General features: G+C 39.6%; 5 protein-coding genes and 1 long non-coding RNA gene across 7 annotated transcripts; 3 read left to right on the top strand and 3 right to left on the bottom strand.

Annotated features, from left to right (window-relative positions):
- The first annotated feature begins 10194 nt into the window (after positions 1 to 10194).
- Positions 10195 to 11324, top strand: LOC148103883 (uncharacterized). The gene is given in 3 exon segments (XM_087838231.1): positions 10195 to 10654; positions 10724 to 11251; positions 11254 to 11324. Coding segments are annotated over 3 exon segments (1059 nt in total).
- A 7781-nt stretch (positions 11325 to 19105) lies between these two features.
- Positions 19106 to 22712, top strand: LOC102789868 (polymeric immunoglobulin receptor-like). The gene is made up of 6 exons (XM_087834443.1): positions 19106 to 19124; positions 19274 to 19388; positions 19518 to 19853; positions 20328 to 20645; positions 21581 to 21846; positions 22231 to 22712. The coding sequence occupies exons 2-6, from the start codon at positions 19349 to 19351 to the stop codon at positions 22312 to 22314; spliced, it is 1044 nt and encodes a 347-aa protein (XP_087690569.1). The 5' UTR covers positions 19106 to 19124; positions 19274 to 19348; the 3' UTR covers positions 22315 to 22712.
- A 3339-nt stretch (positions 22713 to 26051) lies between these two features.
- On the bottom strand, positions 26052 to 29606 carry LOC102789573 (H-2 class II histocompatibility antigen, E-S beta chain-like). 2 transcript variants are annotated; one of them, XM_087834540.1, is made up of 6 exons: positions 29552 to 29606; positions 29080 to 29352; positions 27016 to 27229; positions 26870 to 26935; positions 26651 to 26781; positions 26052 to 26074 (listed from the first exon to the last, which is right to left on the bottom strand). In XM_087834540.1, the coding sequence occupies exons 1-6, from the start codon at positions 29604 to 29606 to the stop codon at positions 26052 to 26054; spliced, it is 762 nt and encodes a 253-aa protein (XP_087690666.1). The 2 variants fall into 2 exon arrangements, with proteins under 2 accessions (XP_087690666.1, XP_087690670.1); XM_087834544.1 differs by having other exon boundaries at positions 26651 to 26773; positions 26868 to 26935.
- A 7511-nt stretch (positions 29607 to 37117) lies between these two features.
- On the bottom strand, positions 37118 to 39138 carry LOC102789285 (HLA class II histocompatibility antigen, DR alpha chain-like). The gene is made up of 4 exons (XM_006809268.3): positions 39078 to 39138; positions 38746 to 38994; positions 37740 to 38024; positions 37118 to 37484 (listed from the first exon to the last, which is right to left on the bottom strand). The coding sequence occupies exons 1-4, from the start codon at positions 39133 to 39135 to the stop codon at positions 37345 to 37347; spliced, it is 732 nt and encodes a 243-aa protein (XP_006809331.2). The 5' UTR covers positions 39136 to 39138; the 3' UTR covers positions 37118 to 37344.
- A 10712-nt stretch (positions 39139 to 49850) lies between these two features.
- LOC148103884 (polymeric immunoglobulin receptor-like) lies at positions 49851 to 55802 on the bottom strand. Its single transcript, XM_087834492.1, has 5 exons — positions 55763 to 55802; positions 55278 to 55613; positions 51840 to 52160; positions 50897 to 51081; positions 49851 to 50289 (listed from the first exon to the last, which is right to left on the bottom strand). The coding sequence occupies exons 1-5, from the start codon at positions 55800 to 55802 to the stop codon at positions 50215 to 50217; spliced, it is 957 nt and encodes a 318-aa protein (XP_087690618.1). The 3' UTR covers positions 49851 to 50214.
- Positions 55803 to 59345: 3543 nt separating this feature from the next.
- LOC118455938 (uncharacterized) lies at positions 59346 to 60163 on the top strand. The gene is made up of 3 exons (XR_004844293.1): positions 59346 to 59394; positions 59551 to 59646; positions 59856 to 60163. It is a non-coding gene; the product is annotated as an uncharacterized LOC118455938 (long non-coding RNA).
- Positions 60164 to 60838: the final 675 nt, after the last annotated feature.

A 60838-nucleotide genomic window follows, 5' to 3' on the forward strand; every position in this document is an offset into this window, starting at 1 on the left:
TACGAGCTGTCATCGAGCAAAAACGGGAGCTGGAAGCATGTAAATATAATAATAACCGCTGCAGCCAAGAAGAGTGCCTGACGAGCCCAGTTGTAAGTAAGCTATTAAGACTCGACTGTACACCGTGTTCGTGTTTTCCTCCAATAAGTTCCGTTGGAGCAGCCATTCAATGCCTCTCTCTGTCTCTCGCAAGCAAAGTTGACCCAGACAACAAAGTAAAGCTATTTTTCGGCTACGAGCCCGACACAGAACCCACCGTATTAGTCAGAGGTCCCTTTACTACGGTTCGGAGCCGCGGACCTTCAGTAACAGTAATAAATCACAGCAATAGTACAATCACGTAGTTGTAAACAGCATGATAATATATTAAGTAATCCAAAGTATTCAGAATACGTTACTCTCATTGAGTAACGTAACGGAATACATTACAGAATACATTTTGGGGCATGAATACATTTTAAAAGTAACCTTCCCAACACTGGTTATAATCATGGGTTCATCACATACTATTTTATAAATCATAAAACTGCTGAAGTAAATTCACTTATTTATCACTGAACATAATTTGATTATAAATAACCCGATTTTAAACCTCATTACTTAACCTGAATCCTGATTGTTGTAAAAACTGATTGTAAAGTGTCACATGTGCATTTCTTAAACACAGTCTGCACTACATGACATAGAAATCTCTTCCTGAACGGTGTAGAAGCCTGTGGTAAAGTCATCAGTGACTGAAGCTTCGGAAGATTCCTTAGCAGCAGCCATGTCAGCTGAGGCAGACGTTTCTGTTTTTATTATTTTTATTTTTCATACTTGAGCACCACAACTAAATATTACTGTAGGAGCCATTTATGTAATGTAAGCATAATCGAAATTCTGTAATTAGATGTAGCTTTTCATATCTGGCCCACCAATCTGCTAGTTAGGTACACACTGGGGCTAACCAGAAGTTAGCTTCCCAACCCGAGGTACTTCAAAATTGCAGATTCTCAGGATTCTAAATCTTCTTATGCAAACTACAAAGACATTTACCTGATGCTAAAAGGCTTATTCTTCTTATGTTGTGTGAACTTGCGTGACAAGGGCTTAAATGTAATAGATTTATAGGTAAAAGTACAACAACTTGTGTGTGCAACAAGCAACACAGACAGTCATGTGGCCCCCTCTAGTGGTTGTTGGAGACAATTACAACTGGCTGCAGAGCACGAGGAAAGTAAGGCATGCAAAGAAACAATCTGTAACGGTCTTTTGCATTTGATGTTTGTTGCATTTGATGTTTGTTGCATTTGATATTTGTTAAGCTGTATGTCTGGATTTTGTTCCTTTGCGCCCTCTGGTGGTGAACTATGTAGGGTACAGCTTTGCTGTTTGGGTCTCCACCCAGCCACTTGTTTTTTGCTAGCGCACACGGTGTCTGCATGCGGTAGCTCACAGTTAGCTCCACACATGGAGAAAATGTTGTTTAAAGAGTGGAAATAATTGACAAAGAAGATGGAAGATAAGGCAATAAGGCCATAAAGGATTATTTAGCACCTCCTGGATGTCAGCTCACGAGGTTTGTGTATTTTAAATGTTTTATTTTCTGTAATTAAGGATTTTTGATTGATTGACATTATGTACAAGAGCGCATTTTGATGTGATGTTTTTGTTTTATTGTTTTGTCCGTGAGCAGTTCTCACGGGTTGCCAAGACCAGAATAAACCCTGTTCTATACTACATCGTGCGTACGTCAATCCTTGAGGGTGCTACAGTGAGAACTCCTCTGCTCTGCACGGGTAGATGAAAGGACGCAGCCACCGCAGGAAAGTCAGGTGCCCCGAAAATAAGTGTTTCCTCAGTTGAAGGACTCAATATAATTAACCTCAAGAAAAAGAAAAAAATGGACTGTACAAATAATTAAGATAAGTTTCCTTTATAAATGAACAAAGGACTGGAATATTTCTTTTTTCTTTCTTTCTCATTGTTTACATTTTTGCTGTTTAAGTGACTGATATTCATACAGTGTTAAGTTAATGTTGTGATGAGTGACCTGTGCATTGTGCATATGGTGGGTTTAAGCAGTTGCTGTAAGAAACAGTATTACTGGCTTGAACAAGATTTGTAATGTGACTTAAGTATACATTAAGTGATGTTTAAGGAGTAACAGTAATTACTGTGCTTTAAAGTTGTAACAGTAAACTTAGATTAATATTCATTTGCTCCTCAACTACTGTAGAAGCCTACATGCAGTTTAATTTGAAATGTACGCTTTTATTTTGATAGTGCAGAAAAAACAGGAAGTTGGGCGAGAGGAGAGTGGAGCCACATGGTTTTTTGACCTCGCAATCTCTCTTCATCCATTTTGAATTGAGCTTTATAAGTTTTTATAATTTGGAATTCTGTTGCTGTGTACCTGTTTGGACTTTTGAAGTAAATATTGAGAAACTATCAAGGACTGTTGTTTTGTTTTTTGAACATGGAAAGAGGGGCTAAGCGGAGCGTCAAGCTAAGGCTCCATTGAAAGGAAATCTACATTAGTCAAAAAACCTGCTCTTCACGGATTAATGGAGTTTGAAAACGCCTGACTATAAAGAAAGAAGGAAATACCGAACCAAGGAAAAACTGAAGATGGAAAACTGTAAGTTTTAAATTGCCTTGCCCTTTTTCAATTTGCTGAGGTGCATGTGTATTGATTGAGTTTGGAATTTTGCTACCCATGGATGAACAAAACAGTGGAAAAAGGATTGTAAAAATGACTGAGAAGGCTATGGAAGACTGCAAGACTAGAAATGTCAACACACGTAGACATAAGCTCTCTCAATTAACAGGCATGAAAAAAGAAATTGAGCAATTAATGGAAGATGATGCAAATGTTGACCTCGTTAAAAATAAATTACGAGTTGACTTTAGCTCTTTGCAGCAAGACTTTGCTAGCCTAAATTCTGAACTGCAACAACTTATGAGTGAAGATGAATTTTTGGAAGATCAATATAGTTGGTTTGATCCAAAGAACAAGTCCCTGAATGATTTCTTTTGGAAATGTGAAGGGTGGATGAATGAAGTCATGAAACGCTCTGAACAGAACAGAGAGGACAACATAGGAAAGCAGGCTGATAATAGGTCCATATCGTCAAAGTCGGCAAGCAAACGCTCAAGTAGATCTGGATCACAACGTGGAAGCATTTCCTCTACATCTTCCTCTATTAGATTAAAGGTAGAAATGGAGCGTGCTGCATTAAAGGCAAAGGCTGCAGCTCTGGAGAAGAGTTTGGCAATAGAAAAGGAAGAAGCGGATTGGTATGCAGAAATGAAAGGAAAGGAGGCTCAATTGCAGGCAGAAGAAAAACAAAGAGAGGCTGCAATAAAGGCTAAAAGGGAAATGCATGCTATGCAGACTGCCCTTGCTGAGTCAGATGCAAAACTGGAAGTTTTGCAAAAATATGAAGATACACAGCCAGACATGAGCATTTTTGCAGATGATGATCAGAATGGCAAAACTGAGATTAAAACAACATTCCACCCAACATCGCAATACGTCTCATCTGCACCCTACGACAACGACGAGGTGCAGACACCAATGCAAGAAAGGACAGTGCCTGCGCCAAGCATTGAAAGGGCTGGTGAACCCGTGCTCGATAATTTGTGTCAAGCCATTTCTCAGCAAGTTAATGTCACTGAGTACCTGGTAAAGAATCACAAAGCATCTCTATTACCTGACATCTCCATTCCAACTTTCAACGGAGATCCACTTGAATACAACTCTTTTATCGGTTCCATTGAACATGGAATTGAAAAGCGTACTGATAATAATCGTGATCGTCTACAGTATTTGCTGCAGTACACGAGTGGACAACCCCATCAGTTGGTTAAAAGTTGCATCCATATGGAACCTTCAGTGGGTTATACAAAGGCGAAACAAATGCTCAAAGAGTTTTTTGGAGATGACTTTAAGATAGCTGAAGCCTACATAAAGGTGGCCCTGGATTGGCAGACAATTAAGCCAGAAGACGGCACTGCACTACAGTCCTTTGCATTGTTTCTCACCGGCTGCTACAATGCAATGACAGATGTTAACTACATGGAAGACTTGGATAATACGTCTAACCTAAGGGCATTAGCTAACAAGCTTCCTTACAAACTTAAAGAATCGTGGCGAAAGCATGCTTGTGACCTGCAAGACAAAACGAAGAAAAGAGTCAAGTTCAAGGATTTTGTCAACTTTATCAATCAGCAAGTTAGGTACGTGCTACACCCACTTTATGGAAATATAAGGGAAACTACAATAGGTGTGAAGGACTCATTCAGACAAAGAGCAAAGCCACAATACGCAGAGACATTCAAACCAAAGAAAGTGTTTACAACAGCAATCACTGACCCTCAAATGGAAAACAAGACAGAAAGTGCCAAACAAGTGGCATCAAAAACACGGACTGTCCCAGTGGATTCAAGCAGCAAACCTTGTGTTTATTGCAAGGGAGAGCAACACAACCTCCAAATCTGCAGAAAGCTCAAGGACAAGCCTCATAAGGAGAAGATTGAGTTTTTAAGGAGCATAGGACTGTGTTTTGCCTGTTTGAAACATGGTCACATGAGTAGCAGCTGCAAAGACAAGCTCCATTGTCAAGAATGCTCTCGACTGCATCCTACCCTGCTGCACATCACCAATAGGGACTCACAAGAAGAAACAGCAAGGGAGGCTACTCAACAGTTCGTATCAAGTGCTCTTGTACAAACAACAGCAACTTTCAGCATGACTGGGGCCGGTAAGGAAGATTGTATTCTTCCAATCGTTCCAGTACGTGTCAAGGCCCAGTCAGGAACCAAGACAGTAACAACATATGCATTCTTGGATCAAGGCAGCTCAGCCACCTTTGTGACAGAGTCACTGATAAAACAACTGAACCTGAACGGACGAATTACGAAAATCTCACTCCGAACGATGGGAAATGAATCTGTTGTGAACACCTGCATTGTGACTGGACTGGAAGTCAGTAGTCTGGATGGTAGCCAGTTTATTAAACTTTCAGAGGTGTATGCACAAAACCACATTCCTGTAAGTAAAAACAATATCCCATGCCAGGAGGATGTTGACAGGTGGTCTCACCTGACGGAAGTGAAACTTCCCACAATCCAAGCGGATGTTGGATTACTCATAGGAGTGAATGTTCCCAAAGCCATGGAACCGCTTAAGGTGGTAAACAGCGTGGACAATGGACCCTACGCAGTGAGAACAATATTAGGTTGGACAGTAAATGGACCACTTAGGAGTGGAGGCGACATGAGTGGGAGAAACAGGTTGGCACAAGTGACTGTGAATAGGATATCAGTAGCCAGGTTGGAAGAGCTCTGGCAGCTACAGTTTAAGCAGGACTTTCCTGATGCGGGACAAGACGAAAATCTTGAAATGTCCAAGGAAGATCGTCAGTTTCTGAACATGGTGTCTCAGTCTGCAAAACTGGAGGATGGCCATTATAGTATTTGTCTTCCAGTGAGAAGCAAGGCGCTGTGCTTGCCAAGCAACAGAGAAGTCGCAGTGCAACGTGCGCTGAACTTACAGAAAAGATTCACCAGAGATGTCAAGTTTTACGAGGAATATGTTGCATATATGGATGATATCCTAAAAAAGGGTTACGCAATCAAACTGAACAATGCTGAATGTAAGTCACTGGAGGGACGAACATGGTATTTGCCTCATCATGGAGTGAGACATCCAGTCAAGCGAAAGTTACGTGTTGTCTTCGACTGCGGGGCAAGCTTTCAAGGAACATCGCTGAACCAGCATCTTTTGCAGGGACCGGATTTGACAAGCTCACTGGTGGGAGTCCTCCTGAGGTTTCGACAGGAGACTGTGGCAGTAATGGCTGACGTGGAGGCCATGTTCCACCAAGTCAGAGTCAGCAAGGAAGATACAGATCTCCTCAGGTTTCTTTGGTGGTCTGATGGGAATTACAAGGAGAAGCTTGCAGAACACAAAATGTTGGTCCACATCTTTGGTGCCACCTCTTCGCCAAGTGTTGCATCTTTTGCACTTCAGAAATGTGCTACTGATTTCGAAAGGGAATTTGGTCAAGAAGCTGCAAGGACAGTCAAGAAAAACTTTTATGTGGACGACTGTCTTAAGTCAATTGCAGAGGAAGACGCAGCAATCAACCTGTGTTCTGACTTGAGGAACATGTTGGCAAAAGGCGGATTTCGACTAACAAAATGGTCAAGCAACAGCAGAAAGTTGCTCAACTCAATTCCTGATGAAGAAAGAGCACAAGGATTTAAAGTTCTGAATCTGGACGAGAGTAATTTGCCGATGGAAAGAGCATTGGGAATTCAGTGGTGTGCTGAATCAGATCAGTTCAAGTTCAAGATCAACCTTAAAAACAGACCGAACACTAGAAGAGGACTGCTTTCCCTTCTCAGCTCCATCTTTGATCCACTGGGATTTGTTGCTCCGGTGATTCTGTGTGCAAAACAAATCTTGCACGATTTATGTCGGAGGAAATACGGCTGGGATGAATCCCTACCAGAGGATGTCATTAAGAGCTGGAATAAGTGGGTTGCAGATTTGCAAAGGCTTGACAACTTTGGAGTTGACAGGAGCATCAAGTCAAAGCATTTTGGTGCACCAGTCTTTGCGCAGCTGCATCATTTTGCTGACGCAAGCGAAGACGCTTATGGAACAGCAAGCTACCTGTTGCTGCGCAATGCAAGTGGCGAGACTCAGTCCACCTTGGTAATGGCAAAGGCAAGGGTTGCACCTTTGAAGTGTCCAACCATCCCACGAATGGAATTGATTGCCGCAACAGTTGCAGTGAAGATGGATAAACTTCTAAAGAAGGAACTAGAAGTAGAACTGCATGAATCTGTTTTTTGGACAGATAGCACGGCTGTGCTAAAGTACTTGAATAGTGAAGGCACAAGATTCAAGACCTTTGTTTCTAATAGGATCTCAGTAATCTTGAGCCATTCTCACATTCAGCAGTGGAGATATGTCAATACCACTTTGAATCCAGCAGATCATGTCTCTAGAGGACAGACTGTTGCAGCATTCTTAAAATGTGGTGATTGGCTTTCGGGACCAAGTTTCCTATTCTGCTCAGAAGATCAGTGGCCCAAGAATCCAGATCCCAGAATGCTGGATTTTGATGACTTAGAGGTCAAAAGAGAAGCTCAGACACATGTCATTCAGATGCAAGGGCTCAAAGACTCAGTAGACCAGCTGATGAATCACTACTCATCCTGGACAAAGCTAAAGCGTGCTGTAGCCTGGTTCATGAAGCTGAAGAGTTTGCTTAAGGAATTAATAGCAAAGAGAAAGGAAGCAAGCACAATAAGTGAGGAAATCAGGATGAGCCAATTCAAGAAAGCTTTCAAGGGAAAAAATCTAACCTGTGATGATTTGTCTGAAGCAGAAATGGAAATTGTGAAGTACTGTCAGAAGCAAAGTTTTGAACAGGACTTGGTAATGCTGAAAGAACATCAAAGGGTGAAGAAAAATAGCTCTCTCTACAAGTTGACTCCAATACTGCAAGATGGAGTCATAAGAGTTGGAGGAAGGTTAAGTCGAGCAGCGATGCCAGATGATGCTAAGCAGCAAGTTATCTTGCCAAAGGAGTCACATATCACACAGCTTGTGTTAAGACATACCCATGATGTTACAGCTCACGCCGGACGGAATCACATGTTGGCTCATCTGCGTCAAAAATTTTGGATCCCTGGAGCAAATGGAGCCATTAGAAGGTTCTTGTCAAAATGTGTCACCTGTAAAAGGCTACATGGAAGTACTGGCAAACAAATAATGGCAGATTTACCAAAATGCAGGATCCTGCCTGATGACCCTCCGTTCACCAAAGTAGGCGTTGACTACTTTGGTCCATTCCTGGTAAAAAGGGGAAGAAGTCAAGTAAAGAGATATGGTGTCATTTTCACATGTCTTACCACACGAGCTGTACATCTGGAGGTTGCATCTTCACTTGACACTGATGCGTGTCTCAACGCCATCAGAAGATTCCTTGCCAGAAGAGGACAAGTTAAAGAGATGTACTCGGATAATGGAACCAACTTCCGATCAGCTAACAGTGAGTTAAAGAAAGCAATTAAAGAATGGAATTCCAGTATGATCATAAAATCATTGCAGCAAAGGGGGATCCAATGGCATTTTAATCCACCAGCAGGATCTCACCATGGAGGAAGCTGGGAGAGACTCATCCGCTCAGTGAGAAAAATTTTGAACGTCACAGTAAAAGAACAACTGTTGGATGAAGAAGGTCTCCACACCTTGCTGTGTGAAGCTGAGGCTATCATAAACAGCAGGCCTATTACAAAGGAATCTTCAGATCCCAATGACCTGGAGGCTTTAACACCCAACCATCTCCTGTTGCTGAAGGTTAAGCCAGAATTACCCCCAGGAATCTTCAACAAGGATGCCCAGTATGTAAATCGCAGGTGGAGACAAATCCAATATCTTGCAGACATTTTTTGGAAACGCTGGTGCAAGGAATACCTCATGCAACTCCAAGAGCGTCAACGATGGACTACACCTAAGAGAAATTTCCATGTTGGTGATGTTGTGCTGATCGTAGATGACACAGCACCCAGAAATTCATGGCCACTAGGAAGAATCGTAGAGATCTTTCCAGACCAGAAAGGTCTGGTGCGTCAGGTGAAAGTAAAGACCAAGACCAATGAGCTTTGTCGACCAGTTACAAAGCTGTGCCTTTTGCAAGAAGCCGAAGATAACTGATGCACTCTTCGAAAGTCAAGAACTAGTTTCCTCTGAGGGGAGGAAAATGAAAGAAGATTTCTTTAAGATAGTTGAAGTTCAGTTAAGTAATGTAGCCATAGATCTTTTCATTTAACCCTTTAAAGCCGGTCGGAGCGGGCACGCTCTGTTTTGCGTAACTATTTTTAAATCCCGGTAGCTCTGCAACCACGTAAGCTAGCGCAATAATTTTTTTTGCATATGAAACCGGAGGAGTTGTACTTACATCTTGTGCCATCAGCTTGTCCTCGGTCACAGTTTCCTTCCACATATAACTTTGCAAAAACTGCATAAAAAGCACTTGCAGCAACAAAAACATAATATTCCAGAAACACGCTTTGCCGATCCGATCAGCTGTTTGTAACACTTCCTACATTGAAACAGACGCCAGCCCGAACGATCGCGTGTCCGCCATTTCCTGCCCGAAACCGGAAGTGACGTCATTTTCGCGGAAAATGTAGTTTTTTACTTGTAGGCCTCGAAAGCCTATACTGGTGTTTTTATAAGTCATGTTTGACTTTATGACTTTCTGTGTCGTTTCTGGGATGCTTAGGACTCATATTGCACTGCTGGAAATAGTTTATTTTGATGCATATGCTGTTTTTTTGCAAATTTGCATCATAGGATTGTTTTTCGTTTTTCCTGCAGTGTATAAAAATTGTTGTATCTCAAAAATAAAACTATGAAGACACTCAAAATAAATTTCCTGTGGTGGGAAACTATTTTGTGCAACTTTTTTGTATTTACAGTTTTGAGGGATAAGCCTCTTAAATTTCTCCAAGTAGAAATATATGTAAAAAAAACAAAAACGATTTTCAAATCTTTTGTAGTTTATTGCACTTTTTTGCAATTAGTGTAGTTACTATGGACTTAATGCAGACATATTATTAAAATCTGGGCTGTAATGGTTGTATTGTTGTATAGCAATTTGAAATGCTCCCAAAAATGGCTCCACAGCATGTAAAAATATGATATAAGCTCTGGCGGACTTGGTTCTATGGTAGGTCTTAAAGGGTTAAGTTAAAGATTTTGGAGTAATTGTTTCAAAGACATTGATAACAATTAGGGGCCGGTAATGTAGAAGCCTACATGCAGTTTAATTTGAAATGTACGCTTTTATTTTGATAGTGCAGAAAAAACAGGAAGTTGGGCGAGAGGAGAGTGGAGCTACATGGTTTTTTGACCTCGCAATCTCTCTTCATCCATTTTGAATTGAGCTTTATAAGTTTTTATAATTTGGAATTCTGTTGCTGTGTACCTGTTTGGACTTTTGAAGTAAATATTGAGAAACTATCAAGGACTGTTGTTTTGTTTTTTGAACATGGAAAGAGGGGCTAAGCGGAGCGTCAAGCTAAGGCTCCATTGAAAGGAAATCTACAACTACCAAATCAAATTTAAGCTGCTGCACCTTTACATTAAGGCTAAGTAAGATACACAAAAAAACCCAAACCCCTCCAACAATGGCAGAGTTTGAGGCTAATCCAGAAGTCAGTGAAAAGGGTGATGTGGAACAACTTTCTGCAGATGAGCAACTACAAGCAGTTGAAGGCACAGCTGATGATGTTTCTACTACCTCACAAAGAGCACGACAGAGCCAACGAGTCCGTACGTTGACGGAAAAGGGCAAAGAACTGTACGGTGAGCACATAAAGAAGGCTGCACATCGTTTCAGTGTGCGCTATGAGAAGTGGAAGGTTGTCATTAAGGATGCCAAGGGAGCTATAGATGGTCAATGCTCAAAGGATCTGCTACAAGAACATGTTTCCAAGGTTTTGAGTGCTTCTAAGGATGTGAATGCTGCCTATGATGACTTGAGACGTATTGAATCTCCAGATAGTGACACAAGACGAAGGATGGATACGTGTGAAGCCATAACAAAGACAATTATCGAATCTGTAAGAAGGTGTCCAAGCCCAAGTAGTGCGGAGGTTCAAAGAGATGAAGAACTTTGGAAGGACACTGAGTCTTCATCTAAATCCGTAGCCTCAGATGTGAAAGGTCAAAGGGATGAAAAATGGAAGGAGACTGAGTCTATGCCTAAGTTAGAAGCCTCAGACAGGATGAGTGTTAAGTCACACCACACTAAGCTCTCTTCTCATTCGAGAGTTTCCTCTAGACACTCCAGCCGGCTCTCGGCTAAAAGACAAGATGCAGCTGCTGAAGTTGCAGCAAATGAGGCTGCTCTCCAAGTTCTGCTTGAACAAGAAATCCATATGAAGGAAATTGAAAGGCAAGAAGCAGAAATAGCACAAAGACAAAAGGCTCTAGAAGCTAAGCGCAGAGAAGTAGAGCGACTTGAGACTGTAAAAAAGCTGAATGCAGCAAAGGCTCGACAGCGGGTGTATGAACAAAGTGAATGTTCAGATGAAGAAATATACGACCTACTTCACCACAAATCTGATAAGAAAAATGAAGTCAAGTCTGAAAACAATGACCAGCATATGAAATGGTGTTCCTCGCCACAAAATGTGACACCGCACCGAGAGGTGAACACAGAAGATCTGGTCAAAGCATTTGCAGTGTCTCTTAATGCAAGTCGCCTTCCGGTACCAGAGCCAACCATATTCAGTGGCGACCCTATCAGATATAATGATTGGAAAATTTCCTTTCAGACTCTGATTGACAGGAAAAATATACCAACTGAAGAGAAGACTTATTATCTGAGGAAATATGTAAGTGGACCTGCAAGGAAGGCAATAGAAGGCTACTTCCCGCTTGGCACAGAGTCTGCATACTATGCAGCATGGACAGTTCTCGAAGAGAGGTATGGCAATCCCTTCCTCGTAGCAAAGGCCTTCAGAGACAAACTTGACGCATGGCCTAAGATAAGCTCTAAAGGCAGTATGGAACTTCAAGCATTTGCTGACTTCCTTTGCTGCTGTAAGACAGCCATGTCGCAAATGAAGGGGCTTGAAGTGCTCAATGACTGCAATGAAAACCAAAAAATGCTCGCAAAACTTCCAGATTGGCTTACTTCAAGGTGGAACAGAAAGGTTACAGAGGTGCAAGAAGAGACTCACACCTTTCCAAGCTTCAGCCAATTTGTAGATTTCATCTCACGGGAAGCCAAAATTGCCTGTAATCCCATAACATCTCTCTTTGCTCTGAAGCCAAGTGAAACTGAAGGGGCAAAAACAACAAGGAACAGAGGCAATGGAGTAAAGGTGCTAGCAACTAACTCAAATGAAAGGACTGTTAGTGCTAGTTGTGTGTACTGTGAAAGGTCGGGTCACAGCCTACTTAAGTGTAGAAGGTTCATAAATGAGAGCATTGTTGAGAGACTAAAGTTTGTTCAAGACAAGAAGTTATGTTTTGGCTGTCTGAACTCTGGTCATCGCTCCAAGGATTGTGAAAGGAGAGAAACCTGTGACACATGTAATAAAAGACATCCAACATGTCTTCATGACAATCGCATGAAGGAAGACAGAACAAGGAGAAATCCACACAAGAACAGTGACAGGACAAGACAAACGAACTCAGACATCTCACAAGACAACAGTGTCACACCATTAGCAAGTGAAGCAACTTCTAACAGAGTCACGCAGAATGTTGACGACACTCACACATCTTCCATTATTCCAGTATGGGTGTCAACCAAAGGTGAGCCAGAGCATGAAATTCTTGTGTACGCGCTCCTTGATACACAGAGCGATACGACCTTTATTCTTGAAGAAACAGCACAAGCTCTGCATATCAAAGGTGAATCGACTCAGCTAAAGCTCACTACCATGTCTTCAAGAAACACAGTTGTGTCCTGTCGCAAGCTCTCAGGTTTACAAGTCAGAGCGTTCTACTCAAATAAGATCATTTCCCTACCAGTAACATATGCCAGAGACTTTATTCCCGCAAACCGAGATCACATTCCATCGCCTGCAACAGCTAAGGCATGGCCTCATCTTGAATGCATTGCAAATGAGATCGCTCCACTACAAAGCTGTGATGTTGGTCTGCTAATTGGGTACAACTGCCCCCAAGCACTTGTTCCTCGTGAGGTTGTGTCTGGAAAGGAAAATCAGCCGTTTGCACAAAGAACTGATTTGGGATGGAGTATTGTGGGTTATGGCAATCCATGTCTCGATTATGGAGACGCCTTCGGAATAAGTCACCAAGTCATTGTGAAGGAAGTGGTGCCTGACATTCATCCCTCTTCAAACCTCACCAACAAGGTTCACTATGTCTACAGAACTCAAATAAAGGAAATGATCTCTCCCACAGAGGTTCTAAAGATGTTGGAGTCTGACTTTGTTGAGAAAGCACCAGAAGACACGAAGGTCTCTCAAGAAGATCTCAAATTTTTAACAAAGATGAAGGCTGGCATTAGGCACAAGGAGGATGGTCATTTTGAAATGCCACTCCCATTTAAGAGTGAAAGGCCGAACCTGCCGAACAACAAGGCATGTACTATTCATCGCCTCAAATGTTTAGAAAAAAGGCTCAAGAGTAACAAGCAGTACTACATGGACTATAAGAAATTCATGGATGAGATCCTAGCCCATGGAGATGCTGAAAAGGTCCCAGAGCAAGACATTGACAAGACACCAGTTTGGTACATCCCACACCATGGTGTGTATCATCCACAAAAACCCGGAAAGATTCGTGTCGTCTTTGATGCCTCTGCCAAGTTCCAAGGCGCTTCCTTAAATGACCAACTCCTCACTGGTCCAGAGCTAACAAACACCTTGCTCGGAGTCTTGTGTCGCTTCCGAAGAGGCCCAGTGGCTTTCATGTGTGACATCGAACGCATGTTCCACCAATTCCATGTGCATGCTTGTGACCAAGATTACCTACGGTTCTTGTGGTGGGAGAACGGTGACCTTGAAACTCCATTCACTGTCTACAGGATGAAGGTACACCTATTTGGAGCAGCATCTTCTCCAGGTTGCGCCAACTACGGCCTCAAGCATCTTGCAGCTGAAGGGGAAGGAAGTTTTAATGAAGAAACCGTCAAGTTCATCAAAACCAACTTCTATGTTGATGACGGACTAGCAAGTGTTGACACTGAAGATCAGGCAATACAGCTGGTTAATGAAGCACGCAAACTCTGCAGCATGGGCAAACTTCGGTTGCACAAGTTCATCTCAAACAGCACCAAAGTTCTAGCTTCGCTTCCGAAAGAAGAATGCGCTGCAGCTCCCAAACAGCTAGATATGGCACTCGGTGAAGTACATATGGAAAGAGCACTTGGCGTACAATGGTGTGTGGCATCAGATCAATTTCAGTTCAGAGTAGTTGTTAAGGAAAAACCACTCACCAGAAGAGGAGTATTGGCCACAGTCGCCTCTGTGTTCGATCCACTTGGGTTTGTGTCACCTTTCATTCTGCTGGGAAAGCAGATCTTGCAACAAATGTGTCGAGATAAACTCAGCTGGGATGATAACTTACCTGACAGACTTCGACCTCAGTGGGAGTATTGGTTGCGTGACCTGGGAAACCTTGCAGATGTAAAGGTTCATAGATGCTACATTCCTTCTAACTTCAAGGCACAGCACTACGAACTTCATCATTTTTCTGATGCAAGTGTGTCCGGATATGGAATGTGCACTTACCTCAGAGCAGTTAGCACAACTGGTGAAGTTCACTGCTCATTGGTGATGGGAAGATCAAGAGTTCCACCAACCAAAGTCACAACTATACCTCGGCTTGAGTTGTCGGCGGCCGTTGTTGCTGTGCGCACTGGTGACATGCTGAAAAAGGAATTGGAAATGGAAATTTCAGAAGAAAGGTATTGGACTGACTCGAAGGTGGTACTCGGATACCTCAGCAATGAAGCCAGAAGATTTCATGTGTTTGTTGCAAACCGAGTGGAACGCATCAAACAAAGCACAGATTCAACCCAATGGAGGTATGTAACTTCCGAAGATAATCCGGCGGACCACGCCTCAAGAGGCCTCACAGCAGAACAACTTGTAGCATCAAACTGGTTCAAAGGCCCAGACCTCCTTTGGCAGAAGGTCATACCCAGTGGGGAAATTAAGGTGGGAGAGTTATCAACCAGTGACCCGGAGGTTAAGAAGGTTCAAGTCCACAAGATACAAGTGGAGGAACAAGGGTCCCTGTTAGATCGCTTACACAAGTTTTCCGACTGGTCGAGGATGATCAAGGCAGTTGCTAGACTCAAGCGCTATGTGAAAGAAACAAAGGATCACAAGAGTAGATCACACGACATCAGTAGCCTACAAGAGAGAAAGGAAGCAGAGTTAACAATCATAAAGATGGTTCAAGAAACAGCCTTTGCTCAGCAAATAAAAACCTTGCAACACCATGATGTGATGCGGATGAAAAACAAGGTTAACAAGTTACACAAGTTATGTCCATTTCTTGATGACCAAGGCATTCTTCGGGTAGGCGGACGCTTAACACATGCAGCTTTGCACCCCAATGTCAAGCATCCTGCGATCCTGCCAAGAGACAGTCACGTGTCGGCATTACTGGTCAAACATTATCACGAGAAGACATACCATCAAGGACGAGGGATCACCATGAATGAACTTCGAGCTAACGGATTCTGGATTCTTGGATGCAGCAAGATTGTGTCATCTTACATCTATAAATGTGTAAAATGCAGAAGGTTCAGAAGGCGCACAGAGCAGCAGAAGATGGCAGACCTCCCACAGGATCGGATGGAGACCACACCGCCATTCACCTACTGTGGGATGGACTGCTTTGGTCCTTTTTATGTCAAAGAAGGCCGCAAGGAGCTAAAGCGTTATGGCTTGCTAATCACTTGCATGTGCTCCAGAGCAGTGCATCTTGAAATGCTTGACGATCTCTCTACAGATTCCCTCATCAACTCCTTACGTGCATTCATGGCCATCAGAGGTACAGTTCGCCAGATAAGATGCGATCAAGGCACGAATTTTGTCGGCACTAGAAATGAGTTTATTGTAGCATTTAAGGAAATGGATCAAGCCAAGCTAGGGAAACTGGACTGTGAGTTTCTCATGAACACCCCAGCATCTAGTCATATGGGTGGTGTCTGGGAAAGACAAATTCGCACCATAAGGAGTGTTCTCATGTCCATTCTGGAACAATCAGCCAAACAACTCGACAGCTCCTCTCTGAGGACATTTCTGTATGAAGTCATGGCAGTGGTTAATAGCAGACCATTGACTACTGACCAACTATGTGATCCATCAAACCCAGAACCTTTAACACCGAATCACATACTAACCATGAAGTCCACAATCATCTCTCCACCTCCAGGAAGGTTTGTGAAAGAAGATCTTTATCTCCGTAAGAGGTGGCGTCGTGTTCAACTACTTGCCAACACTTTCTGGACAAGGTGGAAAAAGGAGTATTTGTTAAATCTTCAAGGCAGACAGAAGTGGACCAAAGAGCACAGAAATGCTAAGATCAATGATGTTGTCCTCCTGAAGGATGAGATAACTCCACGCAACCAGTGGAAGTTGGCAAGGATCATTGAAGTGTATCCTGGAAAGGATGGAAAAGTGAGGAAGGTGAAATTGCTGCTGAGTGATCCAACCCTGGATAGAGCAGGAAAACGTACCTCCAAACCTGTGCACCTGGAAAGACCCATTCAGAAGACAGTCATTCTGATGGAAGCGGAAGAAGATTCTCCACCGCACTCTGCTTAAAGGATAATTCATGATAGTTCCTTCAAAAGCCGTTCATTAGTTCATAGGCAATACTTTATTCTTTTTAATCACAAGTGATTGGTGGGAGTGTAACGGTCTTTTGCATTTGATGTTTGTTGCATTTGATGTTTGTTGCATTTGATATTTGTTAAGCTGTATGTCTGGATTTTGTTCCTTTGCGCCCTCTGGTGGTGAACTATGTAGGGTACAGCTTTGCTGTTTGGGTCTCCACCCAGCCACTTGTTTTTTGCTAGCGCACACGGTGTCTGCATGCGGTAGCTCACAGTTAGCTCCACACATGGAGAAAATGTTGTTTAAAGAGTGGAAATAATTGACAAAGAAGATGGAAGATAAGGCAATAAGGCCATAAAGGATTATTTAGCACCTCCTGGATGTCAGCTCACGAGGTTTGTGTATTTTAAATGTTTTATTTTCTGTAATTAAGGATTTTTGATTGATTGACATTATGTACAAGAGCGCATTTTGATGTGATGTTTTTGTTTTATTGTTTTGTCCGTGAGCAGTTCTCACGGGTTGCCAAGACCAGAATAAACCCTGTTCTATACTACATCGTGCGTACGTCAATCCTTGAGGGTGCTACACAATCTGATCCCTTATTATTATTATTATTATTATTATTATTATTATTATTATTATTATTGTAGAAGCGACTGTGGCTGTTTGATGGTCTCAGTTTTTGAGTGAAGCTTAAACGTTGATTTGACAATGGAATAAATTTTCTAATGTTCCTCAAAGTCTTGTTATAGCTCAAGACAAACATGATGTGTAAAACATATTCACACCATGATGACAGTATGAGGACTTTTATAACTATACATTCATCTAGTACAGATCATTATACTGGTCTGTCTCCAGGTACTTCTTTTATGCATTTATTGACAGCATTGACGGGATGTAATCTATTTCGACAACTGGTACCAGAAAAGGGTGGAAACAAAAATATTGGTCTACTAGTTGTAATTGCATATTAAAGTAACAAAGCAATGTTGGGAATCATTTAATGCCAAGTTGCTGTTTCTTGCGAAATATTTTCATTGAATATATTCATAGTGCTCTAACTTGCTATTCTGCAGGGTAAGAAATGTGAGTGTGTATTATGTAATCTAATGTGCTGGTATTTATATTGTGCCTTTATAGTCTAGGCTTTTTTGGTCATTACCACATATCCGTATTCCATTTTCCTTTTTAGGATAACATGAGAAAGTAACCTTAGTGGAGAAAAATGGTGGGCTTGTTAGGACATAATGATTGGGGGATAAAATACAGCAATAGTTGAATACAATTTTGTAATTGTGTTTTGATGAAGCTCCATAAATGCATGTTAAAATACTCAGACTAATAGTTTTACCTGTGGACTTTCACAGATTTATATGTGTTCTTCTACCAGAGGCCTAGGAGTTTAAGGGCTCTGAGTAGTATCATAACTGTTCGTAGGACTGTGCTCTTCTGGACAGAGACCTCTGGTGTTGTGACTGGAATCTGCTGCTTTCACTCTTCCAGTTTTGAGGTTACAGCTCCCAATGGTCCTATTACCACTGGGATCCCTCTGGACTGTACCATCCACATTTGTTCCAGTTGTTCCTTCAGTCCCTGGTACTCTTCTATTTGCTCATCCTCCTTCTTCCTCAAGTTTCCCTCTGCTGGCATTGCCACATCTATCACAACTTCAGAGTTCTGCTGCTTGTCAAGCGCCATCATATCTAGTTGGTTGGCCAGAAGCTACATGTTGATTTCCCACTTAAAGTCCAGTAAGACTTTTTAATCTGTGATCTAGAAGCTTTAATTCTAGCAGTGTAAAAGCAACCTAACATCAGACTAGGATTAAACATATTTGGGGGGTTGAACATGTTAAAAATGTAACACTATAATGACAGTGCCTTGGTTGAGTACACCTAATATCAGTATTTAAAAATGGATTACACTAAAGTAAATTGATGACATGTGCAATGACATGACATGTAATTCATATGTATCCATTTTCTTTAAGTGTTGTTTTGATGTTACAAAGAGTAAACTTGTCACATGCAGCAGTCTAATAGCTGAATGGATATTTTGGGTAGTTTAGTTGTGCATGAAAGTGCAGTATCTTTGTGGTAGCATAAAATGTTCTTTAAATAAACTGACTTCCTCAAAATGATATGCTTATCTCACAGATCACTTGCAGAGAACCACTGTCCAATGACTCAGTAAAGCTGAAACCACACTTAATAAAGCTACTTCATTTTAGTGTTTCAAAGATTTTGAATGTCACTCCTGTCGATACAAATGGCTGCTTGGACACTTTCAGCTGCCATGATATGAGTTCAGCTTGTGTCCCATTATTTGGACAGAGACCTGCTGTTTCTTCACTCTCTCTGGCTTTTTCAGAAATTAAAGGTTATGGGGGGAAGTTGTACTTTGGGTCATTCTGACAGTCAGACAGAGAACAGCTGTTCCAAAGTCAATTGTGAAGCACCTTCTCAACTCCATATTCATCAAGAAGCATTATTCAAAATTCAGAAACTCCTTTAGTTACAAAGTAAACAAGTTCCTCAAATTGAACAAACCCCAAAATGAAACGAGGAGTTTTATAAGTTATAGCGAAACTCAGGAAAGCTCTTAAATAAAATTAATTTACCAGAAGCATAAAAGATTTTTTGTCAGCTTTCTGTTCCCCTTTCATCATAAAGCTGCATCAGCAGTATTTCAAGGTCACAAAGTCAAATTTAATCTGAAATTTGTTCATTCACAATCACAGCATCAAAGATGTTTCATGATGAACAAACTGCATACAGGTAGATTAATGATGTTGATGTTTGTACACATGTACACTGTATCATCGCATCACTATCCTCATTAGCATGTTTTGTGTGTAACTGAACAAATGTAAGGAAGTGAAAAAAAAGGGAACAAGTGACTAAAAAGTTGTCTTATAATCTGAAAGACATAGACGGAGTGAAGTGTCAGAAGCTGTTCTTCTGAAGTTTAACAACTTTTCTGCATCAGGATCAAAACCAAAATGAAAATCCTCCATGTTCTCTTCTTTGTTTTCTTGTCAGGTGAGGACTGATTACCTCATTGTTTCTTTCATGCTGCTCTTTATTTATTTTTAGTTTTTAAGGGAACTTTATAAAATGCACATATTCACATTTGATATTCATCTTACTATTATTATTCTTATCTGACAGATCCAGCTGTGCTCATCATGGCAAAACACAAAATCTGGTCTGCAGCTGAGGGAGGAAATGCTACACTTAACTGCCACTTAACTTTACCTGGAAGCACAAAGTTCTTCTGTAAGGAAAAATGTGAGCGAACAGAAGATATCCTCATTAAAACAGATGGAAGCACAACTCAGAGTGGGAGATACAGCATGAAGTATAAAGATGGATCTTCAGGAAAAGGAATTGTGTCTGTGACCTTCACACACATGATCAAGTCTGACTCAGGAATGTACAGGTGTGGTTTGGGAAAATCTTCTGCTCCGGATTCATACTCAGACTTTGTGGTCAGAGTTTCAAATGGTGAGTTTATACTAAAGTATGTGTGTGTTTCTGTCCATGTGTTTTAGCCTAAGTACTTGCACCTACAAGCATCACATTATCAGATGTGTCTTGGTTTTAACAGCAAAACCCTCCCAAGTTACCATCTCTGATCAAGAATAATAGAAGCAAGAAGTTTGCTCTGTTTGCCAAAATTGAATAGTGGCTAAAGATTTGATATTATGGAAAAATTAAATTATAGAAGATGAAAGGTCAGCCCTCTGTACTTAAAAATCTTCATTATGTGAATGTAAAACTTCGAATGGCTTCATTAAATATTCTAATTTTATTGTAAAGTAGTCACTGATCCTGCTGGGGGTCAGGTCTGTGTTTTTGAGATTTTCACTGATTTTATATGAAAATCAGAATATCAATAATCATGCTCACATCTTACAGGAAATTTGGCACAACAGCTTACAGGAAGTACAGACTAATTCATGTTCTTCTATTTCACAGATCTGGATAAAAACTCTGGTTTTACTCGCACAGAAACTGAGGGAGAAGCAGTCACATTGGCATGTGCCTATACTGTGTATGGGCAGAGGAAGTTCTTTTGTAAGAATCAGTGTAAGAATGAAGGGGAGATCCTCATTGACACAAGCAATAACAAATCTGTGAGTGGCAGATACAGCATTGAATACACAGCAGGATCTGCGTTTGGACTGTATGTGACCATCACACAGCTGACCAAGTCAGACACAGGAGGGTACAGGTGTGGTTATGGAAACCCTCTGTCTCCAGATTCATACTACAGTACCAGTCTTGTTGTCATTGGTAAGTAGGATGGTAAGAAATATGTGATTAAAAAAAAAAACAATAGCATGCTTTGTCATTCAGTAGGATAAAATAACATAAAAACTGAGGACTCCTGTTACTCACTGTCACGGTCGGGGCTATTGTCTCTTTTCAGTGTCTTTTTTTATTATCTTTTCTTTTGTTATTTTGAATAACACCTTAATTTATTTAAGTTCTAATGACATGCCTGTATCCTGAAGTAAAACCTGAGCAGAAGATTTGTGACTCATAATTGTATGAATTAACATTTGGCAAAAATGCAAAAGAATCTCTATGTTAAATCTTTTGTTGGAGGGAGTTGTTCTTTTAAATTTTCTCTGTGTCTGTTCACATACATATAAAATCATAGCCACTAGCTGAGGCCAAATGTATTCGAGTGTTACAGTCAAGTTGCAGTTAAAGTTGTGATGGTGATGACATTGTGTTCAAATGACAGACAAAACCTGTGTCTCAAATGTGGCTTGAGAAAATTATGAATCAAACTGAATTTCAAAAAATCAGACCGTTATCAATTCTAGCCTAAAAGCATGATGGTGTTATATTCTGAACAGAATTTTATTTGTGATAGTCAAGCTACGGTTGATTGCTAATTTTACAGTTAATGTACAAGACACTGCAGAATGTAATATTTTTTTATGGAAAACAATATAATCATGTGCCAAACAACCATCTGTCACACCAACATCCAACCTCACTTTTTCAGTGTGCACTAAAAGTTTCCAAATTAATGTTTTGAAGAGTCTGAGTTCATCAGGTGATGTGGATTGACACTGAGATTGAGTGAGAGGCTGACCATGACTTTCTAATCTGATTTAAAGATTTCATTATAATGTTAATGATGCATTTTGTATTTGGCAAATGTTTTTATTTTCAAGTATCACTACTCTTTTTTTTAATTTGTGTATTGTTCACAGGTTCAAATCCACATACTTCGACACCACAAGCAACAACTAAAACAACACAAACACCACCACCAACAACAGCACAGAGTCAGAGTTTCACTCCAAAGATTTCTACGTCTTCATCAGATTGTCCTCACTCCTCCTTGGGTCTGGTTGTGTGTGTGTCTCTGATTGGTGTTTTACTGATGGCTGTTTTCATCCTGCTCCTCTACATTTATAAGACAAGGAGGAACACTGCACTGAACATCAGAGAAAATGCAGGCAACAAAAACATGGAGGTGAGTTTTTGTCACTTGTTTACTTTCTGTTTATACAGGTTTCAGTGACCACTGTTTAATCACTGTGATGTTCTTAATGAAGTGTAGTGAAAAATAAATATTTTTTCACTTAATAACAGACCAAGTTACAGAAACATGTTCTCTTTTTGTTCTAGTACTTCTTATTGTTATTGTTATTAGGTTGATTCTTCTGTATTTGCATGTCTTTTACTTCCCAGACAAACATCAGTTCACCATATCTAAATATGTGAAATCACATTTAGTCCTGTCAGTATTCTGCTCTGAAGCAAAACTGCTGTACTTCTCATTTTTAATAGCATGAAACTGATAATGCATAATGTTTTTGAAACCTCAGCTTTTATATTGTCGATGTTTTATTTTCAGTTGTCTGGCACATATGAGAACTGGGGTCCACCCTCCCAACATAAAGGCAGTAAGGACCATGATCATGCTTACTCTGCTTTGTAAAAAGTATGAAAATGCTAATGTTCTGATGCTTTTTTTTTCCTCTTTGGGCAAGTTTAAGATCTTATATAATTTGTTCCACACACATATAAACATATATGAACTGAGCTTTTTTTTTCCAGTTACTTTCTTTCTATGTATTCTTGACTTCTTTCTTTATCCATAAATCTGACTGAATGAAACATTAATGTACCACATTTAAAAATAATGCAAAGTCTGTAAATGTACTAAGATTTTTAATTACTGGAGATCAGGAAGAGTCCATTATGTTTTCCATTTTTATTGACCTATTTAGCATTTCACATATATTTATCATGGTAGCAAAAAAGCTTCAATATGCAATCTTAGCTTTGTAACACTGAGAACATGCTTATTACGCTGCATTATAAACATTTGAAGAAGAGATCAGTAGAAATATGTTTTATTGACAGAAACAGAAAACCAAAAGCTTTTTTCTAACATGCAATAAAATGGTTCACAAGCTGGCCAAAAAAAGGAAGTTGAGCCTGATTAAAGCTTAAGAAACTTTACCTCTCCTCATCCTCACCATCACCCTCAGAGGAGCTTTGTCCTGTTCTTTATTGTGGTGGTAAGGGAGGTTGTCAAACTAAAGAAGAAGGCTTTGGTTGGTCTGAAGCACCATACCAATATGGGAGGGCCAAAGTGTTGTGGCTCCAGCAGTTGCAGAAAAAAACGTGGTTGTTGGAGGAGGTTTGCTTAGAATCCATAACAAAGAAAACCAGAATAAACAAATAAACACTTACTTGTTTAGATGTGCAGTGTATGGGAGCAGGTGCATGATGGTTTCAACAGGCTGAAGAACAGCAGTCACTCAGCATCAGCACATTTATTCTCTGTAAGAGGAACTCAGTTGCACATCAAGGCAGACTCACTCCAAAACCTCTGAATGCTTATCACAAACACTGTAATTACCGCTGGATCCCTCTGCACACGTCATTCACAACACAACATGTTGTTCCTAAGCATAGAGAAACAGACTGAGAAGTGTGTATTCAAAGGAGGCATTCAGGTTGAGTACTGCAGGCAGTCACAGCCCAGAACTAAATATGAAACTAAGCACAAAGTAATGTCCAATGTTTTTTTAATCAAGTGACTCTAATTTATGTTCCAGGTTTATTTGATAATTTCTATGAAACAAAAAAATGTGAAATAATATAAGTTTCATATAAAAGACTTATGTTGTTGTGATTCTCTTTGTTTTGCATACACTGTAATGAGTGAATCAGGTCAGACTGTAGATTTTCCTTCTTCTAGCTGTACTGACTGACCTTTGACCTCATGAATGAAGCATGACGTTTTCCTGCTTAGCTGACTGGATGCATTACAGTCAGACACCGGCCTCGATAAGAGAAACAAGTTTATGTATATACATCATTATAGCTGAATGTGTGTTGGCCAGAGGGCGCTGCTTCTTTTGATTAAATTATCCGTTAAATGTTTACGAATTTTTGGATTTTAATAGCAACATGTCAGATTCAGGACAAACTCTTTCTCCATATAAATAAAGATTGATTCAACTTTAACACTGTTGGAAATAATAGAGTCACATTTGTGTTTACAGAGTTAGAAAGTGTTTTTGATAACAGCTTCTCATCACAGGAATCATCTGTGTGAACAGATTCAGAGTTAAATACAGGAAATAAACAGAACAGGTACAAACAGTGTATATATCACAGTAATATACTGACTTATGAGTGTTATAGAGGAGGAGCATCACAGCAGCAACAGCTTCACCAAATGTACAAAGTAACATTCAAAGAATCTCACAGAAATGCTGCAGTTTGAACATCAACACTCAGCTACAGTTAGAGCTGAAATGAGCCTGTCTGTCCAGATGGTGGTGCTATAAGCTCACTTTTTCCTGCTCAGTTACAGACATGATCTTATTGACTGTCAACAGCAGTGTGAATGATTCAGAGGAGGAAGAAGCTGCTGGTTGACATGAACGACTGATGTCGAAACAACTTTGAGGTTGTTCATGCAAAACCACAAAGATGTTACAAATTGTTTCTGTTTGTTCTGCTTGTTAATATAAATTGTGCACGGTGTCTCTCTCATGCTCAGTCAGTGTATCTGTAATCTGTCCGTGGATGTTGGTGTGTGCAGAATGTGAGTTTAAAGAAGAGCAGACAGCAGCAGTAAGTATTTTATCTGTAACTCTGTTTTTATGTCAAAACGTCTCTGAGAGTGTTTAAAGTGAAATCTCTGCTCTCATTATCATTAGGTATAATGTTATTATCCTGTTAAGCCCCCAAAGGGCTTTCGGAGCTTCCTGTTTGAAAATGACTTGCCCAAAAAGAAGGGAGTATTTATCTGCAATTACAAACTGGCACAAGTTTTGGACCACACTGTAGCTCAAAGGCTACTTACTGAAAAAAATGACAGTTTATTCATTTTAAATGATTCACTGATTGTTGATGAGTTGCACCTGATCAAATGTATCAACCATAAAACAAAAGGTGGGCTCTTGTATATCTATGAAACATTTAAAAGAACAACATCAAAAACAGACCTGCGTATGATAACATTAGCTGTCTGCTTACATGAACCATCAATTGTCAAATTGTTTATTTATTTTGTCTTCTTCATAAAATAATTAAATATCAATTTTAATATAACTTTTAAATTGTATGATTTGAAATTTTAATTTATTTATTTTCAAAGAAACAATAAATATTAATAAATATATCATGTAAATGTATCATACGTAAATATGCCAGAGTCAGCCATAAGGCAACTTTCATCTGTAGTCCCATAATATTTGTTACATCGGGCATTTTGTGCACTTTATTGCTTATAGATTTATTGTTTTTAGGTTTTCAGGTGAAAAAAAAAAATCACATCGATGAAGATTAAAATGTAATCAGTTGTGATATTTATGATTTCCACGTGTTATTCTTGATTTTTACAATATTTATTAATATTAACTCAGAAAGTTACAAAAATGACTTACTGAGGAAATTATTTCAGCATATTCTTGCTGTGCTAACACTTAATGTGATTTATCAATAGCAATGGATAAAAAAAAATGGGTCTAGTGGTCTGATTTTATGGCAAATAATCAATTTTAATATCATTTAGGTTATGTTAGCATTAGCACCATAAAGGGACAAATCAACCTTTTGTTTGACCACTTTTTTAAAAAATTATTAAACATTTAATTTCACTTTTTTAATGCTGTCAAGTGACATACATCTGTTTACTAAGTCCTCCAACACTATCATATATCAAAAAAATTTATCTTCCTACCTTAGTTTTATCAAAAACACTCAAAATATGTTGGGTGGTTTTTTTGTTTCTGACTTCCTGGTTGGGAGAGGGATAAGAAGAGCCAACAGTTTCCATTTGCAGTGCTTTCTGATGGATTTTTTTGGCATTACAGATGTAAACCAATTGGTAGAAAAGACTCAATTTCAATGAAAGCCTCAGTTAGATATAGGGCCTGAAAATGTGCTCTACCAATTGGTTGACCGGAACACTAAATGCTTTTAAACTGGTGTACAGTGACATCAATGTGTTGATGCATGTAAGTAAGCACACAGGTGAAATGTTATGTTTATTGTGGTTCAAAGACATTAATTAAACATCTATACATGAGTTTGGTCATGGATCAGGTTCAGAGTCGCCCATTCCAGAGATCATGAGTCTGCTGAACACACAAATCAGCTGCTTCTTACTCCATCAGAAGGAGCCAGGACTAGGATCAGGATCCTGCCTCATTAACTGAAAAACAGAGTATGATCTGGATAAAGAGATAAGGACAGAGTCAATAAGAAACTCTTTATCCACATCAGGACAACTGATCTCAATCAAACATCAACAACAATGATTCAGTGAAGTCCCTAGTTTAAATGCATGGACTCTGTCTGCTCTGAAAAACAGGTCTGAACTGGTGTGAAATCCTTTAAGTCTGAGAGGGAGATGCCTGAGGCCTGAAGCAGCTGAGGTTGTCTAAATAAGGGACTAATATCTAATCAGAGGACAACAGATAAAATATAGAGTTCAAAAATACACATGTGATTGTGGGTAATTTAGCTTCCAATGCAATATTAGAGTAAAAAATTGTAATAAAAGCTCAGACTCAGGCCCTTTAGATGGAGAGCCAATCCAGACCTCTTATTCAGGGATAGCGGGGATCTATCACATTTGAACGCATCAGTGAAAGTAGACTGGGGCCTAAATATGGACTTAAAACTTGTCTAAACTTGTGAGAAATTAAATTCACTAGCAGAAAGTGAATATAGAACATAAACAGGCTAACAAAAAGGCTGACATAAACGCTTGCCAACTGGTCTGTGAGTGTGAGTCCTGGTCTAACCTGGGGCTTTCCACCTGTAGAGAAAACATCCAGCCAAAAGTAAGATCAGACCCAGGGTCAGTATAGAGGCTCCGATGGCAATCAGCGTGGTTGATTCAGGAGTTGATTTGTCCGAGGACGGCTCTGAGTCCGACAGGTGACAGACAGAGGCCAACAGTCAAACAGACAGGTGAGCAGTCAAATACATATTTCTGTGGACATACAGACAGGTATTTACCCCAGTCAGTGATCAGAGGTTCCTTCAGGCTGGCGTGCTCCACCACACAGGAGATGTTCTCGCCAGACCTTCAACACAAAGACCTCTGATTCACAAACCACTCACAGAACTGGATCTGGAAATGAACCTGGATCTGATGTGGACTGACCTGGGTGTGTACTCCAGGTAGGAGTGAGTCTGGTAGTACCAATCACCATTTGCCATCTCCTCAGTGGAAGTGACATCAGAGGTGACTTCCTGTCCGTCTCTGAGCCAGCTCACTTTGATCTCACTGGGAAAGAAGTCGTAGACGCTGCAGACCAACATGGCAGGATGGTGACCAGAAAGCGGGGTCTTGGACTTAATTCTGACACTGGGCTGAACTAAAAACCACACAGACATTATATTTCCATTGTGGCAATATTATGTGTAATGGGACATAATCATCTGTAATCTACCTATAGAAAATGTGTTAGCTGTCAGAATAATGGCATAATTTTGGTTATTTGTAATTAAATAAATTAGAATTGCAAATTTCAAATCAATTTTATTTATATTGCTTCAAATCACAACAGTTGCCTATTGTAAGGTAAAAACCCTACATTAATACAAGGAAATAAGAAAAAAAAAAAGCAACAATCATATGACCCCTATGAGCAAGAGTTTTGGTGACAGTGGGAAAACTGAAGGCTCTCCCTCACATTCTACTTTTAAATACTCTAGGAATGACAAGTAAGCCTGCAGTGCGAGAGCGAAGTGCCTAATGGCATGATATGGCACTGTAAGGTCATTAAGATAAGATGAGGTCTCATTATTGAGGAGCAGGAAGCCACTGAAGGGAAGCCAATACAGGAGAAATATGCTTTCTCTTTCTAATTCATAATTTCTAATATCATAATTTTATTAATATCATATTTTATTACTTCCTTTACATCCTAAGCTCATGAATAATTTATTGAAGTCATAAATCACTCAGTTTGACATAAGGAGCATAATATCACTCTCTTGAATGAACTAGTTTTTTTGCGTCACTCTGAGACAGGATATTTCTAATTTTAGAGATGTTGCACAAATGGAAAAAAACAGTCCTACATATTTGTTTAATATGTGTATTGAAGGACATCCTGGTCAAAAATGGCAATTGCAATTATTAATTAACACTAACAGTATCAGTGGGAGTTAGGCTACGTTCACACTGCAGGCGAAAGCGCATCAAATCCGATTTTTTTGACCTCATGCGACCCATATCCGATCATGGTATGACAGTGTGAACGGCACAAATCCGATATTTTCAAATCCGATCTGGGTCACTTTCGTATGTGGTACTGAATCCGATACATATCTGATGTTTTAGAAAGCGACTGCTGTTTGAATGGTCAAGTCGCATTAAATCCGTCTTTTACGTCACTGACACAAGACAGACGCCAATTATCAGCGCCGGAGAAGTGCCCGATAAGAAATCGCAAATGCTTCCTGGCCATCCAGTGAAACTGTTGGGAAGACAGCGTTGGAGAAACGTGAACATTTTGCATAATCTGCTTATTCTGAGAGAAATCTGCAACTATCCTTTGAAGCACCGCTCCTCTCTAAAACAGCAATAAGGATAATTATTAGGTTATTTATATTATTATGTAAATAACAAAATAACTAGCAAAAATTGGGAAACGTAAAGTTCGAAGTCTTTATATTAAGGGCCATCAGTCAAACAATACTGTTTGCTCTGGGTCTAAACAGAGCGCGTTGTGTGTGACGTCTTCTTTTGTGCATGCGGGCCGCTTTGAGCGTTCACACTAGAGCGCGTTTGCTGTCGCATTTTATTTGTAGTGTGAACAAGCAGACACAAAAATCGGATTTGATCCAAAAATCGGAATTGAGCATTAAGACCTGCAGTGTGAACGTAGCCTAACTGTGGCACTAAAAACTGTAAGAAGCTCAAGTTTTGCCACCAGCATTCAATGCAAGCTGTATTTACACACATATTTGTTAAATCATCTTCTACTTTTTAACTTTTAATTAAAGGTTTAATTAATCCTGAAATAATTTAATAAAATTTTTTTCATTGTTAAAAAACTTTGTTTCTTGAATTTTAAAGAAACAGAACTCCAGTAGACTCCAAATTTCTAAACAAATTTAAACCTTCAGGAGTTTAAGGATTAAACTGAGTGATTCAGAATGTTGGTCACTGTGTGGCTGAACATGATGCCCTGATGATGTTGCACAACTACACACTCACCTGACTTAGCTAGAACAGCCCGATCATGAACATTAATGTTTTGGTAACAATATGCCGTTATCATTTGTCTCATTGAATTCAGCCGTGCAGTATCATTGTTCCAGAGCGTTGCCAGCTTCACTCCATGCTCAGTGAATCCAACATACTTCCCCACACTGCTGCTGAACCTGATGTACTCTATCTTCTTGTAATAGTGAGAGTAGATGTACTCGATGTGCTTCAGCGCAGTGGAGTTAAATTCACAGCGATCCACCACATACTCTAAAAATCCATCTGAACAACAAAACAGAACATCAGTGAAGTGCAGACTGGAGAACTGATCATACCTGCTGTATAATAGATGATAAAGTATAAACTGTATGTTGTATTGATGAGTCTATTGATCAATGAACCATGTATTGATCAACAATATACAGACCAAAGATGGATGTATTAATTGGTATGAGTGTGTTGATCAGTGCATTGATCATACCTGCAGTGCGGATGCTGATGAAGAGGAGGGTGAAGCAGAGAAAAGATGAAGCCATGTTCCTGAGTGCTCTTAACAAACTGCCTCAGTCTGACTGAGAGCTGCTTTAAAAGCCAGATGACATAGTCACTTGATCACAGCATCACCTGTTAATAGGAAGAACTATTTCAGAAAGGTTTCATCTGTAGTTTATAACCCCACCCTGCCACACCCCTTTTTTCTCAAACTAATGCAGTCCTAGGTATTAATGCGACTGAGGACTGAGGCTGTTCAGATGGAAACACTGTGACTTATTTGTTCAGATAAAGATAAACTAAATACAAAATGATTTGGCTTTTATAAAAGTGTGATATTATCTATAGTTAAGCAAAGATACTGGAATCAGCAGGTTCATCATGTTCATTAGTCAAAATAAACTTTATAGACTGAATACATTACATGGATGAGTGATGAAATCTTTCTCCCACTAAAAACGTCACATCCAGATAAACAGAATCAACTTTTTGAGATTTTCTTACCTGGATGACTGAGCATGTGTCAAGACATTATTGATCAGTTCTACAGATCTTTAATCAGTGATTCTACAGTATATGATTCAGAGGAGCCGACTGACAGTGTAAAAACTTCATTACCGTCCACAGACTCACGCTGTTACAGAGTTAGAAATTTGATCTGACCTCAAGGTAAATCACAAGTGAAAAAGTTTTGCCCCTTTCCTGATTTTCTTTTCTGTATTTTATCATAATATGATGTGACTGTCCAACTACGTTGCATATATAAGTGTGGTGAAAAGTGTTGATCAAGTTACCTGAAAAAGAAATCAGTAACTAATTACTTACGGTTCCAAAAAAGTAATCCTGTTACTTCACTGATTACTTATTTTCAAAAGTAATTAATTGCTTAGTTAGTTACTTTTTAAAAACATGACACACAAGCTGAATAGGTAATAAAGCAATAGACTTTTCAGCCCAATTCTATTTTTTTTCTGCATAATCCATCATATAAAATGTAATCAAATTAAAATGTTTGTTTTTAAAACTTTCTTTATTAGTTTTAATCTTTTAACTTTATGCATCAAGCAAAAATTTAATTAAATGTAACAGTCTTTGACTTGAAGAAATTTGTTTAACATTTAAACCTATATTCTGCATATTCCAGCATATAAAAGAAAACATTTTTTTGCGTTTTTGTGTTTAGTTTCTCTGTGAATTTCACATTCCCGTGGCAGCGTACTTGCTCAGAAGTTTAGGGTTTTTTTTTTTTGCTGTAGAAGGAAGTTTTCTTCCCACGCAGTGATACCGGACACTAATGTCTTTGTCACTTGTTATGAAACAAACTCATAGTAAGGTCAGTACTTCAAATTCAAATTCAAATTCAAATTTTATTTGTCACACACACACAACCATACACAGTATGACATGGGGGTGAAATGCTTGTAGCTGTACAATGCCCGACCATTAAATGACAGAAAAAAGTTTTACAGTATTTACAATTTACTACAAAATTTACAAATTAACTTAGGAATTTACAGTAAAAAAAAAAAGTGCAAATAGCAGAAAGACATTATCAGGATTATAAATTATAGGAATTATAGGATTATAGGAAGAGTGTGGTGGTGCGTGTGGTGATGTGATGTGTGTGGGAGAGTCCAGTCCTACACCTGGTTCAGGGCCCGAATAGCCTGGGGGAAGAAGCTCCTCCTCATTCTCTCTGTTTTGGCCGTAAGGGAGCGGAAGTGCTTCCCAGACCTCAACAGTGAGAAGAGTCCATTGTTGGGATGGGAGAGGTCCATCATAATCTTCCTAGCTTTGGACTTGCACCGCTTCGTGTAGATGGACAGCAGGTCAGGGAGCTCTGATTGAATGATGCGTTCGGCTGAGCGCACCACTCTTTGCAGATCTCGTCTGTCCTGCTTGGTGCTGTTCCCAAACCAGGTGCAGATGTTTGCCGTCAGGACGCTCTCGATGGTGCAGGAGTAAAAGTTCTTGAGCACCTTCAGTGGCAGATGGATGTCTCTAAGTCTTCTGAGGAAGAAGAGACGCTGACGGGCTTTCTTAACCAGGGTGTTGATGTGACAGGACCATGACAGGTCCTGAGTGATGTGGACACCCAGGTATCGGAAACTGTCCACTCTCTCCACTGGCGTGCCATTGATGATGAGGGGTTTGTAATTCCTCGCCTGCTTTGTGGTGAAGTCCACGATCAGCTCCTTAGTCTTGCTGATGTTTAGGAGGAGGTTATTCTCTATCCAGGTTCCTAATCTCCTCCAGGTAGGCCGTCTCGATGTTGTCGGAGATCAGACCTACAACAACAGTGTCGTCAGCAAACTTGAACAATGGAGGTGGTGTCTGATGTGGCTATACAGTCATAAATGTACAGTGAGTACAGCAGGGGGCTTAAAACACAGCCCTGAGGCACTCCAGTGCTGAGTGAGATGGAGGGGGAGACTTGTTTTCCCACCCTCACTGATTGGGGTCTGTCTGTGAGGAAGTTGAGGATCCACTGACACAGTGATGAGTCCTAGATCCGTCAACTTGGTGAAAAGCTTAGAGGGAATTATTGTGTTGAATGCTGAACTGTAGTCCACGAACAGCATCCTAACATAATTCCCTCTGCCAGTGTCCAGGTGACTCAGGGATGTGTGGAGCAGGTGAGATATGGCATCGTCTGTGGAACGATTAAGCAAACTGAAGTGAGTCGATAGTGCCAGGAAGTGAAGAAGTGATGTGATCTCTCATCAGTCTTTCAAAACACTTCATCACAATTGAAGTCAGTGCTACTGGACAGTAGTCATTGTGCCAAGGGCTGTTGTTTCTTTGGAACAGGAACAATAATGGACTGTTTGAAGCACGTGGGAACCACAGCTTGGGCCAGGGAGAGGTTGAAGATCTCCGTGAACACCGGTGCTAGCTGATCAGCACAGGCTCTCAGGGCCCGGCCAGGGATTGCATCTGGTTCTGCTGCCTTCCTGGTGTTCACCCTCCTGAAGGTGTTCCTCACGGCATGCTCTGTGATGATGAATGCATTTTCTTCACTGGTGCACTCCGAGCGCGCGCAGCCGTTTGTTGTTTTCATTGCTGTGGCGTTGAAGCGAGCATAAAACGTGTTCAGCTCATCAGCCAGTGAAGCATCGGCATTCATCATTAAAGAAGCTGGTCGTTTATAGTCCGTTATAGTCCGCAGTCCTTTCCACTGGCTCCTAGAGTCGCACTGTCGTAGCTGTGACTCTAGTTTTTCCCCGTAGCTCCGCTTTGCCTTTCTGACCGCGCTGCGCACGTTGTAGGACGCAGCCTTGTATAGGTCCATATTACCGGAGATGAGCCCTTCATTGTATGCGTGATCTCAGAGCATCGCGGATGTTTTTATCCACCCACGGCTTCTGGTTGGGAAACGTTCGGATGATAGTTCTTTCTGCTGTGTCGTCCGCTAGTTTCCCGATAAATCCCACAACCGCTTCCGTAAACATGTTGATGTCATCAGAGCTGCGCCGAAACATGTCCCAGTCTGCGTCATCCAGTGCTTCCTGCAGCGCGGCCACTGGTTGCTGCTTCCATGCTTTACTTAGTTACTGCCCATCTCTGGTGGTGAATCACATCTTCCAGCTTCACTTAGTCCAACATTTACTGTCATCTGTTACAATAAACATGATGAACGTGCTGGTTCCAGTATCTCTGCTTTACTGATCATCCAAAACAGAAAATAATATCACACTTTATAGAAGCCAAATCCTGTTGTATTTGGTTTATCTTTATCTGAACAAATGGGTCATATGTTTCAATTTGAACAGTCCAAAAACTTTGGACCACATATTGCTACCAGCTTAATCCTTGGTCACATTAATACCTGGCACTGCATTAGCTAGAGAAGAAAGGGATTGATTGATTGATTGATTGATTGATTGATTGATTGATTGATTGATTGATTGATTGATTGATTGATTGATTGATTGATTGATTGATTGATTGTTTGATTGATTGATTGATTGACTGATTGATAGTACTTTATGCAGGGTGGTGTGATAAACTATCCAAAAAACCTCTGTGAGAGTTCTTCCTGTTAACAGGTGATGCTGTGGTCAAGTGACTCTACACAGTAAAAAATTAGTGTCAGTTTTGCAGAGTTGATTTTAACTCTGTTTCAAATAACTCAAAATTAGAGAAAAATTTACTCTATGGCTAGTTAACTTTTTAGTGTTAATTCCTCTCAATTTGGTGTCGAAATGAACAATGAAATGTTCAGAGAAATACGATTACACTTTACACAGCTTTTTTTTTTTTACTACAAATGCAGTTTAATAATAACACACTAATGTGTAATAATATTTCACTTCTATTTCTTTGTAGTGTAATTTTTTATATTCATCATATTCAGTTCATCATCATCAGGTTGTCAACATTAAAGACAACTAAATCTTGCTTTGTACTTAGTCAACTCATAGGCATGGAAATGTTTTTGAAAGGCTACTGCACATGATGGCAAATTGAGCAGCACTGGTTTCTCATGTATTATCAAAACTGATTCAATCTGGTAAAACAGAGGCATCAGACACTACTTTAACATTGTTTATCCCTTTTACATTCAGAGAGACATACTTTCAATCACTCATTGCAGGACCTGGTTATTTAAATCATGTAGAGTGGTAGCAACAGTAAAAGTATCAGCCTCATAAATTAACTTATAAGAAAGACTCAAAACCTCCCTCCGCCCGCTCATATGTAGTGTTGATGCATGTGTGTTCTAAGGTGCATTTTCTCTTCATTTTGAGAAGAGAGGGAAGCCACATTTCAAAATATGTAATAGCATTCATCTCTTCCACCCCTTCCTTGACACTAAATATGCGGAGATTAAATCTTCTACTCCGAGCTTCTTGATCATCCAGCCGGTTTGAGAGCATGCAAATCTTACTTTCTGCACGAGTGAGCCTAACTTCCATGTCGGCTATTATATCCTCCGCATTTGATGCAGGTCTCTGCTTCATCAAGGCGTCTCGTGTTGCCATCAAGAGTTGCCTGAATAGCATCAAGTTTGCTGTTGATAACATCCATCTTCCCTTCTATAATCGTACCAACCACATCTGTTATTTTTGCAGTTAAGATGTCATAATCGAAGGGGTAGCTTGGGTTAGCTTCAGCCATGCGTCCATCATTAGCTTCAAGGTTAGCCTTCAGACTGACCTGGCTTCGAAGTTGCAAACTGAGCTTTGGAGGTCTCTTATCGGCATTCTCTTTTTATCCTTTTTAGCTGGCATGATGTCCATAGGTCAGTGATAGTGATGCGCGAATCATGAACGAATTGTTCAATACTCGAGAATCACTTTACTGACTCATGAATCATGATTCACAAGCCCAACTGACTCGCTGACTCATCCCTGTTGGTGTTAGCAGCAATATATCTAGCTTATAATTAAAATTGTGGAGAAAAACACAACATCCAGTATCTTAACAAAAACATTTCTGCTCTGAACTGGAAGAAAAAACCCTGAGTAGAAGCTCACATCAACGGTGCGAGTTAGGCGCACCGGCACAAAAGTTAGGCGCACTCAAATATTTCAACCGCATCGCTTAACACCGCAGTTTTACATGTGCACTTTTTTTTGGGGGGGGGGGGGGAGAATTGCAGTCCATACAGACAATATTCATTTGTAAATGATTAACTAACAATCTTGTACTTAAAGTGCTTTGGCAATATTGTAGACAATGTTAAACTTAATCATCACATCAGCCTCCTCTGACGACCTGTTGTTGCATGCTGGTGAAAGGCAGCTGGGAGAGGGGACACTTGGGCAGTGCATTTATCGCAGCATATAATGTGTTTTCTGGATGGATTTCTAAAATCCATTCGATTCTGGTTCTCAAAGTTCTGATTCGATTCAATTTTGCCTCAGACAGTCAGAAATATTATAATTCTGATCATTTATCAGTACTGATACATTTGAGACTTCATCAGAATTGTGAACATCACAGCAGATGCTTTTGTGTCAAAGTAACTGAGAATAAAACAGAGAAAAACATGAAGGAGATTTTCCTGGTCTGGCTTTTTATAGCAGATAACCTTAAAAATATTCTGCAATATTCCGCAATTTTGCATAATTTTAAAAAGTTTAAATTTCTTCAGTATTGAACACCAGAAATGAGGCTTTCTTGTCCGAGGTCATTTAAGTGAAAAAAAAAAAAAGAAAAGAAAAAGACACCGTCCGACAGCGCTGTAATCAACGGTAGACTGGTGGGTAATAAGCGAATGAATAATGCAGAAAACAGAAATTTGAGACAGGAAACTGTTCTTGAAGTACAGAGAGAGAGAGAGATGTGCATGAAGTGTGATTTTTATCGTGGTGGAAGCAAAACAGCAAAAGTCAGAGGGAATTCATGACGACATTGATCAAATGTGAGGCGTAGGTTGCTGCTTCTTTTGCTGCTGGCTCTGTGAATTTTAGTTGGAGAGAGACAAAACCTGCAGCTCAGAATCAGCGCAAAAACACGTAAACACAGAGCTCCGACAGCGTGTCTGTCTACGGGCCGTCGGGTAAGAAAGCCGAGAAAGACAAAGCTGATTCTGATGCGTCGGATCCACTCTCTGTTTACGTCTTTGTGTGGAGTCCGTGTACCTGCTCTCATTTGCTGTTTGGTGGTTGTTGAAATAGTTTTGTGAGCTTTAATCTGAGAATCTGGCGTTTCTGGCAAAATATGTTTATGTTTAAAAGTCGATTCAGGATTTAATTAATCGACATTACCTTATTCTAGTGATGTGTCAGTTGCGAACGAAACGGCTCTTAGAGCCGGATCTTTGAAGTGAACGACACAAGCCTTTTGTTTTTCTTTGTCTCACCCTCAGGAGGGAAAGAGAGAGAAAGAGAGCCAGGGACAACAACGTCACACTAGAAAGGTAATAATCCACAACTATTTTCAGTTGCAGATGATAAAGGATTCAGAAGGTTTATTCATGCAGGCCCATATGACAGAGAATGCGCATCTTCTTTTTGTTTTCATATTTTAATTTATATTTAATTGTGTTGTGGTTTGCAGTGTTTTGTGTTGTTTCACTTTAAATTTCACAGCCAATCAGAGAAGTCCCGCCCCTGACTATCTCTGATTGGTTTAGTCCAGGATAGGGGCATAATGTGTGTCTGTTGTTCTTCCAGGTGACTATTAGATATCCCACATTGCAATGCAGTAGTGAAACACATAACACTTCTGGACAGTGAGTGAGGCAGCTGAGATCTAAGATCAATAAATCTTAAATCTAAGTGGATAATATTTTTCTTTGCTAGAAGTGTTATTTATTGCTGCATATTACCCTTTACTAAACAAATAGTTTGGTCTTTTAGGTTGTACTCATCCAGCAGATCACACATGTATCATTCAGGTGATACTGATTATTAATGAAATATAACAAAACAAAAAACTGACTCATGTTTACAGGTGAGGATTTATTTCAAATTCAGGTTTATTTACATCTTTCTGAATCATATAGATGGAACTGAAGGCAAAGATAGTCAACAGATAAAACTGAGTTTAAAAAAAACTTAAAAAGACAGATGGATTGTTTCGGACTGATTATGAAGTCACTTTGGGATAGCTTTCTGATTGGTTAATATTACTTGTCATTTTTATGTTACTGGCATTTTAAACTGAATCTGTTTAACCGTGTGAAAATAAAGTGAACTTAAGGCTCCATGTAAACACAGCCAGGGTTACATGAATGAAGATCAGAGAGCAGAGCAGCATCCTTAAATGACATTGTCTACACAAGCACTGTGGTTGATGATGTCTGTGGTTGACATCATCAACCACAGACGATCAGATGCATTTGTTTGCTTTGAGGATGAAGAAGGTTCCACCTGCAGCACAGAGCACACCGATAATCACACCGAGTCCACAGAACACTGCAGGTCCAACGCTGGGCTTATGTTTCTCAGGCGTCTCAGGTGTGTCCACATCTGGAGGCAGAAACAGACACATGACACAGACACAATCGTTCAGACTGTGATCTGATTAATTACAGCTCAATAATGTGAACTGCATGAGCTGAAAACTGTCAGCTCATTAACTAAAGTCAGCTGTTCAGGTTAATACTAAGCCAAGGCTTTGTGAAATCTGCAGACAGAAACACGAAGACATGAAACTTCATAATTATGCACTATTGTCTCTGTATTTCAGTCTGTCTCCTCTGTTTAAATAAAAGTGTTTCTCACTATAGATCTTGATCAGTGGTTTGGTCAGACCCAGATGTTCCACTGTACAGCTGTAGACGTCTCCCTGCTGTGGGATGAACTGCAGTCTGGCGATCTGGGTGAAGGTTCCATTTTTGTTGGGATAGGGATTGTTGATGCTGGATCCTCCAGTCGTAATCTGTCCGTTCTTGGTCCAGGAGACTTTGACAGGAGCAGGATAGAAACCAGTCACATGACAGACCAAAGTGTTTTTAGCTCTGAGCTCCACCTCGTTTCTGGTGTAGATCGTCACACCTGAAGGAGCATCTGTACACAAACACAAGTCAGTTTGATGATGGTCAAGGAATCCGCAGAGTAGAATATGTCTTGTCTTAATCTTAGATAAGCTACTCCCTCAATGAGCCTGTCAGGTCTATCAGCATGTAAACACAACAGAGTTTTCAATAAAGAAACTTCAATGAGAATATACATGTGATAAAATACCAAACAGTCATATGGCAGTGAAATGGTCAGTGGGACCCATATAGAACCTCCTGCTCTAAAACCTGAAATGAAAATCTTGAGCTTTTGGAACTTGAAAGCATTGAAGAAAATCTTCAAAACAAATAAATGTAGAGGTTTGTGAGTTAGTAATGGTTTGTACTGGGAAAGTATGGAACATACAGTAAGATGGACACCCCTATGTCAGCCAAATATATAATTTGTGTAATATACTTGGCTATTTATACTTGAGCTATTTTTATATTTTGTAACTTTGTAATATGTTGTAATATTTAACTTAGTTTAGTCTGCTACTGTTCTCACTGTCTTGGAGAAAGTGTGACCACATAATTTCTTCTGGGGATAATAAAGTATTCTGATTCTGGTTTATGAAACCCACCACACACCACATCATTTATAACCTAACCTCATTAATCACGTGACACTGATGACAACATTTACATCAAACTAAATTTAATTCCCTATTTTAGTAGATTAATGTAGATTGAATGTTGTTGTCAGTTTGTGTGTGCCTGTATGTGTTTACCACGTCGTGGAGGGTAGTCCTTCATAGCCGTCTCACTAAGCTGCAGGAACTGTCTGCAGGCATATAAATTAGCCACAGCTGTTTTATAAGCTCCATCTCCGAAGCTGATGCGTTGAATAAAAGGTGGCTGAGGATAAACATCCATCTGTTTCTCAAAGTCTGCGTACCAAAGTTCTTCACGATCCAGCCCAAACATGACCCCTCCATGAATGTATGAACAGCCAATGACATGGATGTCTGTATGTAGAGCTGAAACACATTAATGGAATTAAATGCTGATATTCTGATCAATAAGCGGTTGACTGTCTGTCAGTTTAAAGAGAGAAACTCACCATCAGCAGAGCCCCAGAGCACATAGGAGAGGAAGAGGAGCAGCTCCTTCATCTTCATCAGCAGTTCTCACTGATGAATAGAGTTAAACTGTGACTGTATGAAGTCTCTGAGTGAACTGGCAGAAAGTGCAGCAGCAGGTGAGCTCTAACACACACACAGCCAATCACAGAGCTCACAGCTAGTGATGTGATACAGCCTCTTAGAAATAAACATTCCTGTTCTTTGTTAGTCATTCTGTAATTTAAAACAAATGCATCAAAGTGACTTTATTTGTATCATGTAGACAATACTTTGCAAATTTTGAACTAAAACTTTTAAAATATATTTCTGTAAAATAAAAACTAAATTGTAATGTTTAAAGTCATTTAGAGTTTTCAGATTGAATCATCTCAAGCATCAGACACACCAGAAAAAAATCAGATGTGTCTGATTTTCCATTTCTTAGATTATTTGTAAAAGATGACTGATTCGTAAGGTAACATGTATTCATGTGCAGCTAATATGCAGATAAGGACTTTACTTAGATAACAGATCAGTGTATAAAATTGGAGATGTGGTTTAAGATTAAAGAACTGAATTAAAAGTGTTTCACTCACTTCCATCATAATAAATGTTGATGTGACTACTCTGTCCCTACCCCTTAGAACTTTATGGACTCCCATTTTCCTCCGAGATAAGACAGGTTTCTCCTTATAGTTATTAAAATGTATTTACTTTATTAAGTGTAAAAAAAACATGTTTAGATCACAGACTGCACATAACAGATGGATGTAGTCAGTTACTGGTTAATTTCTGGAATTAACATAAACAGATGTCAGCAGAATTAGAGATTATCAAGAAGGGCATGGCGAGATGATTCTGAACAGGTGTCGAAGGACAACGCCACCTGGGACTAGAGAAATAATTTCAAAGAAAGATAGAAATAAGCAAATGAAGCCAAACGCCCAAGCCTTCACTGCATTTGCAAGGCAAAAGACTTGGGATTTTGCTTTGCAAAATAGCTTTTCACTTACTTCCATACATCAGGCCCTGATGAGTCACCACTGCTAACTGTGGAAGAAATTCTGGATCAATTGATAGGCTCAGACAGTAAAAAAAGATGGAACATGCATCGCTTTTTTGGAAAGGTTGCATGAGAAAGCCTCCTCTCTTTAATAACAATTAGCATCTGAAAAATGATATGCTGTAATAGAGTTCTGTGAAAAAAGTATTTGCCCCTTACTCATTTCTTAGTTTTTGCACATTTGTCACATTTAGATGTTTCATATCATTAAAAATATACACTTTAAAAAAATAACCCTAGTAAGAAAAACGTGCAGTTATTAAATTATATTTAATTTATTAGGAAAAAGCTTCAGTTTAAATGCCACACCCAAGCCTCATCACTGCTGGACCTACTGATTCAGAAATCCATTAATTGGAGATTATGTATCGGAATTTCAGGAGCAGGACCACGCCTCCAAACACGCTCCTTCCAGTTGTCATCTATATAAGTTCCCCTCGTTCTGCAAGCTGTTCATTCTCGTTTACGTGCCCCACCCTCCTTGTTTTCAATACTTTAACTTCTTCACTTCTATTTAGTGCATGGAGATCTGCAAGGCCCAGGAGCCATCGCCAGTCCCCTTTAAGGCCTTTCCCAAACCACAACTCAATTCATGTCCAAGCATTCACCTTTACCTACTAAAACGCTATTAAACCTAACATGAGGACGTGGGCCCAGCTAGTGAAACAGAATCTGTTTGACAAAGTGAAACAGTATAAATATCTCAACACCTCAGCACATCATGTCACAATCTAAAAAATCAACTGAGAAACAAGGTTAGTGACAGCTATCACTCTAAAAGGGTTTCTAAGGCTCAATGACAGCCATCATCCACTTAAGTAGAAAACCTGGAACAGTGCTGAACTTCCCAAGAGTTGCCAGCCTACCAAAAGTACTCCAAGAGTGCAGCTATGACTCAGCCAGGAGTTTACAGAAGAACCAAGGACAACATCTAAGTGCCTGCAGGCCTCACTGGGTTCAGTTAAGGTCAGAGAGAAAGTACTCTCTCTGACCTTAACTGAACTGAGTGTACTTTATTTTCCTATGACTGTATTAACTAGCATTAAAAGTGACAACTACTTTCTACAGTAGCAGGCAACATGGAGGCTGTTAAGCGGCTTCCATAAAAATACAACACGGCTATTCAACTATTTCTTCCAATACTGGTAGGATCATCACATTATACAGATACTTGGGTCTACAGTTAACACACTGCTCTTTTTTAGCTGTTTGACAACAAGAACAATGGTAAGGAAGCACCAGGAAGTTGACTGCAGTTCCCTTAATCAGTTGAACCCCAATGGATTTTCTGAGGTTCCTGCTTGAAAATTAGATTCCTGAAATGAAAAGAGTACTTCTCTGTAATACTCATTCTGTAATTCATTTCAGTTTTCTGTGGTTACACAGTTCCTTGAAACTAAACAATGTAAGCACGTTACAATGTTTTAGCACAATTTGATGTGGACGTCATTGCAGAGTGGAATCAGTTGGGTTAGGTTTTATTTCAAAGGTGGTAAATCCAATGTTACGTGGTAAGATGGAGGATTTTTTTTTTTTTTTTATCTGACTAAATGAGATAAAACAGTGACACGGGTCAAACAAGTTGTAAATTATTCTTTCCCCAATAGTTTTAACTTGGTTTGTTTCAAATCGGCAGGCATGAGAGGTTTTTCAAGTGAGATTAATAACATTGTATAGTTATGCTTTGAAGTTACCATATCCTTGTGAAAAGAAACTCTAAAAATACATCACATCACAGACAGTATTTACAAACTCTTCATTCAACTATCCAAATGAATCAAGGACAATTTGGTGACATTTCACAGTATTTCACTAACACTACAGAAGAAATATGATTCAGGACAAAATTAATTAAAGCCTTGGTTTACTTGAAGTTTGAGATGATAACATATTCACTGAATTTTGCTTTAGCACCACAAGTTTTTACTTAATTTTTAAGAGTAAAACAGTCAAACTTTGATTAAACATTTATAGATGAGTTCAGCGATTCACAGTCTGTGAAAGACTCTGCAGTAATCTGAACAATGCTAATGAAGCACCAGGAAGTTGACTGCAGTTCCCGTTTTTTATTCTCTTTATTTATTTCCTTCATTTATTTCCTTGTTCTGTGGTCACACAGTTCCTTCAGCCTACACAATGTAAGCACGTTATGTCCCACATCATTTTAACTCAGTCTAAAATCTAACTAGTGTACAACATTAGACATGGGAGCAGACTGACTGAACTTCCTGGTTTTCAGTGCTCAGTGTGTTATGTAAACAGCAACAATATCTACATCAACATCTAAGTCAAATGATAAAAAAAACAATGTGATGCTGATTGTATAATGTGGTGAAAATAAGATGTAAAGCAGTTTCTTCCTCGGCTGAATCTTAATACTTTATTAATCCCAGAGAAAGTAAAGTAATGAAAAACTTAAAGTAAAAACAAAATAATCCAGTATATTACAAAATATTACAAATTCGAGGACTTGACATTTTTGTTACATTATACAAATTCGTCATGAATTCTCTCTTACTTTAGCTGTCTTACTTCCACAACAATAAAATCGCTCTTTGCACACAACTCTAGCTCTCAGTATACTTTAAGACCAGTTTCCTGTCAAGAATTCATGGTGATAATTTCTGCCTTATTTGCTCTGTTATCTACCATTGTGTACAGTGTTGTCGACCGCTGTTTTTTTCCCCAAAAAATGCCCTCCGATAAGAAAGCCTAATCTCGGCTATTCAATACCGAAGAAATTTAAACTTTTACGAATTTAAATTGCAAAACTCTTAGCTATGTTTTTGATAAAACCTCTGTAACTTTGCTCTGCTTCACTTTAGCAGCATCAGTTTTTTTGCAGGTAATGTTCAAGTGTTGATTCATGGTTTTCTCCCATTTTTGATCTACCTGGAGCATATTTTCAAAGTGGAAATATGCTATAAAACACCAGGCCAGGAAAATCTTCATATTTTTCTGTTTTATCATCAGTTACTTTGACACAAAGACATCTGCTGTGATAGCTGCACCTCTGAAGAAGTCTCACAAATGACAGCTTTGTTTTTATACCTAGGTAGATAACACTGAGGTTTTAATTGCAGAGAAACAGTCAATTCACTTTGGGCTTGTCATTTTCCAGCAGGAATCTCAAAAGCCCCGGGGCTCTACATGTCCAATATTGTGCTGCTTTAGGATCTGTTATTAATATGAAAATAAATATATTTCATTTAGAGTTTTTTTTTTCTGAATGTACCCATCAAAGAATTTACGATAATTATAATATTTCCGACTGAGCCAAAATCGAATTAAATCAAATCAAATCAAATCAAATCGGGACCTATTGAATTAGAATTGAATCAGTTGGAGAAATTAGTGATAATAGCCAGCTCTAATTATAACTGCTCACTCTTCAGAGCTAAATTGATAGCTTCTGTTTAATATCATGTGACAGTGCTGTGTGTTGTTTTGTGTTGGATTGGGACAGTAGAGAGACAAGTTGGACACAGCCATTCAATTTGTGTCTCGGAATGGTGTAGTTTTTTTAGACACCTGATGACGTTTTCTGACATCCATTATAAGATAAGTAGAAATCCTGTTTTCTATTCAGACAGTAAATGAATGAAAGCAGCAGAGCTGCTGTCAGTCCACAGTAGAGGCCGATTCTTCCTCGTCTCTCTGTGTTTGATGTCTCAGGTTTTCTCTCAGGTTCAGGACAATCCCTCACTGCTGCAGAGACACAAACACATTTGAGTCTCTCAAATTCATTTAAAAAGCAGTTAAACTAATAACACATCAGAACCATTGGTAATGAAGGTGCTGAAATCGGTTTGTAACTGTAAGTAGTTGTTGTTAATTTGGACATTCACTGGAAAAATCATCCATGCAACAATCTACAAAACATTAACTCAGAAATAAACCTCTGACACAACTTTCCTATGTTTAAAAGTGCACCACATCACATACTCTGAGACACCCACCTACACCCAACCAACTGACGTTGAGTCGACATCTTCCATGATCTGTGTTGACAGAGAGTCTGGACAGTTGAAGTCTGATTCGTCCTTCTCTGAGGGCGTCTTTGTCACTCTGGACTCGTCCTGAAAACATTTCATCCTGAGACTCTGAAACCTCAACACCTTCATGAACCTGATACAGGACTGAGAGTTTGTGACAAGCTATAAATCAACAAATGTTGGAAAAAGATTTAGTGGCTGCATCATGAACACAATACTGGAGGTAACTGCTTCTCTACCTGATGAGCTTAACACCTTCTATCCACGCTTTGGTAAACATATCTCAGGAGCTTTTGCTGGAAGAGGACAGCTGCCCTCTTCAGATATCTCAGGCAGTCATGTGTAAATACTTCAGGAAAGTAAACACTCGGAAAGCTCCTGGACCTGACAACATTCCAGGTTGTGTTTTCAAAGCGTGGGCCCACCAGCTGGCAGATGTCTTCACAGACATTTTTAACCTTTCCCTGCTCCAGTCTGCTGTCCCAAAATGTTTTAAGAAGACCACCATCATCCCTGTCCCTAAGAAAACGAGTGTGAGCTGTCTAAATGACTATCGCCCAGTAGAACTCACCTCCATTGCCATGAAGTGCTTAAAGCTCATATCACATCCTTACTCCCTGCTTCACTTGATCCGCTCTAGTTTGCCTAAAGGCCCAACACATCTACAGATGATGCAATAGCATTTGCACTTCACACTGCCCTCTCTCACGTGGACTAGAAAAATACATATGTGCGGATGCTGTTCATAGAGTACCTCTCCGCCTTCAACACTATCATATCATCCAGACTCGTCATGAAAATCAGTGACCTGAACATCAGCTCCTCCCTGTGTAGCTGGATCCTGGACTTCCTGACAGACAGACCTCAGAATACTTACAAACTTATATTGATGCACCATTGAAAGTATTCTGACTGACTCCATCACCACTTGGTATGGCAGCTGTAATGCTCTGGACCACAAAGCTCTGCAGAGGGTGGTGAGATTAGCACAGCACATCACCAGGACTGAACTGCCAGCCATGCCGGATCTCTACAGAGAGCGCTGCATGAGGAAGACACAGCGGATCCTCTCCGATCCCAGCCACCCCAGCCACAGACTTTTTACACTCCTGCCGTCCAGCAGGCGGTTCAGGAGCACCCAGACCTGCACTACCAGACACAGAGACAGTTTTTACCCACAAGCTATCATACTTTTGAACTGCTGACATTCCATACACACTCACTACAATTACAGGACTCTGCACACTGTCAGTTCAACAAATGCTACTTAAATGCTCATTGCACAACTTTGTACAACCTGCAGATACTCTTGCACGAACTTGTAAATACTAACTCATCTTAAATGTAAATACCAACCAAATATTTAATACTTTTTCCTCTCCATTTATTGTTATTATTATTATTATTATTATTATTATTATTATTATTACTACTACTACCACTGCTAATTTCTGTTATTCTCTTCTCAATATAACTGCACACTCTCTATATGTTCATGTAAAGCTGAGGAGCATGAGCCAAAGAAATTTCATTATGGATAAATGTGGCTACACTGTTTATCTGTACATGACAATAAAACTTGAAACAATGCAGAATGACATCTATATCCTCAGCTATCTTGTAACAGGAGATAATATTAGTTTTGTTGGATCTGTCAGGTTTGGTCGTGAACATCCACTCTAGTGTGATGTTGTGGTTCTCCTGGAGGTCTCCCGGAGGAGGTCCGTGTCACATTTTTCAGCATGTGATTGTGTTTATTCGTTAAAGCAGTGCACAGCCACTTAGTAGCAGCCTTTTCAGCCCGACTGTCTACAGCTCAAGTACTCCTCTGCTCACCCCTCAGGCTCCAACAACCTGCTAAAACAGGGAGAGCATAATTACCAGATTTTTCCCAGCTGCCCTGCCAGCCTCCCTAGCACTGCCCCCTGAACCTACAGCATTTTACACATGACATAAACTTTAGCTTTTCATAAAGGAAAAAACCTCCCAAACTGATCGACTGATCAGAAATCTCATGACAGGAGAAATAAGCAGAGTGAAGTAAGTGTTTCCTGCTCATCTCTCCAGCTTTTCAATCTCACTGTACAATGACTTCAATTTACTAACACTTACCGTATACTGGGACAGCCTTCTACTGATAAATGGAGATAAGTCAGTGTTGTAAAATAATTTGAATGTGGATTATTCAGTTCAGTTCAGTTCAATTCAATACTTTCTTGTCCCACAAGGGGAAATTCTTTTAGCAGCAAGGGCAACAATACAAGTAAACAAAACAATAATAAAAACCCATAAGATGGTTATTTGCGATTAAGAAGATGAAATGCAGTGGGGATAAAGGAAACCTAGAGTCTTTCTATAAATATATAACAAATAATGATATAAACTATGACTACACTGCTGCACAGTTTTAGCTGAACAGTAGAAACATTAAAGCTCCTCCGTGTGTAACAGCTACAGTGCAACATAAAAACTGGTCAGAAGTCTTTCAGGATGAATCATGATGTCAAGCTGAACACAGTTGGAGAAATCTTCTGTCTGATGCTTCACTGGTGGCCCTCGACTGTAAGCAAAGGCATTTAAATCAAACCAAACTGTGACTCAGAGCAGAACAGACTTTTGGTGTTCCTCAAAGGTACTCTGAAACGACGGCCAGAGGGCAACAAATCAAACTCACTGTGAAGTGGATGGTTAAAACAATTAACAATAGAATGAGCCTTCCACAGCACATGTTTGTTATAAATGACCAAAAGTCCATCTTACGAATGCCCTGAGATTTTACTGGCAGTTTTTACCAAAAGTCCTAACCAATTCTTGTTCTTCAGAGTTATGTTACAAAACCAAACAGCAATACGGGAAGAAATAACAGATTCAATAAAACTTCTGTAAAACAAGGACAACGTTTCAGACGAGACATTCAAAGATCTCATTTTCCTTACTGTACTTATTTGTACAGCCTTGCAAAGTTATGCTGACAAACTCTCTTCACCATTAAAAATAAATAACTAATAAAGATGAATTAGACTAAAAAGTCTGATTTTTTGCCACATTTTCTGTATGAGCTCTCCAGACACACACTGAGAAGTCAGTGATGTCTGTTTTCAGAGAAAATTTAGTTCCTCCTTTTACTTCTAACTCCTAATCTGACTGAATCTGCTTTTTCGGCATTGTTCTCCACCTTTAAAGAACCACAGGTGTGTCATGTGAACTTTAAATGTTTAAGGAGGTGATGCTGGATGAGACAGAGTGAGAGAGAGAAGCAGACAAACTAGTTTAATTCAAGACAATATTTTATTTACAGGAGAATTAATGAAGACTTCATAACAAAGCTGACAGCCTTTGGTGTCTGATCATGCACAGAGTTTTGGGGTTAATGTTGTTTCGAGGAGTTTTGTAATCTGTTTCTCAATTCCCCCTAGGATAGAAGTTGTGTGTGTCATGGCTACTATTTATAAACGTCTCTGTAATGTCAGTGTTTTCTGTGTTATCCAGCTGTCAGGGTGCTATGCTTTTATTTGTTTTAAGTTTAACCAAGCATAACCTGTAAGTTAATGAGTGGGTACATGAGTTTCTTTATTTTCTCATTAAGTGCTGCATTATGTATCAATAAAAAGTAGATTGCATAAAAATATTATCCGTGAAAGCCCTCAGTTAGATTTTATTGAGCGGGCCTGAAGCTCGGTCCTCTCTGGCACAGCTGGCTGCCGGCAGAGCCCGCGGGCACGCCTATGCAACCCCCTCTGGCCTCTGATCCGTAGCTGCTGGGTGACCCCTCGTTTGGGGCTCTACTCAGCTCTTCCCAGGAGGGTGGCACGGTTCCCCCCCTTTTGGTGGTCCTCCTCGGGTCCTCGTACTCTGCGGCCTCTGAATGTCTGGGGCCTGGATCTCCTCCATACCTGCTTCATATCCTGGGGGACGGGGCTATGGCTCCCCACACTCCCTAGCAGATCGTTACATGGAGAAACCTTTGGAATACAAGCATGCTGATCGACACAGGTATGCACACAGGCGTACACACGGGTGTTCACAGACGTGGACTACACCTTTCTTGGCTGCTGCCTCAAAGCACATTGTGCACTGTCTATCTTGCGTGCTGCACAATAGCGTTTAATATTTAGTATCTACTGTTATCTACTGCTAGCTAGTTTATTGTGATGGTGCTGTTTTTATTATGTTGCTCTTTTTTTGTTTGCTTTCTCTTCTGTTTTTTTTTTCTCCATACAGGTGATCCAGGTGTTTTATTTGTTTTTCTTTCTTTCTTCCCCCCTTTCTCACCATCTCTTCTCCCCTTTGGTTTTCTTTCTCTCCCTCTCTTTCTTTCATTCTTTCTCCCTGTCCTGTCCCCCAGTCATGTCTGTCCCGTTTGTAGCAACCGAAAATAAAATAAATACATAATTATAATAAAGGTCAATCAAATGGACCGATATGGCAAGGCCATGATGATCCACTTGGTAAAGTAAATCCGCTTGGCATCTTTATTGGCCTTAAGACAACAATTCTGATGGCTAAAGATCCAAACGGGACACACACACAAAAAAAAAAAAGATTTTATCGAGCGTCAGTGGTTGTAGCACGCTAACCTGTCATGTCTGCTAATGTCAGTGACTTTAAACCAACTTCTGACTAATAAGAGGGAAACATTTACTTTGATTTTGTTTCATTTTAGGATAAACTTAATTTGTGTCCTTAATTAATGTCTCTTAAAATCTTTAAATTTTGTATATGTAGTGATGCAGTTGTTGTTGTGCTGATCCTCCTTTATAAAACATGTAACACTGTGAATTATTTATCTTCATGCAGGAACATCAGGACATTTATTTCTTTTAGAGAACTCAGAATCTGTCTCCACAAATGATTTGTGTCCTGCAGGCAGCATCTTGAAATCTGAGTTGGACCATCATGTCTCATTATGTGTTCCAGGTCTCAGAGTTGTGTCATCATGTAGTTCAAAGTTCAGGCTGGATTTAAAACAAGAATAAAAGTGAAGCATCAGGAACAAACACTAGTTTCAACCGTCCAATCAGAGAGGCAGAAAGCTGAAGCTTGTGTTTAGCTCAACATCACGATTTATCCTGCAGGACTTCTCTCTGATATTTTTTATGTTCCTTCTGAGCACCTTATGCCATCTACTGACATGTTTGAGTAATTCACTGGTGGGTGTAATAATAAGGGGAGTGCAATGAAGCTGGTGCTGTTTTTAAAGAATTAATTCACTACTGTACTTGTTACAGTGTTTTTGCATTGTTTGGTAATGTGACCGGATTCACATAATAATTACCAGTTATAATATAAGCCTTATGTCAAGCGCAGTGGAGTGGAGTGTGAGGACCAACATGCAGGATGTTGAAGGCAGACTGATGTGAACAGAAGAGCTGATAATTGCACGCTGATGGCAGGTTTGTACAGATCCAAAACATAAAGGTACAAAGGAAACTGAAAACTAAACTCCCGAAACCTACAGCTTCCATGTGATGTTTTACTTGATGCGGTTTCAGGACATTTTTTTCCAAGATCAACATTGACCTTGAACAATAAACACAAAACAAATCAATACTAAATAAACAGCAATGCAGACAAATGCAGCAATATAATAATCATATTACAATACGGACAAATACAAACATTTATTAAACACAAGAGGATGCATTAACATTAGGCTTGTGCTTAAGTTCAATAAGAAAGATGTGTAATCACTCAATTTAAGGAGACATCACATTACTTAGAATTTTCAAAAAAAATGTTAATTTTGTGTCTTCTAAGAACAGCCAGTAGTTTTAAATATATCAGAAGTAATCACATAAATCTGTAGATCGTACATTAGACAAAAATATATGAGTTAAAACCAAATGTGTACAACAACCAGTTAAAGTTACATTTTGGGAACAATAATTACAAAGAAAGTAAAAACCTTACTGGTAACAACAGACAGGGTTCTTCGTCATCGTAACAGTGAATCAGTTTTACTTGCTAACATTCCATATACAACTACTTAAGTTACAAAAGTACAGTAAAATACAGAAACACAGTGAAGCAAATAATATGGGAGGTGATCATAAAATTGCAGAAATGTGCTCAAAAATTTCAAAATGAAATGATGGTCCTTTTGGGCTCTTTATGTCTGGAATTTGGATCAGAGTTCTCATACCCAGCAGAAAACTGAAAATAAACAACATAAAACATGAGCAGGGCTGGACTGGCACAAAAACATTGGCCCCTGCATTTTGAGTAGAGACCGGCCCAACAGGTATTATAGGCAGGTGTGCACACGCTTTCAAAATAAAAGAAGCACAGAGATGTGGTGCAGAATATGTCGTGAAAATCACACTCTAGCTTACTGTTTTTGTGTTTGAAGCCAGCTCACCTCCTTTCCAGAGAAACAAAGATTATAAATATCATAAGAAGTTCAACAGGTTTCCTTCAGAAAGAGCATACATGTGCTGCAGTGTCAGGAAACAGGACTAACGGTGCGTTCACACTTTTAAATATGACACCCTGAAATGGTGATGTTGTGGAATAACCTCAGAAAGGTCAGTAAAATATATTGTATGCTGTCATATCTACATAATTATATAAACATGTTTCTGTCTGCTATAAAAGTTGTTTGCTTTGTCTTCACTTCCCTCTGCTGGTGAAGAAACTCTGATAACAGGTAACATCACTTATTTTCACTAAATTTCACTGAGAAAGTCACACTGACAGCAGGGATCCACTACACTCACTGAAACCTGCAACAACAGACAGAAAACAAGTGACACAAACTCACCTCCATGTTTGTGTCATTTTCTCTGGTGTTCAGTCCAAAGTTCCTCCTTGTCTTACTAATGTAGAAGAGCATGAGGAAAACAGCCATCAGCAAAACACCATCCAAGGATGCACGCACAACCAGAAGCCAGGAGTAGTCAGGACAATGTGTAGAGACTCCTGGAGTGACACTTTCACTCTGTGTTGCTGTTGTTGTTTGTAGTGTGGAAGCAGGTGTGATCGATGTACAATAAATACACACATAAAAATCATAATCAATAGTGATACAGACAAATGCAGTAAAATAATAATCATGTTATCACAGGGGCAAATACAAAAATGTATCAAACACAAAATGCACCTGCATGCGTAGAAACACTCAGCTTTAGCAAAAATGGCAGATGATGTCCCCTCAGTTTTAGGTCCGCCATGATAATTTCCAACAATGCATTTAAAGCACACAATTAGATTTGAAATGATTTTAAAATATTTTTTTGTATGTAATATGTGCACTGATTAAAAGAGAATATGATTGTGAAACTTACTATACATGCTTATACGAGCATCATAAGAAGTAGTTTTTCCATTTGTGAATGAACAGTGGATTAGATTGGCCAGCACAACAACAAAAAAATAATACTCAGAGACTGGTCATTCAGACTTCAAAAAAAGAAAGCTGGACAATTTAAAGGAAAATACTTTTTAAAATGTCAAACCCTCTATTTCAGTTTAGAAAGTTCTTAAAAGGTGCAATGATCTCTCAGCCAGTGAATCAGCTGATCTCTGGCAGTAACAACAATCTCACCTCAAATCAGAAGGTGGGAAGTTTCATGTTTTTTTATTTATTTGTGTTCTAATTTTGTTAATTTTATTTTCTGAGTTGTGATCATCTACTATTTGTAGTAGTAGCATTTCAAGGAAAATAAAATATGAAAAATGTTTTACCATCTTGAAAAGAAACTTACCATCAATCACATGAACATCATTGTTTTTATACAAATCTGGAGACAGAGGGTTTCCATAACCACACCTGTACCGTCCTGTGTCTAACTTGGTCAGCTGTGTGATGGTCATATACAGTCCAACTGTAGATCCTGGTCTGTATTCAATGCTGTATCTTCCACTCTCAGATTTGTTATTAGTTGTGTCAATGAGGATCTCCCCTTCATTCTTACACTCATTCTTACAAAAGAACTTCCTGTGTCCATACACAGTATTGGAACATACAAATGTGATGTTTTCTCCCTCAGTTTGTGTTCGATAAAAACCAGCATTTCTATCCAGTTCTGTGAAATAGAAGAACATTAATTAGTCTGAACTGAACCTGTAAGCTGTTATGTTATAATTACATTTAATTACATTACATTATTTCATATTAAATCAGAAAAAACACATCCTTACCTGATGCTCTCACAATCAACACTTTTTGTTGTACAATATTCAATGAACCCATGTTACCTTCATACTATGAACTTATAGGGCAGAGTTACAGGCTCTTGAAGTACACAGGGGTGAGTTGGAATGTTTTTACATGTGTCTTTTTTTGTGCATTTGTCAGGGCTAGAAGCCTGGTATCAAAACTTTCATAAAAAAAAAAAAAACAATGAAATGTGTAACACAAAAGGATAATACAGGAATGCACAGGTATCAACACATCATAGCACAATAAACACAGACAAGCAACATGGGAAAGTGTTCCAGTGTGTACATCTGATCTGGGACCACTGCAATCTTCAACTGTGCCTCCTGCTGACCCGATGTCTACATCATGTGGGAGGTAAGCGTTGGAGGTGGCGTTTGATAGGGAGGGTGATGCGTCAGTGAGTGCTTATCAGTATCAGTATATGTATGTGTGTGTGTGTCCATAGTTCAGCTGAGACAGTGTCCTTTGTCCTGCCAGGCTAAGTAAACAGTCTTCCAGCCAACCCAGGTGGCTTTGCATGGAATGGGAAGGAACAGACTAAACACAGTCGTTATCAGGGAGTTTTTGTTCGGCTCCAGCCTTGAGCCCACAGCTGGCCCCGAAGCGGTAGACGCATTATGATGGTGATTCATGAGAATTTCAAGCTGTTTTTAACACTCCGACACTGGTCTCTCAATCTCCCGTTAATAGCTGCAAGTTTCTCCATGATGTTATTAGCCGTCGATTCTGTGGTTTTGTCACTCTTTTGCTCACATAGCAGATTCTGAGACCTCACGACTGCAGCCAACTGATCCGAGATGTAATCCAGCTTCCGCCCAGAGATGTTGTTTTGAGTTGATTCTTTCCTGATGTAATCCAACATACATACGCTCAAAGGTGTTATTCTGAGCATTCACTGCAGTCGTAAGCACCTCCAAGCTCTTAACCATGCTGCCTTCAGTGAGCCCTTTTTGAGAAGTCGCACCTGTCGTTCCAGTCCCAGCGGGCAGCCTTGTGGGGGTTTGAACAGCCGGTTCCGCTTTCTTAATTCTCCGATAAGCCACGGCCAAGCCAGATCCGATCAGCAAGAACCCTGTTACCATGGTTCCGAATAGGTAGATATCTTCAGCGTCCTCGATCGACAGTCCTGCCAGGCACACGATCCTCTGCCACCCGTCCATTGTGTATCCGGCAGGGAAAGTCCCTCCAGGGCACTCGGGTTCTCCCGAGCCCAGACTTCTCGTTAACCCTTTAATGCCGGTCAGAGCGGGCACGCTCCGTTTTGCGTAACTATTTTTAAATCCCGGTAGCACTGCAATCACATAAGCTAGCGCAATATTTTTTTTTGCATATGAAACCGGAGGAGTTGTACTTACATCTTATGCCATCAGCTTGTCCTAAGTCACAGTTTCCTTCCACATATAGCTTTGCAAAAACTGCATAAAAAGCGCTTGCAGCAACAAAAACATAATATTCCAGAAACACGCTTTGCCGATCCGATCAGCTGTTTGTAACACTTCCTACGTTCATGAGAGCGAACGATCGCATGTCCGCCATTTCCTGCCCGAAACCGGAAGTGACGTCATTTTGCGGAAATGTAGTTTTTTACTATCAGGGCCTTATGAGCTTATACTGGTGTTTTTAAAAGTTATGTTTGACTTTATGACTTTCTGTGTCGTTTCTGGGATGCTTAGGACTCATATTGCACTGCTGGAAATTGTTTATTTTGATGCATATGCTGGGTTTTTTTTTGCAAATTTGCACTATAATATTTATTTTCATTTTTCCTGCAGTATATAAAAAATGGTGTATTTCAAAAATAAAACTATAAAGACACTCAAAATAAATTTCCTGTGGTGGGAAACTATTTTGTGCAACTTTTTTGTATTTACAGTTTTGAGGGATGAGCCTCTTAAATTTCTCTTACTAGCACTACAGCATGTAAAAATATAATATAAGCTCTGGTGGACTTGGTTCTATGGTAGGTCTTAAAGGGTTAAACCATTTGTCGAGGAGTGTGCAAATCTTTCTTAAGTTGGTTTTTAGTGGCAAGATCCTAACAATCAGGCACGGAGACACATGAAAGTACACACATTGTGCTGTGTGTGTGATGCTGTAGCAAGACCATTGTTACAGAATTTCAAGCAATTTAATGGTGAATATGGCTGTGGAGTTTGCCTTCATCCTGGGATGCAAACAAGGAAAGGGAATGGAAACACAAGGGTTTACGCATGTCCTGATGAAAAGCCAAGTGCCAGAAATCATAAAACCAAAGTAGAAATAGGACAAATAGCTGAAAGACAAGGGAAGACTATATTGGGGATAAAGGGCTCATCTCCTCTTGCAGATTTGCCATTGTTTGATCTTATCAATGGAATGGTCCCTGACTACATGCACTGTGTACTGCTTGAAATATAGAGAAATATATGTTAAAAAACAAAAACAATTTCAATTTTTTTTTGTACTTTATTGCACTTTTTTGCAATTTATGTAATTACTATGCACTTAATGCATACATATTATTAAAATTTGGGCTATAATGGTTGTATTGATGTATATCAACTTAATGGCACTACAGCATGTAAAAATATAATATAAGCCCTGGCGGACTTGGTTCTATGGTAGGTCTTAAAGGGTTAAAGGGTGTCAATAGCTTTCAGAGACCAGTTGATCAAATCCATAATTCTCTTTTAGGTTTTAGACCCAGACTGTGAGAGAGTGTTCCAGGGAAAGTAATACAAAAAAGACACGAGACTAGACAAGGACATAAGAACTAGCAGGGATGATAAGGGAGAGGAGAAAAAGTGTGTCCGCCTCCTCCGAGAGCCAAAGAAAGAAATTTTTTCCATGCTGTATAAAATGTACACCTACATGGTATATCATGTTAAAATTGCATTTATTAATTAAACAGCTTGATCTAAACATGGTATATAATGCTAAATTAGAGCTAGTGAGGGCTCTTCATATTTTTTTATTTCAGGGAATTTTCGTACAAACTCACCATTTGAAACTCTGACCTCAAAGTCATAGTATGTATCTGGAACAGAAGATTTTCCCAAACCACACCTGTACAGTCCTGAGTCAGACTTGATCATGTGTGTGAAGGTCACAGACATGAATCCTGTTCCTGGAAATCCATCTTTATACTTTATGCTGTATCTCCCACTCTGAGCTGTGTTTCCATCTGTTTTAATGAGGATATCTTCTGCTCGCTCACATTTTTCCTTACAGAAGAACTTTGTGCTTAAAGACAAAGTTGAAGGGCATCTAAGTGAAGCATTTGCTCCTTCGGCTGCAGACCAGATTTTCGGTTTTGCCTTGACGAGCCCAGCTGGATCTGTCAGATGAAAAGATTAAATAAATAAAATTATTAAAAGATAGATAATCAAAACATTATTTAGTGTATGAATTTTAGTGTATAAAGTTTATTTTATGAAGTTGAATATTTTTTAATTAAAGAGCAACATTAAGATCATCAGTCCTCACCTGACAAGATGCAGAAAAAGAGAAAATGGAGGATTTTCATTCTGATGCAGAAAAATTGTTAAACTTCAGAAGAACAGCGTCTGACACTTCACTCCGCCTGTGTTTCTCAGATCATCAGAAAACTGAAGTTACTCAATAAGTTGTTTCCTTCCTTTTTTTAGTTGCATTCATCACACGCTAATGAGGATGATGATGTGACAATGAAACGTATGCGTGTAACTTGAATCAAGTTTTTAAAGCGTAATCCTGTTTTGATTTGTTTTTTCAACATTTGCAGGTTTTTACTGCTTGTGCTTCAGCTGTGTGTTTGATCTTTTACCCTCATCGGGCCTTTTCCAGCCATCTACATTTAGTGTCTGGCCCTGATTAAGATGTGGATCCACAGGCAATGCTCCCTCTAAGCTGCACACGTGCGCAGTTGCACACAGCTGGCACGGTCTCTGCGCACAGAAAATCTGCTTTGCGTACAAAAAAAATCTAACCTGAATTGAAATTAAAATAAAAAATTTAACAATTCTGTTTTACAGTGTTGGTCAGTAAGTGACTGGCTGCTCCCGTATGGGATTAGAACGATGCCAACTTATCCCATAGTCCAGCCAATAATGCAAAGCGGCGTTAATGACAATGTGTACAACCATTGGAGATGTGAGCAGGACAGACGGAACAATTGAGGGAAAAAGGTGTGGACTTTATACCACAATTTAAAAACAATACCAGGCCACGTAAAACCAGAGTTATGATAAAAAAAAATTGTCAATGTTTGTTTTTTTCCTATCGTTTATATTTACTGCAGGAAGAAACTGTAAAAATGGCATTTTATAAGGAAAACGCTCGAAAGCACTCTGCGCCTGTGAGGAGGAGCCCCCCTCCCAACCCCCCAGCCTTTCCTATTGGTGGAAAAATGTACCATGTGGACCAATCAAAAAACAATATGGCAACATGGCATTTAGTTGTTTAGGAAGGGGGAAGTTTTAGGAGTGACAGCGGTGTTTTGAGATGTAACAGATTTGCGACGTTTAGTGCAAATCTTGTGTAGTTAGTGTGTAGTGTAGTCAATAGTTTTGTTGTGCATGTCAGAACAATGAGGCGACTGCTGAATGTTACAGGTGTTACAGGAGTGATACATCTCCTGTTGTCAGGCCTGCAGGTATCAGGCTGTTGTTTTCCTTTATCTCATAGTGGACAGAAATTATTTTTGGAGTGGCACAAATAATTTGTGTTGCATCAAATTTGATGCAGAACAGCTGATTGTTCTGTAAATAGTTTGAAATGTTTATTTAAAAAACCACCTTGGCTGCATTTTTAGGTAAACAGCTGCAAAAAACTTTGTTGTTTGCATAACTCAGTAACTTTCTTGAAGAAGTAACTATATAATTAATAGCCCAACATTGGTCATTATTTACTGTATTTTGCACACAGAGTTGCAGGACTCTCTCCCAGACCACAGACTCATAATACAAGTCAGAGCTTTATAAAAAAAAAAGGAAAGAAAGTTGTGTTTTGAAAATTGGAGTTCAAGTTATTTTTACTTTAATGTCCATCGTAAGTGGGCTAAAGCAGTTAATTAAAAGTAGTCTGACATAAATGCAAATGCTGTTATTTGATTATTTTAATAAACCATGTAACTTGGATGGATTCTATGCTGCCGTGACCACAGTGCACACGTCTGCTGTTGCTCACAGTGGTCCAAGTGTCTGCTCAGGGAGTTTGTGTGTTCGCTCAGACACATTAAAAAAATTAGAGGAAACATTGTCCATAGGGTGTCTGTGTGGTCCGTGCTCACCTGGGTTGTTTTTTTCCATCGCCCATCTACTGGCGACAGCTCTGCTTCAGTACTCTGCTACGGAAATTTTGCGACTCCGCTTTTGCCTGCAAACCTACTTCTAACTTGTGACAGTTGTGAGCCTTTATCACATTCAGGGAGAAGGGTAACAAACTTCCCCTCTCTTTCCTATCTGTTCCATAAAGTCCTAGCATCCCCCAACAGTGGCTTCCTATTTCCTTTTATGACAGGCAGACCCCCACCGTCAATAAATTCCTCTGTCTCTGCACAATTACACCCACACTAAGGCCTATAGCTAAACCAACCTTCTTGGTTGGTTTAGCTATAGGTTTTGTGAGGTAACTACAGTCTCCACAGCTTCGCCCTCTTCCCACCATGTTAGTTAAAGCTTGTCTTCCCTGATTGGCTCCTCTCATAACTAGTATTATCCACTCTTCCCTTAACACTAGAATTGTTCCTTCATCTTTGAAAACTGCTTCTGTCATTCCAATTCTTAAAAAGCCTGGTGCAGATCCCAATAATTTTGATAATCTTCTCCCAATATCAAACCTTTTAAACTGGCTTACTCACTTTAATACAGATCTAACTTGGGGTCAAATCTTGTTTATTTATTTTTTGGGGTTTTTTTGTATTTTAATTTATTTTAATCTACCGTTTTACTGATATCTTTTTCTCTTTGAGAGGTGACCTTGGGTTTTAGAAAAGCGCCCTCAAATAAAATGTTTTATTATTATTATTATTATTATTATTATTATTATTATATTCTTATGAATCTCTGCTACACTTGATGTAAGCTAACTTAGACAATGAAACCCCAGCCACTGTGCACCAGTCACACACTGTTGTTTACTTTAAATCGATCACAGTGCAGCAAACTAACCTGTTTATCCTGCACTAACCTGCAACCTTTAAATAGTTGCTGATGTTTGATGAGCTGATAGAAACATCACATTTAAAATTACCTGACACTTAAAAAACTACCTTTATGCTTGCTTCTCTTCTGTAGCACTAGGTAGTTGCGGAAGTACCGTAACTTATGGACACCTGCAGGCAGAGGAGAACCGCAACATCACACTGGAGTCGACTTTCACGACCAAACCTGACACATCTAACTAAACTAACTGGTTTAACTGGTTACTGTATCAGTATTTTACCATTGTGGGGGCATTTACAGTAGGGGGAGGAGACCAGAGACTATAACTGTAGCTGTTGTGTGGAATTCTTTAGATCAGCCTCTAGAATACTGTTAGGCCTAAACTCACAGACTTCGCTGTCTCAGAGACCTGTCACTGTGAATGAAGCAAGACACTCAGAGCTCAATTGGTTTTCTTGCCGGCAAGGGGGTGCGTCGAGGTGAGCAGTGCTACCACTCGCCCATCCAAGCAACTCCAAACCTGAGTTCCCTCTTTTCCTCTTTTTATTGCGAGCAGTGATCATACATGAATGTGCAATTACAAATACATGTGACAGTCTTAAGCAGGCATGTGTGTGAGCAACATCAGTGTCACTGTGTATGTGTGTGTGTGTGTGTGTGTGTGTGTGTGGGGGGGGGGGGGGGGGGGGGGGGCACTTTTTGTCACCATTTATGGCGTGACCCTTTAACGAGTGTGAGCATCTTTCTGAACTATAAAAACAGGAACTTGTAGCTGGTTATACTTGCAGTGGAAAACTTTAAATAAATCTTCTAATCCGCTCGAAGATTTATGGTGCACAACCGTATTAGGACACATAGAAGCAACGGTCATGTGACTTCCTCATATTTAGTCCTTGTAAAACATGTCTTTCTTTTGAGATGACAGGAGCTGGCAGGCGCAGTCGCATTTTCAGTTCCTCTATCTTGCAGGACTCTGTGAGTTTTTAAAAGGTTATAACATGAAACAGTCTGGCAGGTTCAATAGGTCATGTGTTAACAGTTTATAGGCATTTGTTTTTGATCATGTATTCTTTACACGTAAATCATTCTCATTAATGACAATCAATTTCTCCAACAAATACGACTGCATAGGATGCAGTGTGCTGATCTCCAAATGCATTTGTAAGGAAATGATGACACTTGGAAACATCACTGCATGATCTTTACCAAGGCATCGTGTCGATACTGGTAAGAGGATTTTTACTATAATTTTTCTTTTTAAAGATAATAATCACTGTCTGTGTTGTTTACGTTATGGAGTCTGCTGAGAACTCTATTATATTTTTAGATTTTCTTACATACAAAGTGCTGGATATGAAAACAGAGCTATTTATATCATTTCTTTGGTACACATCCGGCATTCGTTCAGTATTTCACCAATTATATTTGTTTTTCAGAAGCTGGCGATCAGCTCCAACCTCAAAGAGCAGCTATGGGTCCACATGCACAGAGCTGGGGCCTGACAAAGTTTTACATTGTTTGGGGTCCAGGACTAGTTTCTCTGTCTTACATCTTTTCTGTGAACTCTTTCCTTGGAGGATATCAAAAGTGTGAACAACAACGTTTTGTTCTGTTGACCGTATTTAAAAGAGGTCTGGACTGGGCATCTTCAGAGATGGCTCCCAGTGCCCCCCGACTGACGTCTGTCTTCATGGATGAAATAAAGGTGTTGGTACTGCTACTCCCATGTCAGCAGGCTTGGCTAATTAAATTTCCACGACAGAGGTAATATATTTTTAATTTTAGATCAGAATTCTTTACTGTAATGATCGTAGTGCATGCATGCGTGTATGTCTGTATGTGCTCCTTAACAGGTGGGCAATCCTTATGCTTTAACAACAAAAGCAGGTCATGAAGAAAAAGCTTATACTTCCAGATCCATGACATGTATACGGGTGAAAATATGCAGGTCGTCCATCAATAGTTCATATCAAACTGTGACACAGAGCAAGAGCAACAAAAGACTTATCTCAACTTAAACTGAGAAAGAGCAGCTTTTTGAGATTCAGAAAAAAATGCACAAATTTGAGAAATAATATTGCAGCATGTTCTGTTAGTACAATACGTGCAATTTCACGGAAAGTTGCATCAGCTGTGATGTAACAGGGCTGATGAAAAAATCATCCTTCCCTCTTTGTATAACCAGCTTTTTGTCATGGCATTGGGTCTGTGACTCAGTGTTTATGTGTTTTGGGGTTTTTCCAATATTCTTCGATTTTGTGTCATTCGTGGATTTGGTTCTCGCATTGTTTGGTCTTATGTTACATTTAGAATTTCTAGTTTTTAGTTTTCTGTCACTGTGCCAACCTTGTGTTACATGTTTCTCTTTTTGTTCTCTTGTTTACATCTTCCATGTTTTCTCTGTGTCCCCAGTCAGTTA

This window comes from Neolamprologus brichardi, chromosome 3, assembly GCF_056152115.1.
Source record: "Neolamprologus brichardi isolate AB-2024 chromosome 3, ASM5615211v1, whole genome shotgun sequence".
NCBI lineage: Eukaryota > Metazoa > Chordata > Actinopteri > Cichliformes > Cichlidae > Neolamprologus > Neolamprologus brichardi.

Excerpts from the sequence above, each read along its gene's own strand:
- LOC102789868 (XM_087834443.1), top strand. The coding sequence starts at position 19,349 with ATGAAAATCCTCCATGTTCTCTTCTTTGTTTTCTTGTCAG. Across the intron at positions 19,854-20,327 it reads TGTGGTCAGAGTTTCAAATG|ATCTGGATAAAAACTCTGGT; the intron begins GTGAGTTTATAC and ends TCTATTTCACAG. Across the intron at positions 20,646-21,580 it reads TACCAGTCTTGTTGTCATTG|GTTCAAATCCACATACTTCG; the intron begins GTAAGTAGGATG and ends TATTGTTCACAG.
- LOC102789573 (XM_087834540.1), bottom strand. The coding sequence starts at position 29,606 with ATGGCTTCATCTTTTCTCTGCTTCACCCTCCTCTTCATCAGCATCCGC. Across the intron at positions 27,230-29,079 it reads GGCTGTTCTAGCTAAGTCAG|TTCAGCCCAGTGTCAGAATT; the intron begins GTGAGTGTGTAG and ends TGTGGTTTTTAG. Across the intron at positions 26,075-26,650 it reads CTACAGGTGGAAAGCCCCAG|ATCATACTCTGTTTTTCAGT; the intron begins GTTAGACCAGGA and ends CTCTTTATCCAG.
- LOC102789285 (XM_006809268.3), bottom strand. The coding sequence starts at position 39,135 with ATGAAGATGAAGGAGCTGCTCCTCTTCCTCTCCTATGTGCTCTGGGGC. Across the intron at positions 38,995-39,077 it reads GCTCTGGGGCTCTGCTGATG|CTCTACATACAGACATCCAT; the intron begins GTGAGTTTCTCT and ends AATGTGTTTCAG. Across the intron at positions 38,025-38,745 it reads GGACTACCCTCCACGACGTG|ATGCTCCTTCAGGTGTGACG; the intron begins GTAAACACATAC and ends GTTTGTGTACAG.
- LOC148103884 (XM_087834492.1), bottom strand. The coding sequence starts at position 55,802 with ATGAAAATCCTCCATTTTCTCTTTTTCTGCATCTTGTCAG. Across the intron at positions 55,614-55,762 it reads CTTTTTCTGCATCTTGTCAG|ATCCAGCTGGGCTCGTCAAG; the intron begins GTGAGGACTGAT and ends TTCATCTGACAG. Across the intron at positions 52,161-55,277 it reads TGAGGTCAGAGTTTCAAATG|AACTGGATAGAAATGCTGGT; the intron begins GTGAGTTTGTAC and ends TCTATTTCACAG.